Source organism: Nicotiana sylvestris, chromosome 7 (assembly GCF_000393655.2).
Source record: "Nicotiana sylvestris chromosome 7, ASM39365v2, whole genome shotgun sequence".
In the NCBI taxonomy this organism is placed as follows: Eukaryota; Viridiplantae; Streptophyta; class Magnoliopsida; order Solanales; family Solanaceae; genus Nicotiana; species Nicotiana sylvestris.
Window position 1 is genome coordinate 46,117,734 of NC_091063.1, and position 72,089 is coordinate 46,189,822.

The 72,089-nt window shown below is 36.1% G+C and overlaps 3 protein-coding genes, 2 non-coding genes and 1 pseudogene across 5 annotated transcripts; all 6 read right to left on the reverse strand.

The window, feature by feature from the left end:
• Window positions 1-19,245: 19,245 nt before the first annotated feature.
• LOC104237832 (ras-related protein RABA1f) lies at window positions 19,246-22,935 on the reverse strand. Its single transcript, XM_009792060.2, has 2 exons — window positions 22,617-22,935; window positions 19,246-20,095 (listed from the first exon to the last, which is right to left on the reverse strand). Exons 1-2 carry the CDS (start codon window positions 22,835-22,837, stop codon window positions 19,663-19,665), a joined length of 654 nt encoding a protein of 217 aa, XP_009790362.1. The 5' UTR covers window positions 22,838-22,935; the 3' UTR covers window positions 19,246-19,662.
• A 1,802-nt stretch (window positions 22,936-24,737) lies between these two features.
• Window positions 24,738-41,873, reverse strand: LOC104237833 (uncharacterized). Its single transcript, XM_009792061.2, has 19 exons — window positions 41,482-41,873; window positions 36,383-36,457; window positions 35,438-35,588; window positions 35,274-35,342; window positions 34,927-35,096; window positions 33,632-33,769; window positions 32,892-33,017; window positions 31,861-31,959; window positions 30,179-30,299; window positions 29,951-30,014; window positions 29,491-29,545; window positions 29,277-29,401; window positions 27,973-28,046; window positions 27,133-27,182; window positions 26,380-26,466; window positions 25,981-26,031; window positions 25,822-25,905; window positions 25,412-25,462; window positions 24,738-25,089 (listed from the first exon to the last, which is right to left on the reverse strand). The coding sequence occupies exons 1-19, from the start codon at window positions 41,803-41,805 to the stop codon at window positions 25,006-25,008; spliced, it is 1,998 nt and encodes a 665-aa protein (XP_009790363.1). The 5' UTR covers window positions 41,806-41,873; the 3' UTR covers window positions 24,738-25,005.
• Window positions 39,881-39,975, reverse strand: LOC138874273 (small nucleolar RNA snoR113). Its single transcript, XR_011401314.1, has one exon. It is a non-coding gene; the product is annotated as a small nucleolar RNA snoR113 (small nucleolar RNA).
• Window positions 40,260-40,354, reverse strand: LOC138874274 (small nucleolar RNA snoR113). The gene has a single exon (XR_011401315.1). It is a non-coding gene; the product is annotated as a small nucleolar RNA snoR113 (small nucleolar RNA).
• A 9,881-nt stretch (window positions 41,874-51,754) lies between the features above and the next one.
• Window positions 51,755-52,723, reverse strand: LOC104237834 (LOB domain-containing protein 27-like). The gene is made up of 2 exons (XM_009792062.1): window positions 52,083-52,723; window positions 51,755-51,978 (listed from the first exon to the last, which is right to left on the reverse strand). Exons 1-2 carry the CDS (start codon window positions 52,642-52,644, stop codon window positions 51,917-51,919), a joined length of 624 nt encoding a protein of 207 aa, XP_009790364.1. The 5' UTR covers window positions 52,645-52,723; the 3' UTR covers window positions 51,755-51,916.
• A 14,241-nt stretch (window positions 52,724-66,964) lies between these two features.
• LOC104237836 (KDEL-tailed cysteine endopeptidase CEP2-like) lies at window positions 66,965-69,004 on the reverse strand (annotated as a pseudogene).
• Window positions 69,005-72,089: the final 3,085 nt, after the last annotated feature.

Consider the following 72,089-nt stretch of genomic DNA (forward strand, 5'->3'; position numbering starts at 1 on the left):
AACTTCACCTTGATGCAACCAAGCCACTTTTTTTTCTATGCACCGAGCATTCTTTATCAATAACAACTCAAGACATTCTGTGATTCTCACACACCTATGAAGCATGATATAACCTTACCTTAGTCGAAAATTTTCCTTTACTCGAGCCATCCTCGGTTTCAATCTCCGTAAGCCATAACTGATTCACCCATACGCCTCAACTGGAACGACGTAGCACATAATCGTGCAGTTAACTAATCAATAGAAGACTTCCCCACTTGGCTCGAAGCCAAAGATCAAACACACACAATAACTCATAATGTTTATACTCTATTATTGCCATAATACCATAGTGAGATTAAACTCAACCCTTCATAAGCTTGTGAAACACCAACCATCTAGTACTTTAAATCTTCTACAAATCTCGCATTCACTCTTGCAACAGTTAAACCCACTCTCTTAAAAGACCCAAATTTAAGTTGCAACACATACCTTTCACTTGTAAATGAGATCTTCTATCAAACAACATAAGGGTCACACAACTTCAGAACACTCCGCATAAGATAACCCACCTGTTTTGCCTCAAACTAGCATTTCTGTATACCTTCCACCGTCATAAACATTACGCAGTCACTTAATCTTCCTGAGTCTGAACTCATACCGCGACATAAAATTTACTTCACTCCTAGCTAGGAAACATGAAAAGATTCTTCACACCCCCATAACTCGGGGCTATACCTCAAATCATGATGGAAATTGAGCACCTGATAGTTCTTTTATCCTCTAGCAGACCCTTCTCGTCGCTTCCAAATCATATAATTACATCTCGCAGTCATAACATACTTATCACGTAACTATCCAGTCATTACTTCCCTCAATAGGGGCACAACAACACATATAGATCCAAAAAACACGCGCTCCCGCACTCAACAGCTCAAGGCTAAAGCTATAGGCAAAAATCCGGCCTCGAGTCCTCGAGACTGGACCAACATCAACACACAGAGATCACATCTCGCCCCTCGATTAGGGAATCACAAGCCATCGATGCACAGCAGATACTAAGCGCCCATGCGCGCATACGAATGCGTGGAAGTAATTCAAAGAGTTACATTTTAAGCTAAATCAAGGACGCACGATAAGAATTCAAGAATGTAAAGTTTTCCTAAAGGTTCTGCAGCCTCTCGAGGATAAATACAGACGTCTCTGTACCGATCCGTGAGACTCTACTAAACCTGCTCATGACTCGTAAGACCTATGTAACCTAGGCTCTGATTCCAACTTGTCACGACCCTAAACCCAACCCGGCTGTGATGGCACCTCTCGTGAAGAAAAGGTCAGCCGACTCACTTCCAATTCACTTTAAGAAATTAAAATAATAACTGCTAAGTCTTTAATAAGAAATAAAATCCCAAAATAAGTATTTAACAGTATAATTTGCGGAGATAAAAACCAACACAGCCCGACATCGGAGTGTCACCAGTCATGAGCATCTAAAACAATACTACCAGTCTGAAAGTCTACTCCACTACTAAATAACTGAATCAAAAAAGAAATAAGATAGAGGGATGTTGCACTAGGCTGCGAATCGCCAAGCAGCTACTTAGTAAACCTCTGAAGATCTGCTGGAACTATCAACCCTCAGTAGCAGGACCTGTAGCGCCCAAATCTGCACACAGAGGTACAGGGAGTAAAGTGAGTACTTCTAACTCAGTGAGGAATAAGAATAAATGAAGACTAAACGATATAAAATCACGTTAAACACAACATTTAGCTATCAGAGGCATAACAAAATCAGTAACACAACTTATTAATGAAATCTCATAAAAACACCTTTTTAAGCAGTCAACAATAGATAGAAAAAAAAACTAGGAATGGTAAACACATAAGAACTGCCCCTCGGGCACAATAACATCAAATCAGCCCCTCGGGCAATATCACATAACAATACCAGCCCCTCGGCTATATCTCATGTCACAATAGGTACCCGCACTCACTGGGGGTGTGCAGACTCCTGGAGGGGTCCCTTACGGCCCAAGCGCAATATCAACTATCTCGTGGCATCATATACAGGCTCTCGGCCTCATATCAATATCAAGCCACCTCGTGGCGTACAACCTCAGGCCCTCGGCCTCATTATCATAATTAGTGTATCACTGCTGCGGCATGCAGCCCAACCCAAAAGTATACTCACAATACATGCCCTAGGCCTTACTCAGTCAAAATCTCATAAGCCCTTCGGGCAATAGTAAAAATATGCATCTCAGCACAAAATATCTTTAAAACATCATTTAAGGTTTCTAAAACAGATTAACATAGCTGAGTTTTGAAAACATTGAAATATCTGGCATGACTGAGCACAAGTATGAAATTAAACAGTGAGGAAAATATCATTAACAATCCCCTAAGGATTCAAACAGTTGGCACGAAGCCCAAATATGACATTTAGCCCAAAAGTATAATAATATCAAACAATTAGCTACCAAATATAAAGAAAAATAGTCATTCGGGATGGACTAAGTCACAATCCCCAACGGTGCACGATCTCACGCTCATCATCTAGTGTGTGCGTCACCTCAACACAGCCGAATATTGTATAATCCGTGGTTTCATACCCTCAGAACAACATTTAAAATCATTACTCACCTCGAACTAGCCCGAAAAGCTACTCTGCAACACGTTTGCCTCTCGAACCAACTTCCTAGTGCTCCAAATCTACCAAGTTCAGATTTTTATCATCAAATTATGCTAAACGAATGAATTCCAATTGAAAAATATCGATTTTAAGCACAAAACTGGAAATCAGTCAAAACCAGACCCTCGGGCCCGCATTCCGGAACTGGACAAACTTTATACAAAAATGTTCTTCATCATTCACGAGTTCGTACATATAAAGAACTCGAAAATCGGAGTTTGTTTGACCCCTCAAATCATCCCTAGAAGGTCTTATAATCTCATGCCCTAACTCCACCTTTTTCTACTGATTTTCATGAATTAAACACTGATATTTTGTTACTTAATCACAAATAATCGAGTTTTAGGGTCCAAAATCCTTACCTCAATGAAGAACAATGATTTCCTCTCTTCAAAATCGCCTCAAAGCTCTTTTCCCGTTCAAAAATGGTGTAAAAGGGTTTAATGGTCGCAGAGGGTTTATTTAAATACTGCTCACGTGTTTTACTGTTCACTCGAGTACTGTTCACCCGAGTACTGTTTGTCGCAACTCCTTTTTCCGCACTCGCGAGGGTGCAAGGGAGTTTTTCCAATTAAAGGACAATCGAGACGGGATTGGTTTATTTATTTCAGAGTCGCCACTTGGGAGATTTAGGGTGTCCCAAGTCACCAATTTTAATCCCGAATCGAGGAAAAGAATGACTCCATATTACAGTCTGCGTACCAGAAATCCGGATAAGGAATTCTGTTAACCCGGGAGAAGGTGTTAGGCATTCCCGAGTTCCGTGGTTCTAGCACGGTCGCTCAACTGTTATATTCGGCTTGATTGTCTGATTTTATACAAATATGAACTTATGTGCAAATTTTATCTTTTAACCGCTTTATTATTATTGTTTTTAAAAGAAATATGAACATCGCTTAAAACACGTCTTTGGACTGCGTTACATGAAATGCACCCACAATCCGGAACACGTTTTATTTGATGTTTTGGGATTTGGATTCGGGTCGCATGAAATGCACACCCAGGCTTAAGAAAGTAAAATATTAAACACGCGCCTAAAGAGACTATCGCGTTATTATTTTGGGGAAGACCGTGAAATTCGCTAAACGGTCCTTCCGAATTCTAATTAAACCATACATTTTGTGAGGGCCCCGCAATCTATACGTTTTATTTGGCGAGGCTCGTCTCATTTTTATTTTTACAGGATAAACCTACAATGACTATATTTTCTATTAAGTTCGTCTCTAAACTAAAAGAAAATCTCTTAATTATTTACATGCTGAAAAACGTAACTTATTAGTTATTAGTTTACGGCTAATGCGAATGGAAAATTGCGATCGAGTTTGTACAAAGAAAAACTGCTTTCATTTTATATTCTGTTATTCAATAATACTAGAACATGAGATTGACCATAATATCAAAAACAGATTAATTATTCTCCGTAATTTAAAATAACATTATTAGATGAAGAAAGTATACATATGCAACCTCATTATTCATTAATCATTCAACTACATCTTTATACGAAGAAAGAAAAATTATATTCAACCACAAATCTAAACAGGAGGAATTCAACAGGAACAAAGCCTGATTAATATTTCATTTTTTGCTTCAAGCCGAGATTGTACAAATGTGTACCTGGAAACAGCAGTACAAGAACAAAAGAAGGAGAAGTCAGCAGCAGTAATAACACAGCAACAGCAGATTCAGCAACATCGCAAACCAGTACAGTAGGAATAGCAGAAAACCCAGGAGACTATAAACGACTCCAAGTATAGTGAAGAAGTAAAAGGCAGGAAGGTTCTGACTATTTCAGATCTTAAGCGAGGCAATGAAGCAGTAACTATTTTTTTTCAACTTCAAAACTCTCCAAAATGAATTCTGCCCCTGTATATTCAGTGTATACAGAATGTATATCGGGTGTATACTTCTCACTCCGCCCCCTCTTTTTTTCTTCTCTCTATCTAGTTTTTCCTCTCTTTTTTTCCACCCTTCTTCCTAAATTTTCTCTTCTATTTATAGCAAAATTTTCGAAATTTTCAGATTTGTTTTTTATTATTTTATTATTTTTTTAATTAAAAGAAATCCCACTTACAAATTGCTTTTATTTTTTTAGAAAAAGAAATCCCACCTTTATTTACTTTTATTTTTAAAATTCCAACTTTAATTACTTTATCTTATTTAAAATCCCACTTTTTATTTTTTTAAAAGAGAATCTCACTTTATTTAACTTTTCTTTAAAAAATAAACCACTATCTTTTCTTTTTCTTTTAAAAATGCTACTTTCAATTACTTTAAATTTTTTAAATTTTCAGATATCTTTATATTTATTTTTTAATTCCAACCTTCTTTTACTTTTAAATTTTTTAAAACTTTTTACTTTTTTTTTTAAATTTTCTACATTCTTTTACATTTTTTTTTTTTTAAAGAAATTACTATATATATATATATATATATATTTTAAAATAAAAATAATAAATAAAATAAAATATTTTCGGATTTTTTTATATATAAAAAAACAAAAAATAAAACTATTAATAGTGATAATTCACTTTTTATTTTTTTATTTTTTTTTGGTTTTGTTTTGTGTTGGACAAAAATGAAGAAGGGGTGTTGGGTTAATGGACTGGGTCGACCCAGTTCGAAATGGACTGGGTCGTAGGGAAGATTGGGCCATTTTTTGGGCCTATAGCTTGAAATTGAAGAAGAGGCCCAATTCCGACTTTCTTTATATTTTCGCTCTCTTTTCTTCTTTTATTTTTCTAAAACTAAATTATAAAAATACTTAAACTATTATTAAGAACTAAATTAAGTTATAAAGGCGCAAATTAACTCCCAATAACAATTAACGCACAATTAAGTATTAATTAAGCATAAAATTGTATATTTGGACATTAAATGCTAAAAATGCAAACGATGCCTATTTTTGTAATTTTTAATTTTTGTAAAACAATTTTAATTACTAACAATTGTAGAATTAAATCCTACATGCAAAATGCGACATATTTTTGTATTTTTTATTAATTTAGCGAATAAACACGCACAGACAAATACAAATAATTCTTCAAAATATCACAAAATTGTACACCAAAGAAAAATCATTTTATTTTTGAATTTTTTGGGAGTAATTCTCATATAGGGCAAAAATCACGTGCTTACAGCTGCCCCTCTTTGCCCGGAGACACGAAGGGTTTTCGTGCAAAGATAAAGCGAGCGATTTTTGCCCATCCGAGTACTCCGTTGAAGCATTTTTTTGAAAAAGATTTGACCGAACCTTTGCTTCAAAGGTTTCCTACATATCCTGGGCTAAACAGGAATCAGGTCAATGTAGTTCGAGAAATTTTGGTAGCTGGGACTACCGTTGGACTGCAATGTTACTGTTGTTGCATGCTATTACTACTGCTTACCGATCTCCTTGTTACACCGTGCTTAAAAAAACAAGAAGCTAGGCTAGAGTACAATTTGTTTTTGTTGCCTTGCTTCCTTGTCTGCTTGCATTTCTTTCGGTGCTTTACTTCTTTTGACACATGTACTTGAGTTTGTACTGTGACCTCTTGTTGCAACCTTCTGTTTCCCGGTGCCGGGGAATTTTATTGTTTCCTGCTGGGGATTCCTATTGTAACCCTCTGTTTTATTGTCCTCTGACTTGATTTTGAAATGTATGCCTCTGTTATCTGGGCGGGCTCCCAATTTTAATACTTGAAAATTAAAGACTTGAAATGTATGCCTCTGTTATCTGGGCGGGCTCCCAAGTTCAATGCTTGAAAATTAAAGACTGAAATGTATGCCTCTGTTCTATGGGCGGGCTCCCAACTTCAACAACAACTTTAAAAATGAATGTCATTCCTCTCTTCAACCAATACATCGCCATTCTGTTCTTCAGGGGGGCTCCTGATTTCAACAACTTTAAAAAATAAAATCCTATTCGAGGGCGGATGAACCCGAAATATCCTATTCGAGGGCGGATGAACCCAAAATATCCTATTCGAGGGCGGATGAACCCAAATATCCTATTCGAGGGCGGATGAACCCAAAATATCCTATTCGAGGGCGGATGAACCCAAAATATCCTATTCGAGGGCGGATGAACCCAAAATATCCTATTCGAGGGCGGATGAACCCATATATCCTATTCGAGGGCGGATGAACCCAAAATATCCTATTCGAGGGCGGATGAACCCAAATATCCTATTCGAGGGCGGATGAACCCAAATATCCTATTCGAGGGCGGATGAACCCAAATATCCTATTCGAGGGCGGATGAACCCAAATATCCTATTCGAGGGAGGATGAACCCAAATATCCTATTCGAGGGCGGATGAACCCAAAATATCCTATTCGAGGGCGGATGAACCCAAAATATCCTATTCGAGGGCGGATGAACCCAAATATCCTATTCGAGGGCGGATGAACCCAAATATCCTATTCGAGGGCGGATGAACCCAAATATCCTATTCGAGGGTGGATGAACCCAAAATATCCTATTCGAGGGCGGATGAACCCAAAATATCCTATTCGAGGGCGGATGAACCCAAAATATCCTATTCGAGGGCGGATGAACCCAAAATATCCTATTCGAGGGCGGATGAACCCAGAATATCCTATTCGAGGGCGGATGAACCCAAAATATCCTATTCGAGGGCGGATGAACCCAAAATATCCTATTCGAGGGCGGATGAACCCAAATATCCTATTCGAGGGCGGATGAACCCAATATATCCTATTCGAGGGCGGATGAACCCAAAATATCCTATTCGAGGGCGGATGAACCCAGAATATCCTATTCGAGGGCGGATGAACCCAGAATATCCTATTCGAGGGCGGATGAACCCAGAATATCCTATTCGAGGGCGGATGATCCCAAAATATCCTATTCGAGGGTGGATGAACCCAAATATCCTATTCGAGGGCGGATGATCCCATTTTCAACATCTTGGAATTGTCTTACCTCCGACTGTTTTTCTCCAAATCTTGTTGTCTTGCTATCTCTTAAAACTTGAATTGATTTCCTTGTTCTTCTGAGAAAATTTTCGACCATGGCAGAAAATCTTCTGCCCCAGTTTTGATGCTTTTCCTTGTTCTCCAGGTGGACGCCTGACTTCTGATATTTCAACTGTTCTTCCTTGTTCTCCACGTGGACGCCTGACTGTTAATTCAATTCTTCATCCTTGTTCTCCAGATGATTGCTATTTCTTTTCTTCATCCTTGTTCTCCAGGTGGACGCCTGATTGTTGTTTCTTTCATTGTTCTTCCTTGTTCTCCAGGTGGACGCCTGATTTCTGATATTTCATTGCTCTTCCTTGTTCTCCAGGTGGATGCCTGATTACTAATACTTCAACTACTCATCCTTGTTCTCCAGGTGGATGCCTGATTGTTGTTTCTTTCATTGCTCTTCCTTGTTCTCCAGGTGGACGCCTGATTTCTGATATTTCATTGCTCTTCCTTGTTCTCCAGGTGGATGCCTGATTACTAATACTTCAACTACTCATCCTTGTTCTCCAGGTGGATGCCTGATTGCTGGGGATAATACCACTGGGGAGTCTCCTTTCTTTCCTTCCTTCAAATTCAATTTTTTTTCTTTTTTTTTCTTTCTTAACACTGCTGGGGATAAAAGTGTTATCTTCTTGGGATAACGTTGTTGAGGATAACGCTGCTGGGGAATTTTATCCCTTCAAATCGATGCTTCATTCTTCTGGAAGCTGCTGAGGATGATAATGGTTTTTGCTTTTCTGAGCACAAATGTCATCCCTTTGTTCTGTCTGCTGGGGAACAAATTCTTTTATTAAAACTTGTTATGCTGGGGGTAAAACTGGTTCAAAGACCACTTCCCTTGAGACTGGTGCTATATTCATTTTACCCTGAATGGGTATCTGACTTCCAGAAAATTTTCCAAATGAAAGGAAAATTTTCTGCCCCAGTTTGACAGTCTCCCTTATGGCCCGCATTTCTGTCATCAATGCCACTTCCTTTACCTGTTTCAATTTAAACAAAAATTGTTAGTTTAAAACGCGGTGGTTGGTTGTGATACTCCCACTGGGATGGTTTTCCCTTTTCCCTTCCTTGCTCTGCATTCCACAACTTGTTGGGGATGATATTATTTGCTGGGGATAATCCTTTTCTGCTGGGGATATCCCTCTTCTTTCGTGGCATGGCTCGGAAACTTGCATTTTCCCGACCTTTTAGTCTCGCATGAATTTCCCAAATCATGCTTATTGTTTTTCTTGTTTTGTCCACGGGCTCTGGTCTTGAGGTTTAATAACCTTTGATTTCGGCAAGGATATCCCTCTTGACACTCGTCAATCCTTTTGCTGGGGATATCTTTCTTGACACTGGCCTCGCGCTTGTTCCTTCCTGACTATATCACTTGGATGTACTAGTCAGATCTTATCTTGGAAAGCTGATGGTCTACTTTGAAGTCATTTCCCACTGGTCTTGACCAAACAGACTCTACTGGGGAAATTGCTATGAAAGGAAAAGATAAAAGGGAACAGAATAAAAGACAAAGGAAAAAATGACTCTTTAACAAAAGAAACTATAAATAAAAACCTATCAAATGAAAACACTGACTCTAATGGTCATGACATGCATATGTGGCCTATCCTTCGTCATCAATCGTCTTTCAAGGTCTTCCCTTGACTATTCCCCATCTGATTCCCAATCTTATTCGACTTGTAGTGCCCGAAGGGTTTTCACTATCAAGCCTCTCTCATTTTGGGTTTTTCTCTCAGCTTTCATCGCCTTATGGTGTCCGTGAAGATTTTCACCGATAAGACTCTCTCATTTATATCACTTTCTAGCTGGGGATTTGGAGTGTTGCCGGTATGACTCTCTCTGCTGGAGATTAGAGTCCTTTCTGCTGTGGAACAGAATGTTATGTTCGCTGGTAAGATTCTCATTTGTCTGACTTGGCATCTTTTGCAGACTGATCAGAAGGTCTTTCTTTGGACCGTAATGTGGGTTTTTTGGATAGGCTTAGAAAGAAAGGGTATTAAAGGCTCAAAAACAAATCAATTTGGGGTTCAAAATTACAACCTTCGGAACCAATTTTGCTTACAACGAGCATAACTCTTGCCCCAGTTTCTTGCTTGGGGATTATTTATTTATAATTAATTATTTTTTTTCTCTTTTTATTACACCATGCACACCATGCACACTATGCACACTGTGCTCCCTATGACCGAGCCGTGAGGCGCCTACGTATCGTCTTTGAGGAATCAGGTCAAACGTAGTTCCCAATTCCTTTCATTTCATTTGACTTTCTTTTTTTTTGATTTTTTTTTGATTTTTTTTCTTTTTTTTCGTATTTCCTAGTCGTTGCTATTGATTCCGAACGAGGGGTATGAAAGAAAATAAAATAAGGCTCAAAAGGGGTAACGAAAGATAAAGTGTTTAGGTAGCAGAATAAAATGCCTTCGTCATTCCAGTCTTTAAAACATGCCAAGTGCAAACAACACAATTGAACATAGATTTATAGTCTCTTCCGATGGTGCTGGACTTGACAATTATGTTAAACACTTGCTTTTTCATTTGTCATTTCTAAAGCACTGCTGGGCGACACTCTCACTCTCATGCACGACCCTCATGCCAATTTGGCGAATCTTGCATTTAACGGTTTTCTTTATGTTTTACTTGCCCCAGTTCCACATGACTCGGGCTTCAAATAATCTCAAACCGTTCTTATTTCCTTTAAATGCTTTGATCACCTTCCCAGGGTTTTATGATTAACTTTATAGACTAGGCCCAAACTGTGTGCGCATGTCATGTCCCTAGAATCGGCATTGAACGAAAATGACAAAAGGACTAAATAAAAAGATGACTGGAAATAATAAAAGACCGGCTTTTGTATTAAACTTCCGGCGAAATGGTTAGAAAAACAAACAAAACAACCAGAATAAAATCTTAACACAACATCAACGAGACTTAAACAAACTGATACGACAAAAAATGGAAAGATAAGAAGGTTTGACACAAGACAATATTCGGATTACAACCCTAAGAATAATCCGGATAACAGAAATGACAACAAAATAAACCACCAACAGCTTCTCTCTTGCTAACCAAGGAACGGAGCGTCCTCCCATTTTATCAAAATTGGCATCTTAGCCACTAAGCTTTGCATTAGTATTGCCAAGACCATTATCAGCTTCCATATCATCAACCTCCGTCAACAAGTTCTCGATAGGGTTTGAGTGCTCCATGTTACTGTTATCGATCACAATCCGCCCTTCTTGGATCATTTTCTCTACTTCCCTTTTCAAATTACGACAACTCTCAATGTTGTGCCCTATGACATTGGAGTGGTACGCGCATTGCGCTGCCGGATCAAAGTTTCTTGCATGTGGATCTGGAGTATATGCGGGGAGCGGCTCAATCAAGCCAGCATGCTTTAGCCTTTCAAACAGACTTGCATAAGATACTCCGATAGGGGTGAGAGCCTTTCCTCGTTTGAGCAACCTTTCGTTCCTAAATGCTTGATTGGGCCGGAAACCTGATCCAGGGGGCTTCCGGTAGGCTTGTGAGGGTGGATAGGCCTTCTGTGGAGCTGGGTATTTGGAAAATGAAGCCCATCTTTGGGAACCTCGTGGAGAGAAGTAGCATTGGGAAGGGGAGTAGCGTGGACGAGTGATGGAGCTACTCGGGTAGCTAGGAAAGCTGTCATAAGTGGGTTGGGATGGAGAGTATGGGGGATGGGTAATGCCAGAGTTTGAAAAGCTTGGCGGTGGTGGGGGTGGTGCTTTCCCAGTTATCCATGCTTGATACATGTCTGCCACATGTTGTCTCAGCATTTTCACTTCTTCTACCAACCCGTTGTTCTGTTCGACCAATTGTTGTCGGTCATCAGTACCGACCCATCCTGTTCTGAGGTTCTGTGTCATTTGCTTTGCGGGGAGGAGTTACCACAACCAACCACTTTTCTATATATGAACACAGCAAAGGGAAGCCATGATGTTAGTGTCAGGGCATTTGACAGATAATCATATATTAGAGATGCAATGCACCTAAGCAGTTAAACTGTTCTATCAGAAATGCGATGCACTTGCGCTTTCTTTTATTTTTCTTTCTTCCTTTTTTTTTCTTTTTCAGTGATGGTCGAATCTTATGGAGATTGCCTACGTATCATGACCCCGCATGAATCAGACCTTGCGTAGTTCGGACCAATAAAAGATAAGCAATACTAATCATTTTTTTTTCAATTTTCATATTGGGTTTCAAAGGTTTAAAAATGACCTACAAACTAGAAAATCAAACGACCCACATATTATAATCAAAAGTTTTACAAACTCCAAAACAAACGGCCAGCTTCCTTTCTCCGTTTGACAAATGCAACCAAACGGTTATTTTTGCAAATGTGGCCCCGTCCAAATTTTGAGGCCGGAGAGGATTATTTTATGACACTTTACACACTTGTCCGTTCTTTTACGAAAATAGCCTTTCGACAACTGAAAGATACTCTGAGGCTATTTCGGCAAGAACGGTTTAAGACGCGGCCGAAGCTGGCTCGGCTTATTATGACAAAATTCAAACGGTATTCACCTGACCGCCGACTATTTTTTTTTTTTTTAAATTACAATAAAAACCTGGTGTTGCAAACACGGCCCTTCAGCGCCTCGGGGACGAAGATTTTTAAGGCTGTGTGGGTCAACTAGACCAAAATCCTAAACATGACCCAAAAGGTGGTTGTTTATGCAAAGTCGGCCTTCTGGCGTCCCATTCGGGAACATTCGGCTATGTCTTGATAAAACAACGTCCCCCGACTTCTTTATGACTCTTAAAATTCGACATATTTTTTTGTTTTTTTTGGCTATTTTGTTTTAGCAAAAAGTGGAGGCTGGACACTGCCCGACTTATTTATGAAAAAAAATTAAAATTTTGACATGTTTTTTATTTATTTATTGGTTTTTGGCTATTTTAGCAAAAATGGGGGTTGGACCCGATGAGGGTTGCCTACGTATCTCACATCCGGTGAGAATCAAACCCGCGTAGTTCGGGCCGGTCATGAATAAAGTAAATAAACTGATTTTAAATTATGATGATTTTTTTTTGTAAAAGAACTGCTTTAAAAGAAGAAAGGAAGTATTTTTATATTTTTTTTTTTGGATTTTTGATTGATTTTCTTTTTGAAAGAAAGATTTCTAAGAATTCCTTTTCTTTTGATTTGAACTTTGAGAATTTCAAAAGTAAAAGGAAGATATTTTTTTTCTTATTCTAAGAAGAAAGAAAATATATTTTTTTTTTTTTGGAATTTTACCTTTAATAAAAGAAACGCTTTCTAAAAAAATATTTTTTGAATTTTGAATTTTCTTTTCAATTTTTAAAGAAGAAGGAAAATATTTTCGAATTTATTTTATTTTATTATATATATATATATATATATATATATATATATATATATATATATTATTTTTTTAAATAATTAAAAAGACTTTCTAAAGAAGTCAATAACGGAAAATGTTTTTTTGGATTTTTTTTTTGTTTTGAAAATTGAGAGTCTAAAAAAAACTTTTCTAGACTTTTGGCACGACAAATATTTTTGCAACAAATAAAGATATATATACATTTTTTGGAAATAAAGAACAACTTTTTTGGATTTTTATATATATACATATTTGCAACAAATAATAAAACCACTTTCGACGCGACTCTTTTTATTTTATTAGTTATTTTTATTTTGGTATCTAAACAAATAAATAAATAAAAACTCATTTTAAAACAAGACTTTTTTTCATTTTCATTTTTTTTTATGGCAAGACAAACTATTTTTTTTTCTAATTTGTTTTTTAAAAACAAGACAGAACAACGACTCTTTTTTTTCTATTTTTCCTTTGCTTTTAATAAAATAAACTAATAAAATATTATTTTTTTTTCATTTTCTCAAAATTTCGGCAGAGTTTTGACAGTTATTTGGGCATTGTTTTTTTTTTCCAAAAATAAACAATCAATTCCCTAACCACTATTTTTTTTCAATTTCAAAATATTATTCCTGATATTCAAAAGTCAGTCAACACAAAAGTCCGAATCAAATAAATGCGCAAATAGCAGCAAGTAAGATGCATCAGGATGGTCATTTTCATTTTTTGGTACACCTGTCCTAGACAGACCCAACCCCTGTGTTGAGCCTCCAAAGTCAAATGCACGTGATGCAAACAAACGTTCCTACTAGGGATCCGGCATGAAGCTGAGTTATTCTAAGTGAAAAAAAACCTGAGGCATATTGTTCTAGCCCTGGCTTACCCAAGTGGACAGCTTGAGCCGAAATGGGGGCAACGTACCGGGAGCACGAAAGTCTGCCCGGCCTAGTTACTTGTCCCAACTTCGTCTTATTTGGTATGACTTCTAACAGAAAGGTGGGTCACGCGCACGTGTACACCATAAATTTAGAAGACTCAGAAAGAAGAAGAGTTTCGTAGCAGTTTTATACACAATTCAGATAATATTAAAGCGGTAAAAGCATCATTTAGCATATTAAGCATAAACATGTAAAAATCAGATAATAAATAAAGCCAACTATAACAGTTATTTTAAGCTCGAATTTCTAACCCTGAACCAGTGGTTCTGGGCCATTTCCCCAGCGGAGTCGCCAGAGCTGTCACACCTCCTTTTTCCGCACCCGCGAGGGTGCAAGGGAGTTTTTCCAATTAAAGGACAATCGAGACGGGATTGGTTTATTTATTTCAGAGTCGCCACTTGGGAGATTTAGGGTGTCCCAAGTCACCAATTTTAATCCCGAATCGAGGAAAAGAATGACTCCATATTACAGTCTGCGTACCAGAAATCCGGATAAGGAATTCTGTTAACCCGGGAGAAGGTGTTAGGCATTCCCGAGTTCCGTGGTTCTAGCACGGTCGCTCAACTGTTATATTCGGCTTGATTGTCTGATTTTATACAAATATGAACTTATGTGCAAATTTTATCTTTTAACCGCTTTATTATTATTGTTTTTAAAAGAAATATGAACATCGCTTAAAACACGTCTTTGGACTGCGTTACATGAAATGCACCCACAATCCGGAACACGTTTTATTTGATGTTTTGGGATTTGGATTCGGGTCGCATGAAATGCACACCCAGGCTTAAGAAAGTAAAATATTAAACACGCGCCTAAAGAGACTATCGCGTTATTATTTTGGGGAAGACCGTGAAATTCGCTAAACGGTCCTTCCGAATTCTAATTAAACCATACATTTTGTGAGGGCCCCGCAATCTATACGTTTTATTTGGCGAGGCTCGTCTCATTTTTATTTTTACAGGATAAACCTACAATGACTATATTTTCTATTAAGTTCGTCTCTAAACTAAAAGAAAATCTCTTAATTATTTACATGCTGAAAAACGTAACTTATTAGTTATTAGTTTACGGCTAATGCGAATGGAAAATTGCGATCGAGTTTGTACAAAGAAAAACTGCTTTCATTTTATATTCTGTTATTCAATAATACTAGAACATGAGATTGACCATAATATCAAAAACAGATTAATTATTCTCCGTAATTTAAAATAACATTATTAGATGAAGAAAGTATACATATGCAACCTCATTATTCATTAATCATTCAACTACATCTTTATACGAAGAAAGAAAAATTATATTCAACCACAAATCTAAACAGGAGGAATTCAACAGGAACAAAGCCTGATTAATATTTCATTTTTTGCTTCAAGCCGAGATTGTACAAATGTGTACCTGGAAACAGCAGTACAAGAACAAAAGAAGGAGAAGTCAGCAGCAGTAATAACACAGCAACAGCAGATTCAGCAACATCGCAAACCAGTACAGTAGGAATAGCAGAAAACCCAGGAGACTATAAACGACTCCAAGTATAGTGAAGAAGTAAAAGGCAGGAAGGTTCTGACTATTTCAGATCTTAAGCGAGGCAATGAAGCAGTAACTATTTTTTTTCAACTTCAAAACTCTCCAAAATGAATTCTGCCCCTGTATATTCAGTGTATACAGAATGTATATCGGGTGTATACTTCTCACTCCGCCCCCTCTTTTTTTCTTCTCTCTATCTAGTTTTTCCTCTCTTTTTTTCCACCCTTCTTCCTAAATTTTCTCTTCTATTTATAGCAAAATTTTCGAAATTTTCAGATTTGTTTTTTATTATTTTATTATTTTTTTAATTAAAAGAAATCCCACTTACAAATTGCTTTTATTTTTTTAGAAAAAGAAATCCCACCTTTATTTACTTTTATTTTTAAAATTCCAACTTTAATTACTTTATCTTATTTAAAATCCCACTTTTTATTTTTTTAAAAGAGAATCTCACTTTATTTAACTTTTCTTTAAAAAATAAACCACTATCTTTTCTTTTTCTTTTAAAAATGCTACTTTCAATTACTTTAAATTTTTTAAATTTTCAGATATCTTTATATTTATTTTTTAATTCCAACCTTCTTTTACTTTTAAATTTTTTAAAACTTTTTACTTTTTTTTTTAAATTTTCTACATTCTTTTACATTTTTTTATTTTTTTAAAGAAATTACTATATATATATATATATATATATATATATTTTAAAATAAAAATAATAAATAAAATAAAATATTTTCGGATTTTTTTATATATAAAAAAACAAAAAATAAAACTATTAATAGTGATAATTCACTTTTTATTTTTTTATTTTTTTTTGGTTTTGTTTTGTGTTGGACAAAAATGAAGAAGGGGTGTTGGGTTAATGGACTGGGTCGACCCAGTTCGAAATGGACTGGGTCGTAGGGAAGATTGGGCCATTTTTTGGGCCTATAGCTTGAAATTGAAGAAGAGGCCCAATTCCGACTTTCTTTATATTTTCGCTCTCTTTTCTTCTTTTATTTTTCTAAAACTAAATTATAAAAATACTTAAACTATTATTAAGAACTAAATTAAGTTATAAAGGCGCAAATTAACTCCCAATAACAATTAACGCACAATTAAGTATTAATTAAGCATAAAATTGTATATTTGGACATTAAATGCTAAAAATGCAAACGATGCCTATTTTTGTAATTTTTAATTTTTGTAAAACAATTTTAATTACTAACAATTGTAGAATTAAATCCTACATGCAAAATGCGACATATTTTTGTATTTTTTATTAATTTAGCGAATAAACACGCACAGACAAATACAAATAATTCTTCAAAATATCACAAAATTGTACACCAAAGAAAAATCATTTTATTTTTGAATTTTTTGGGAGTAATTCTCATATAGGGCAAAAATCACGTGCTTACAGCTGCCCCTCTTTGCCCGGAGACACGAAGGGTTTTCGTGCAAGTCTAAATTGATCCGTTAACCTTTCGAGATCCACCCGAAGCCCTCGAAAATCTCAACAAATATACCAACACGTCTCATACCATCATTCGAACTTAGTCGAGCCTTCGAAACACCAAAAACAACATCAAAACACCAAAACCACATCAAATTCAATCCTATGAACTTTGAAATTCCTAAATTCCACCAACGATGCCGATACTATCCAAAACAACCCCGATTGATCTGAAATTTTGCATACATATCCAAAATGACATTACGAACCTGTTTCAATTGTCGGAATTCCATTCTGACTCCTATAGCCTATTTTCCACTGCCGGCCGGAAATTGCCAAAAACTAACTTTCGTCAATTCAAGCCTAATTCTACACCGGACATCACAAAAATATTCCGGACACGCTCCTAAGTCCCAAATCACCTAACGAAGCTATCTGAGCAATAAAATCTATATTCCGAGGTCGTTTACCAATAAGTCAACTCTCAGTTGACTTTTCTAACTCTAAAGCTACTTTTAGAGACTAAGTGTCTCAAACCTTACCAAAATCATTCCGGATTCGATCAGACCAACCCGATACTACATAACACGGATAAACAAAGCATAAAGAAGCAGAAATGGGGAAAAACGGAGCGTTAACAAAGTAAAAATCAGATTTTTTTTTTTTTTTGGGAAAAAGTTTTGGTAAGAAACTTTGTCAATTTGACGTAGTTCTATTTCATGTCTTCGTTTCCCTTTTTTTTTTTTGATAGATAAATTAAATTATGAAAACAATACATTGACCAACTACCTTTTTTTTACACCAAGAAAAATATTAGAAAACTAAATACATATAATTCAAATAATAATAATAATAATAATAATAACATAACTTACTTATTAAAATTCTAATTAAAAGAAATCGTATATATTTTTTTTTAATTTTCATTTTCTCTTTACGAATAAAGTATGTTCTATAGGTATTTATATATATATATTTGGTTTTTCTCAAATGAAACTTATTAAAAGTAAGATAAGTTAAAATATTAAGATTAAATGTAAAAGAAATATTTACATTGAAATAGTATAGAATTTGGGTGTGGTCAAAAATTAGTTGTTCGCACAACTCCTTGTTTGTACTATTTTAGCATTCCTGGAATAGAATGGAGTAGCTTCTGGAAGTAGAGAAAACTTTAAGCAACTCTGACAAAGATGATTCTCAGGACATTCTAAGTTTGACAGGTCAAAGCCATCAGAATACTACTAACGAAAATGGATATCCATGTGGGCAGCCTTTGGTCTATGAATAAAATGCAAAACATATCATATTGCAAAGGAGTTACATATTTTGGACAATTTCTGCACCTAGCCATTGAGGCAGTATTGATGTCAATTTTACTTGTTCTAGCTTAGTAATAAGGATTGTTAATATGTCAAGAGTTCAGGTGTCTCCAATTTGTTACTCCCTCTGTTTCAATATATATTTCTTACTTTCCTTTTTAGTCTGTTTCGAAAAGAATGCATCTTTTTATATTTAGTAAATCTTCAACTCCAACGTTCTACATGGTATATTTAAAACCACAAGATTCAAGGATGGTACATTACACACATCTTTAGTTTAAGACCACAAAATTTAAAAGTCTTACTTGCTTTTCTTAAATTACGTATCCCGTCAAACTAAAACACATAAATTGAAATGGACAGACTAAATGTGTTCCATTGTGCTTTTTCTCGGGGGCACCTCCAGAGACGTTCATGTAGTTTTTACTTATTGTGAATTTGTCATATAATTTTTACCTATTGTGAATTTGTGATGTAGGTGTAGGAACTTTGCTCTTTTCAGGTAGTGTTCATGTGTCCTTTAGCCATGTTTGTGTTCTCTTTCCTCGATTTGTGAACGTAGATAGATATTCGTTCTCAGTCATAATGCAGTTTTATTTAGACCCAAAAAAAATTGTTATTTAAAATGTAATTACCTTCAAAGGTGATCCAAAAACGAAATTTCGACAGATTTCTGAAATTCAATTATTCAGTTCCAACAGGAAGGTGAAATACTATCACGAAAATGATTACCAAGTAACTGTGAAATTATTATAAGATTCACAACATAGTGTATGTATATCAATTATAGCGGTTTTGCAATATATTTTATATTTAGGAAGAATAATTTTGTAAAGTAAAATATAAATGATATCGAATAATTTAATTACTTTTTCCACCAAAAAGTCATCAGAAAAGAAGGGCAGCTTTTAAGAGAAGCAGCAGATTCGCACATCAGAAAATTAACCACCAGTTTATCAGGGCACTAAAGTGTCACTGTTCCTGATTTGTGGTGTCTACTCGACTCATTAATGCCACAGAGAAGAGAAGAGAATCAAGGAATTTGCATGTTGGATAACATGAGAAATTGATTAAATATTCCTTTAGTCTACAATGACTAGTGAAACAATCGATTACACAGGCGAAATAATCTGCTCAAACATGCCTCAGTTCAATCTTTGCAATCAAATACACCCTATCCTAGAGATTCATAAGAAGCTATACTACAATCATACACTAACCTAAGACAAATATAGAAACAAGGATAAAGAATGCTGAGGAATCACTCAAGGAGGGGGGGGGGGGCTGCAGCTCAAATCCTGACGTGAGCACCAGTAAACTAGAGCTCTCACGGCTAAGCAATTCATGTGGTTAATTCCTTGTACAGAAAAGGAGAAATTACCACGGCCACATGATAATTTGAACTCAAAAAGAACGAACATCATCCAACATAAGGTTGGTTCTTGTTTTAAGTAGAACAACACCCAACTTTCTTTACTGCTGAAACATCATCCTTATTTCCGACACTAATAGTCTGTCCCTTGGGCAATGCTGCCTGGTCATCCCCTGCTTCAAGAGCTTTCCTGCTCACGACACGGTATATTTGAGTGAGCACTTCTGTGAAGGCATTTTCCACATTCATGGACTCCAAAGCAGATGTTTCCATGAAAAAAGTACTCTCCATCTCAGCAAATGCTTTGGCATCCTCAGTGGAAACAGCCCGTAGGTGACGCAGATCTGCCTTATTCCCCACAAGCATTATGACAATGTTTGAGTCAGTATGATCTCTGAGCTCCTTCAACCACCTTTCCACATTCTCAAAAGTCACATGACGAGTGACGTCATAAACCAGCAATGCACCAACAGCTCCTCGATAGTAGGCACTCGTGATTGCACGATATCTTCAAGAAAGAGCATCAGTTGAGATTATGTTAATGATAAAATATATGAAGTCGCAAAATTTCCACACAGGAAAGTAAGATACTAAAACTGCACAACATAAAGAAGATCACATCACAACATATGGGTCTATTGGAGACAGTAGAAGTCCGGATCTAAGCCAATTAAAGCACAAAACCTATTTTTCAAGAAAATAGACCTTCATCTCGTATCAACTTAAGTTAAAAAGTAGACATCTATAGACATCAGATACTCAAAACAAACAAATGGATGAGAAATAAGGAGAGCAGTATCTCACCAGCATACCATGTCACATACAACTTCTTTTTTTTTGATAAGGTAATAACTTTTATTAAAAAAGGGCAGAAGAGCCCGTATACAAGAGGTATACCCAAAAAGTAGAAAGCCTTACAATAAGAGATGGTTTTCTACGAATGACACCCAATCTTCCGTAAAAATAGGAACATCATGGGTGCACCAAAAATACCGAGTACCATGTCACATACAACTTATAAATACCGAGTACCAAAAATTAAAGCATTCAGAATATTACTTGGATTACTCATAGATTAGCTATGGCACAAATTATTAATATTGTTTAGTGCACATTCTCAATACAAACCAGACAGAAAAACAAACACAAGGGAGTAGGTCTTCATAACATACACATCACAGCTCATATAGCAGAGCCACAGAAAAAAAAAGACACTCTAGGCTTGAGAAGGTAAAACAATAACTAGGAGAAATAGACATAAGGAGACAATCTCCTAATATATCAAAATCATTCATTGTCAGCCTAGTGAATCAAATTTAAGAAAGCCTAATGCATCAAAATTTAGAAAGCAAATTTTTATATTTAGATTCAAAAGAATACCTCTCTGCCTTCACAAGGTAGGGCTAAGGTTTGCGTACACACTACCTCTCCAGACCCCACACTTTGGGAATACACTGGGTATGTTGTTGTTGTTGTAGATTCAAAAGAATCAGACTGGCCCCTCCTTGGAGTAGGATAGATATTACACTTCAACCCTTGCCGCCTCAATCAGTCTTTAGTTTGAAGAAAGCAACATGAAAACCTCAAAACTCTACATTTCCTAGAGTATGTAAGGACCTAGAAGCTAAAATCAAGTGCAGAGATGAGCAAGGAACCTCAGATGATTCCAATTTGCATCCGCACCACCAGAGCACACGCAACCGTATCAGAAAGGTGATAATACCTTTCCAAAGTCAAGTCATTTTTTATCCCCCACCTTAAGAGCATCAACAGTATTATCACTTACTCTCCACATGGCTCAAACCTCCAATCTACCAGCTGCTGGTGGAGGTGCTCTCATACCAAGCAAGTCTCACTCATCAGAATCCTTCATTATCAGTTTAAGCCTCTATAAATTCTGTTTCAGCTAACAAGAAGCTACTTATCCTAGGGGTGTGCATTCGATTTATCGATTTAATTTTGACCCTTATCGATAATTACTTATCGATTATCGATTTGTACATATGCTTATCGTTATAGTTTCAATAAGGTTTCGATTTCGATTTATCGATTTTGGGGCTTATCGATTCGGCTATCGATTACACCAATAAGAAAATTTGCGGGATTCCACGGAAAGTATATCGCTATAAACACGCCTAACTAATATGGACAAAAAGAAGCTAAAATAAGACGAACACCGTTTATAACATAAAAATTGTGTCAACAAGCACATGCAACGAAACTAAAGTAAAGGATCAAATGTATGCCACCAACACTCCAACGGTATAAAAAAAAATACATCATCACAGCTAATTCTGTTTTCCATTAATTTGAACTTCATTCCCTTGAGTTTTAAATATGATCATTCCTTAAATGTGGTTGAGGATATGATTAGGGACTTAGGGTAAAGGAAGGGTATTATAGAATAAGGGTAAAAAAAAAATTGTTTTTTTAGTATATCTTATCGGTTTATCGATAAACCGATAACCGAAGAGGACAAAATCGAAATCGATAACTCGATAAGGAAAATTTCGAAATCGAAATCGATAAACCGATATCGATAAATCGATAACAAATAATCAATTCGATTTATCGATAAACCGATTCGAATGCACACCCCTAACTTATCCTCAGTACAGAATGTAGTTACCAAAGGCTGAGTAAAGAGTCTACCCAAAATCAACCACACTGATAACCTCTGTATCTATAATTAAGGATTTGAAAAAGCAATCACACTAAATTCGCACCTCCAAAGGCCTAGCAGGCGCAGTAGTAATCTGCATCAACTAACTAAAAACTGGATCTGCCTTCGTCATAACTTTAAACATATTAAATTATTTGCTCATTTACGATCTTACACTTGCACTTCAAGCAAATCTCGGATCTAACTTCGCACAAAAAAAATGACAATAATAAGGTCGTAACTTTGAAATGCATAGTAGTATATCATCAACATACCAGATCTCAAAAGTTCCTCCACACACACTACTGAAAATGTCAATCAAACGAGAAACTTTTTGAAATGAGTAGGAAAAAGAAAAAGCAGATACCTTTCCTGGCCGGCGGTGTCCCAAATCTGAGCCTTAACGACCTTATCTTCGACGCGAATGCTGCGAGTTGCGAACTCAACGCCGATGGTGGACTTTGACTCCAGGCTGAACTCATTACGACTGAATCTGGACAAAAGGTTCGATTTACCAACACCGGAATCACCGATTAGAACCACCTTGAACAAGTAATCGTAGTCGTCGTCCGCTCTGTATGCCCCCATTTTAAGGATTGTGGGGACAGAGTAGGATAAATTTGAAGGAAAGATACAGAGAGAGAGAGAGAGAGCTGAAGGGGACACCGGTTTAAGAAAAGAGGAGCGGGAGATCTATTCAAAGTATTAGTAGCACTATCCAAACATTTTAAAGTTTACTTTTCTCAACTAATAAACCCTCCTTAAGTCTCTCACTTTGATACTCCATTTGTTTCTCAACACTTCGCAACTTCAATCCTCTTAGAAAAAATATACTCCAAATTTCCTTTTTTATATTTTATCATAGACAATAGTCACGACATTATCCGACCAAAATTTGTTTTGGCTTTGTCATTTGACATGTGAGTTAAGATAATTTGTTAAAGTTAATATCTCTGTGATAATTGAATTCTCGGGTAGTAAAAAAGCAAACTTGTTTTACGTGTTGGATAGAGCTAAAGTAGGTTCCCACTAAACGAAACTCGGTTAATAAATATAGTCTATTGAAACTGGGATATTTACTGACATCGATTGCCACTGCCGAGTAATTAAAACTAACACCCCCTCCGCCCCCCCCCCCCCCCCCAAAAAAAAAAACATAGAAATGGTTCGGTAGCATTGAAGAAACTTATGTTGATCATTTTAGTTCAAGAAAAATAGCTCATTGCTGCATTTTATACTAGTTTTTCTTGAATAGTTTGTTTCACGAGGGTGGCTTTGGAAAAGGAGAAAGAAAGAAGAACGAAAAGAGTTGGTAAAAATGAATGGGAAATTACCAGCTATGTCCATTTATAGGTAGCTCGTTACAAAAATTGGTCAATTTATAAAATATTACTACTATTAACCAATTAGCTATTTGTAGAAAAAAAAAATCAAATTTTTGCTTTGTTTTAAGTGGGTGTTATTAGAATAGATTGGGCACAACTTAAGGAGCTTGAATCTCAATTTTGGGATGATTTGGTGAAGTTTTGAGGTTGTTTGAATTGAAAATTCGGTAAAAACTGAACATGAAAAAAATGATGTGTGTATCATTTGTGTTCACATATGTATCATATATTTATCTATTATGTATCACATGTATATCCATGTATACCCGTGTGTGAGATACATGCGTGATGCATGTGTCGTAGAAGACTTTTTTTAGCTCAATTTAATTACGAATTTTGATATAAAACCAGTCCAAATCACCTCCAATCTTCCTTAAATTTTGTATATTGACTTATTATATATTTTCAATGAATTTCAACTATACCCATTGAAAAAGTTCCTTTTTTGTTTAGATTTTTGGAATATTGTATATTTTTTTTGTATTTCATCACCTTATTGCTACCTCATCCATAAAATTTCATTTCCGTCTTGTATCTAGTGTTGCTAATCACGCTTAAAATATGGAAGGTGATTTTTGCATGTGATTCTTTGAGAGAAGGAACCCTATTATTTGGTTTTTCAATTTTTGTTGGCTAAGTCTATGATTAATGGCTAGAGGTTGGTAAGGAAATTTATTTGGTACATTTGTGTAAGTTTCCCAAAATGAAAAGTAGCCCCTCTGGGATATAAGGGTGGAAACAGAAACAGTCAAATGGGATAGGAACATAATAACGACAAAACAGAAAGCGAACCCCGTGTAGGAAACAAGGCAAAGAAAGAGGACTGGAAATTTGATCTCCCTCGCTGTATAACTAGTCTATAACCAGGAGTTGCATTAAGTAATGTTCACAATTGCAAATGAAATGGTTTGCAGCTTGCATTTGTATTAGAGAAGGCATAAACAAAAGTAAAAATTGTATGAACAGTTAATGCAAAAGATGATACCGCATAATATTCACTAAATCAACAGATGGCACCACTAAATATGAAACGAAACTTTAGAGGGTATCACAAAAAAGTAAAACGTTAATTCAAGTGAATTGGTTGAACGATGAGAAGGGGAAGAGTCAAAGTTCGACAAAATTTTATTGCGTTCGAGCATTTATTTTCAGTAACTCTGCCTTTAATCAGCTGTTACAGCGAAATACATTTCCTGGTATCCAGTGTTTGAAAAAGAATATTGTATGATACATTTTTTCTTTTCTATCTATATAAGCGTAAAAATCTATAAATGAGAAACACCTAAGTAGAGGTGAAAATAATTAAGCTTCACGTATACAAACGGTGGCACAAGCTTTGACAGGTATCGAGGAAAAGTAAAGAAAAAGGCTTCAATCCTTGGGTCTCTTGCTCATTTGCTTTCTTTTGTTCACTTCCAGGTATCTCTTTCTTAGCCTAATGGCTTTTGGCGTAACCTGCATCAATAAATTTTACAAGAAATGCGTCATTAGCATAGGTTTATTTCCTTAGCTACAGCACTGCACGGGTCGATACGTAGTATCCATCGTTTACGGCTAGGACTACTGGGTATCTAATCCCATTCGCTCCCCTAGTTTTCGTCTCAGTGACACTGCTTAATATTATGTAATGCCAAATCAGTTTTATTTTCATTGTGCAAGTCAGTAAAGCTTTATTGACCAAGCAACCCATGATTCAGGATAAGTACTACTATAGAAAGAGTTACCTGTAACGGCAAGTCATTTTATCATGTTTGAGAAGTTAAAATAGCAAACATACCTCAATAAGCTCATCCGAAGCAACGTATCCTATGGCTTCTTCAAGACTCATCTGCAACAAAATCAACGATATAATCAATACAATCCATAGGAGCAAAACATAACACCATCAAATCCTTTAGCTAAGACATTCTCGAAGATGGACAATCCAGTGAAGACTGAAACTTATCACAGTTGGAGAGAACTTATACAGGGGATCATTCCACATAGCTACTAAACTATATTTCCTGACATCCTTTAGAAGGGACCCTCATTGTGGACATTCTTTAACCACTTCTCATAAGGAAATATGATTAAGAGTGCCATACCCAAGATGTCAACAGCAAAAAGTTTTGTAACTGGATAAAGTAAAACGCAAAATGAGATATTTCTCGCCCCCAAAAAAAAGTGAACGCAAAATGAGATACTTACAAGGCGGGGAGGAGTTAACCTCACATTCTCATCCTTGCAAGCAGCCCTTACATTTGTGAGTTCTTTTGTCCTAACTGGGTTGACCTGTTTCATGCAATCACCCAAGAGTCACAAATGCACATGACAAATGCACTAAGATAAGAAACAACAGCTCCTTACATCAAGATCGGTATCTCGAGAATGCTCTCCAATAATCATGCCATCGTATGTCTGCATATTATCCAAGACAAAGATCAGAATATTTTTATATTGTTCATAAGAGCATGTCCGTTTTGCTTTCTTCGTTTACTTCGACATTTCAGTTTTTACAAGTCTTCACGTTACAAGGACTCTGGTACTATAGTCTATTATACATTCCACACTCAAAACATCTCCCCCTCTTTTTGTGAATAAGTAATCAAAACTTGAATGACAACATCTCAGAGCCATCAGCCCCAGGTAATATATGTGTGTGTGTGTGTGTGAGAGAGAGAGAGAGAGTGTGTGTGTTCCCAAAAGGAACCAAGTGTAAGGAAAGAAACTAAGAGAAAAAGTTAGCAAACAGTTCAGTTGAACCACCTCCATCCCAGGAGCCACAAAGAGAATTCCACGAGCTTCTAAATTCATAAGAGCATGAGCAGTGATTAACCCGCGGCCCATTGATACCTGTTAAACCAATAGAATGAGGCACAATAATCCACAAATGGAAAGAGGATATTATATCGAAATACAATTGGTGTATACAGATTTGCAGACATTCAAATCTGAAGCTAAACTGCCTCAAAGTGTAAGAGGGAAGCTGAATTAGATGTACTCATAACAAATATGCTAAAGACAATTGGCAATAGAATAAGGGCCAACAAATTCTGGGTTCAACGAGGATGCTTTGCAAAGATTTTCAATGTTACATGTGATTGAACTGTCATCCATGAAAATACAATGAGAAAAACTAGAGAAAAAATGTTTTATTTATTCAGACCTAGCATCCTTAAGCAGGTAAGTATGTAAATGCATCTTAAGTTGGTACTATGAAGCATGAACCATGAAAGTCACAAGTTGTAAAAGGACAATATACAGAAAAACTCTGAAATGTCTGGCCAAGTGACATGCATTCACGCATCACTACATAGTAACAATGTTATAAAGTGAAAATTGGCTGAACAAACTTAAGATGTATAGAATGGGAAATGAAAAAGACATCCCTGGCAGAACAGAGGGACATACCCCACCATTTATACTTCACAAAGATGAAACACAAAGCAACATTAAACAGGACAAGGGGACCGAAGAAAAGATCTCAAACAGTCTTTGCAGGGTAACAAGGATGCTTACTAGTACTCCTTTCCTGACATTTCCAAGAGGACCACGATATTTTTCATAAGCTGCACCAAGATGAAAAATGCTAAGTTCAATGAAAAGTTCGTTTAACCATATGTGAGGAATTCAACAAGCATGTGTTATTAGTCAAGTAAGCAAAGAAGGAACAAAGCTAACGAATAACTCCAACAGAACCAGAACCTTGGCAATTGCTAAATGAAAGTTTGCTCTATACACATGTATTTGAGAGTTGATCGTGATTATTCAAAGATACATCCTCACTTGCATCTATTCATAGCAGAAAAAGAGGGCAAAAGCTCATTTTGAAGTGCCATTCAGAAATCAGCAAGTCAAGGACAAGCTTTTCCTTATTCTTGACTGTCAATTAAAATTGAGAATCCAAAAGTTCTGAAGAACTTCTCAAATCTGAAAATATAATTAACACTATATTCCTTGTCAAAGAAAAAACTCGCCCATGAAGAACTTCAGCCCCCAAAAGCTCAGAAGATCAAAAATAAGAAAGAAAAGAACGGAATGGTTTGCCCGATGTGGATCCGAGGAAAGAACAAGGATATAAAGAGGACCACATTTGCAACACACGTGTACATTCTGAGACCTTGCAACACCAGATTAGAATGTGTTACTACAAACAATTTGAGCTGATATACTCAGATCCACATATTGCTAGCACATTTACATTTTTGCATACTCTACTATTAAATTGTATTAAAATAGAAGAGGGCACATAATTGCAGAAATACGCAGAGAGATCCTATTGTAATGTGCAGCAGGAAATTGGAGAAATGGACAGATTAAATTTTAAGGATAAAAAGTAAGGATTAGTGAAAAGTATACTTAGAAATGCCCGGTGCATAAATCCAGCGCCACGGGTGTCACTGCTGAACACACTTCTATAGCCAACTAGCCCTCTGCAATAGGTCAGGGAATGTTAAAAATTAGACAAACTAAACAATGGAATCAATCAGACAAGCTTGATGAATATGCAGTATATGGAGAGTGTCTGAATACAGAAAAGCAAACATGAAACTGAAATCCACAAATTTGTTGGTTACCTTAGATAAAATCTTTGAAAAAAATGCATTGATTAATCATTTCAGTAAACTGACATTTACCTTTATTATTCCAGTAACCAAATTATCCAATAACTTTTAATTTCACATTCTTTCAGGGTTATGGGCTACACTAGAAAGACAAAGACCATATAAAAGGAACATTCTTTTGGCAAGCCAAAATCCATTTTGAGCTATTGCAATGTTGGAACAAAGAGGGTGGACATCATTTCCCAAGCCATTTGGGTGGACTGCTTGGCTTGACAGAAATAGCAGAATTATTGAAGGCAACAGGAGAAACATACATAGCCTTAAACAAAGATGTATTTGTTTGCTAGCTTTTTGGTGCAACCTGCTTATTGTGCATGATGAAGTTGGATTTCTGGATACAATAGAGGAACTGCACTTTTAGTAATTATGTCTTTTAGCACTGGCTTAGTGCAACAACAAGAAGAATAACAAAAAAGAAAGAAAAAAAAATAGTGTATTCCCACAAGTGGGGTCTGGGGTGGGGAGGGTAGTGTATACGCAGCCTTACCCCTACCTTGAGAAGGTAGAGAGAGTGTTTCTGATAGACCCTCGGCTAAAGGAAAGATAGAAAGAAGCAATAACACCAGCAAGATAGTAAAAAAGCGAAGGAAACATCAGCCAGGTATTAAGAAAACCGATGCAAAAGAACACAATAATAATAGGAACCGAAGAATAAGAAAATACAATGCTAACACTATTACTACTGTTAAGGACAAGGAAAAGCTCGACTAACTACTAACTACTAACCTTCTATCCTAATTCTCGACCTCCACCCTCTCCTATCAAGGGTCCACCGGCTTAGTGCAAGTATTTATAAAATCTTTGATTACTTATCAAAAAAAGGAGGATGGAGAACAAAAATATGCTCAGATAACTAACCTTCTAGTATATACTAAAAGAGAAATCTTTATTGACATTTTAAATTATATCAGTAACAAGATGTATCCAGGAAATGCAAGGGAAAGATATATATATATATATATATATATATATATATAATATATATATCATCAGTCGATACAGTAATAAAACCTGCAAAGAAGAAGTGAAAAGAAATACCTTGAAGGACATGTAAGACACATTCTAGTCCTTCCCGTGTTGCCAGGAACAGGGCCCATGTCAGTAACTTCACCCCGCCTGTGAGAAAGTGCTTCCATGACCAAACCTACATGCTCGTCATCAACCTGGAAATAGAAAACGTGGCCTAGAGATTTGGCATAAGTTCTAATTAAGTTAAAAATTTATCTTAGGCTTATGCATTTGACTTGTGCACCTCAATAGTCACTTCTTCAATTGGCTCAAGCTTCACGCCTTTCTCTACTTTGTACCTATGCATACAGACATTGCAAATGCAATATTAACAGCTTATCGCCTAGATTACTGGTGAATAATTGATATTAATAGCAGAGTGATCATTAGACAATTCAAGACATAAAAAGATACCGTCTTAAATGAAGCTATACATGTCTACCATATATATGCATGTGTATGTACTGGGATGTGCATGTCAACATGCTTGTATAGTTATGGAAAGCTTCAATCTACAGACCATGACAGGAAATAATTCCCCTGCTCTTTTTTTGCTAAATGCTCTATATGTTCCTGAAATATTTGAGTAATCATAACAATATTTACCAAGTCACCAAGTTTACAGTATAGAATTAAGAGTACACATGCATATCAAAGTGTAATTCCCTAGCAAACAAGCCTAGAACGATAACAAAGAAACTCACATGACTTTAGGTGGGGAGACAGAGAGCTCAAATCCTTCACGTCTCATGTTCTCAATTAAGATGCCTATTATGGACAAGAAAACAGAAAGAAGAGTTAGATTGTATGTAAAACTCTAGAGGAAAATATTTCAGGTGGCATGCTTGATCCGGTTTAATTATTGTCCCTTAAGCATATCGGAGGAGATAAACATTAATATTGTCAGAAATTGTTACACCTAAACAGCTCACCTAATTGGAGTTCACCTCTACCCTGCACTTCATATGATTCTGATGTACTGGGGAGAACATTTATGGCGAGATTTGTTTCTGCTTCAGCTAGCAGCCGGTCACCAATTTTCCCTCCAGTCAACTATAAAAAGTGCAAAAAGCATTTTAGATGACATCAAAACAGACAGAAGCAGCAGCAGTTTTAGCAAATCCTACTTCCCAGGCAGTTTTCACAAACAAAAATCAAAGATACCTAATGGAATTCTAGAAAGCCAAAACTGAAAATTTTGTCCGCATTCAATAAATTTATGGACACTGATTCCAAAATGCTCTATCTCAAAATGGTAAGTCATTTATGGGAATAAAATTCTTATTGGTTACAAGGAGCAATATATAGGTTCAGTATTTCTCACCCAAATATCAAATAAAAAAAGTCAATTGAGACATTAAGCCCCACCAATTGCTCTGCATATAAAAGCATTACAAACTGCCAAATTTTTGCAACTTAACAGCAAAGAGAAGCAAAGAAAACCATCCACCCTTAACATCTTCACTTCTGCCCCAACTGAATGTTCTTATTTCCAGAAAGGTTTATAAGGCTGTATAGTACAATAACCCTTCAGAACAATAATTACAGACATTCTCTGTTTTTACTATCACATAGAGTTTTTATTAGAGAATGTAAGGAAGAAACAATATCAACTTCATTTTTAACTGGTAAATAGGAAAGGGAACAGAACTAGCATAGAAATGAAGAATGCATTTTTATTCTGTAACTAATGAGTTAATTTATTTCAGACCATCATGCTCCTTTCCTTCTCGTTTTGAAGAAACTTTTAAGGTTAATTAGAGATAGTGGTCCAAGAAAAACTTGACAATATTATAAAATTTAACATAAAGGAAAAAGATAATTGCAGAGGAGATTTTGTTATAATCAAGCACAAAATTACCGTCCAAGACCATCTAAGGAGACTATAACCCATTCCCTCAACAAATGTGGGAGTTAACACTCCCCCATACCTAGGACTGAACAGCTAGAACTTGGATAACATAACACGGGAGCCCAAAATTGTGGAACACAATAATAGGGACCGATGTGCCTGGCTCTGATTACCATGGGAAGAAATGGACCTTGGACAAACTCTAACACTAAACGAAGCTCATGAGGGGAGGATTCCCCAATAACATACAAGGAGACTACAACTCATGCCCTCAAGAAATGTGGAACCTAAACACTAGAATTTGATCATCTTCGTTAGGTTAAAGGAGACCGCACCTCCTGAACCTAGCTCACAACTACAACTCATCAACCTCAGTCACAATCAAAAGTAAAGATAAAACATAAAACAGAAGTACAACAACAACAAGAACAGACCCAGTCTAATCCCACAAGTGGGGTCTGGGGAGGGTAGTGCATAGGTAGACCTTACACCTACCTGGTAAGGTAGAGAGGCTTTTTCCCATAGGCCCTCGGCAAAACATAAAACATAAGTGAAATAAAAAAATGGATTCTATTAGGATCAAATAGACAAAGGCCATAAATGATTAAACACAAAAGTAGTGGATGAGATGGGTATCTCTTGTAAAGACATTCTCCAAGTATTTTTGATAATCACATTCTCGGAGTATTAAAAGCAGATGCAACTAGACGTACACATAGATCACACAAATAGGAAATGAGCGGAACAAAATTACATACTTACATGAATACCATCAGAACCAGCCAAGGGAGAATCATTGACACCAAAAGTCATGGAGATGGTAGGGGGATCAAGCACAACAGTAGGTAATGCTGTCATAACCTATCAAATTTGAGAGGTTAAACTCAAAAAGAGTTCAGGATCAGTAACATGTTACACCGATCAAGAACCACATACCGCGCGGACAATAACAAGGAAACACATCAGAAAAATATAGTTAAACAAGTCACAAGTACTAAAATGTATCAACTAACAAAGCATAAAAAAGACTAGTCGAAATATAAAGGAAAAGGACGCAAAACAGCAGTAACATAATGAATTAGATATCAACTATTGCTTGGTTTGAATCAACTGACTAGAATGTACATTGAATTACACACCTTATCACTAGTAGCTTGTTATAGCCGATCCCACTTGTTTGGGACTGAGGCATAGTAGTTGTTTGTGATCACTAGTAGCTTGTTAGACTTCGACAATCATCTATGTTGGATATCTCAATACTTTGATTTTAGTTTTAAAGATGTACAACTTAAGATTATAAAAGGAGATACCTCCAATTATTGAATTACACACCTTACCACTAGTAGCTTGTTATAGCCGTTCGCACTTGTTTGGGACTGAGGCAGAGTAGTTGTTTGTGATCACTAGTAGCTTGTTAGACTTCGACCATCATCTATGTTGGATATCTCAATACTTTGATTTTAGTTTTAAAGATGTACAACCTAAGATTATAAAAGGAGATACCTCCCATTTAATAATTCTTACTCCCTCCATCCCAATTTATGTGGCAATGTTTGATTGTGCATGTAATTTAAGTAAGAAAGAAAAACTTTTGAAACTTGTGATCTAAAACAAGCCATAAACATTCGTGTGGCTATTGATTATCACATTCAGGGTAAATTGGGAAATTTTAAGCTAATCATGTTTAAATATAGAAAAGTGACATTCTTTTTGGGACAAATTAAATAGGAAGGTGTGCCACATAAAACAATTAAAATTTCATTGGATCGCAAAGTGATAACAAATCCACATACCTCCACATTTGCAACTGTGTGCCCAATTGTCGGACTTGACAACCCTGCCATCGATACTATGTCACCTGCACCAGCACTATCAACTGGATCTGCTCTCATACCCTTCTTTTTCATCAGCTTTACAATCTGTAAAGCCGCACGTTTGACCATCAAACATGGAAAGAACACAAAGTGAACATTAGCTGACAATATCAAGGCATGGCACTAGTTCAGGCTGCCTATTCCAACAATATAGGTAAATAAATAAATAAATAAATAAATAGTAGGATAATATAATCCTAATCGTTCAAGCTTGAAATAAGTTGTCCGGATACTTAGCTTAGTAAACCATAAAATGAAATACCTTAATCCAGCTTTCCTCTAAAAATTTGACTCATAATAAAGTTGCCATCGACATTACAATCAACACTCTAACAATAGATTCTTCAAGTTATTTATCTCCTACGTTAATTAAAGTATCAAAAAACAATACCATAATATCCCATGATAAAACAACACCTAATTCTCTATTACATGGTTTTGACTATTTGACACCAAAAAGTTACCAAATTTGGATTTCAGTTTAGGTTGACTAACTCAAACTTTGACCAAACTTGGAACTTTGAAAATTAATTTAATGGTTCCACATACAGTAATTTATTAGATTTTTCAAATATTACTCTAGCATCTTAAAACATATTAAAATAATAATAAAATTTGAACAGATAAAAGATTTTCCGTTAATTTTTAAGACAACAAACCTTTCCTTCTTCAAGTTTTACAGTTCCATCTTCTGTCTTCTTAAGCCCATGTACTCTATCACCCACACGAACAACTCCATAAGATACACGGCCCGTCAAAACACGACCAAGGTAAGGATCTTTCTCCATCATAGAAACCTGAAAGCAACTGTTAAGCATCTTCTCAATGCTCATAAAACATAGAACTGCAAAGATTCTGAAATGATTCAGAATTAAAAATCATCAAAAGAATGTGACCTGGAAAAGAGATATCAACCAGGTGCTTCAATGGTTCGGTACATCTAATTAGGAACCCCAACCTAAATGTTTGCACCCAATGAGTCACATAAAAGATGGAGAACTTATTTCTTAAGTTGAGATCACCTTTCAAAGAAGATAGTACTATAAATCTACACTATAACAAGCTTTAAAACTACCTCATCTGTTGTACTTAATTAACGGAATGGTCGGAGGAATCTTGGCTCTTCTTGTATAAATCCTAAATCTTGAGCCCCTTAAAACCTGAACCCCCCCCCCAACACACACACACACACACAACAACAACAACCTTTTTCTTTCTATTTGGATTGCTTTCTCACCTATTGTTAAATCCTTGCTTTCCAGGCTATATACCAGCCTGACTGAATTGTTCCTAAGCTCGGCTTCTTTGATTGATTGTTTAAACAACTCATTTCCCACATACAAAGCTCTCTTTCCCAATTCATCTTGCAGCATTATATCCATCATAGATACATCTAGCTTAGCTCTGTATAACAAAACAGCCCAAACTATTTAATCTGTTCGCATACACTGGTCTCCAAGATTTCTTTGACTCTAACAGTGAGTATCCAATTCTTTTTGAATTTATAAGCTCATAGTCATATGATCATGTGTTCGCTTCTCTCTTCCATCTCTGTTGCTAACTCATCAAATGAATATTCTATTTGGCATTACTTCAATCGTCCTACAAAATAATGCTCTCAGAACAAACACTCTTCTGCACTTTCTCATCGATAATACATCCAAATATGAAGGAATTCAGTGTACAATCTCGTTGGGAAAAAAGAAGATGGATGAATTTCTTACTCCTGGGCCATGGCTAAAAGCAATTTGAAAAAATGAAGATATCATAACCAAGTGCAGGAAGTTGTACAAGAGCTAAATGTATGTAAGCTTTAATATATGAGACCCATTACCAGCTTTTGCACTTGCTACGCTTTAAATTTTGCAAAGTGGCATATGCAGCTATTCATCTAAATCATTTATTTCATGCAAATGTAGATTCATAAACTAAGTTATCCAAATGTGATACTAACCAACATCTGGAAAGGGGCATCTACGCTAGCACTTGGAGGAGGAACATGCCCAATAATTGCATCAAGCAAGTGTGACATATCCTTCACATCATTAGGACATTTTGTATATGTGGAAGATGCCCATCCTTCTTTCGCCGAGGCATAAAGAACAGGAAAATCTAATTGTTCCTCTGAAACAAAAGAATACAAGCTTGATCAGAAAATAGTTGGAGGTTAAATTCAAAATCCATCACATAGAAGATATAGAGTTTGCATGTGTGTGTGTGTGGAGAGAGAGAGAGAGAGAGTCCAAGCAAAAGACTGGAAAAAGGAACTTCGAATTTTTATAAAGACGATGTGTCTAGAACCTGAAGCACCAAGGTTTGCGAAAAGATCAAATACAAGGCTCTCGACTTCATTACATCTCTCTTCAGTCACTGCATATGTACAGTTGAACAGTTAAATATGAAACTACTAAACAAGCTTGTAATGACTGATAAGAAATTGAGAATCACCTTAGAAACCATTATACCTGCAGGTTTGTCTACTTTATTGAGAAGAAGAATAGGGCGTAAACCATATTTTAGGGCCTTGGCAAGAACGAATTTTGTTTGAGCAAGTGGACCTTCACCAGCATCAACAACTAGTACTGCTCCCTCAACCATCCCAACAACCCTCTCAACCTGTAAGTAAAAGAAAAGTACAGCTTATAATTGTCATGTAAACCTAGAAATATAAGGTGACACTCAGTATAAATTCAAAAAAAAACTTCCGTCAAAACAATAAAACACTGCATGACAAAGTCAAAGTTGATGGCATTTGACAGCAACCAACTTCACCAATTATCCACTTTCCATATTTTTTTAGATGAAGATGACATAAAAACAATAGAAAAGGTATTGCCAAGTCACTAGGGTAAAATGGACTATTGTTCTTATATTTCACTCCCATTCAATATCCAGTCTTATCAGCTTTTCTACGACATACCAAAATTCAAATAAAAGTTTACCACAAAGAAATTGCTTTTACAGCAATCTTACTTTAAAGGATGTAAGGAGAAGAAGACTAGAATAATAGCTTCAACTAGAGCCTGACGGACTTCCCAAAATCTTGAAATTATTGTGATTCTTTAACACTATACCAGCTGATCCATTTATTGATTCTAGACAATCCGACACTGGAGAACTTCTTACTTGAGAAAGAAATTACAGTGGTAATTCTATTTCAAAGCAGATCAATGTTTTCTACTCTATTTATCACTTTTCCCTCAAAATCCAAATAATTTTCAAAAATTTCAACACTTTCACGCTTTTTTATATGTAATGTTCAATTTATCTTAAACACTTTTTACACACTTTGATCCCAAGGTAATAGTCTAATTACCAATTCTTGTGGAGACTTCAACGTGATTTATATATCAGTGATTTTACATTATAAGGAAAATCACAAAATTTATAATAAAAAAAAAAATACTTACTTCACCACCAAAATCCGCATGTCCAGGAGTGTCCACCATGTTAAGCTCTTTGTCCTTCCACGAGATGGATGTAACCTTAAAGGTGTTAAAAAGCATATCAGAGCTCACCCAAATTTTGGTCCAAGTAATTCTATTAATGGAGATTCACTTGAAAGGACACCAGGAATGCTACCTAATCAAAACAATGTTTAAACTAACATGTTGACCCAATTTGTAGTCATAAAAATAAAAAATTAAATAAAAAGAATATGGCCCCCAAATAAGACAATCATAACCTCTTCTTCAGAAAGTAAAATCACATTTTTAAGTTAGACCCCTTGGTCTAAACTTCATTCCTCTCAAATTGATGACCTCAAATCATTCAGAACAAAACAAAATTCTCCTTCACCATGATTTGTCAACAACTGTTGAATCTTTTATAAATTTTAAACCCATATACTTTCTTTTGAAGAGAATAATCAATTGAACATCTCGCTTAAACTGAAAATAAATAAACTAACCTTGTAACTGAACCAAGTCATTTATTTTGAGCGTAGAAAATGTAGATAAAATACAATATTACCCAAGCACATCACACATTATCCTAAAATCTGTATTTGATTTGTTAATTAATGCCTATAAACTTTTCAGTATTAGATCAACAACAACATACCCAGTCTAATCCTACATAGTGGGGTCAGTATTAGATCGTCATCCAAAAATTCATCTCATCCAAAGAATGAACTTGGACAATGACTCCGCAAAGAAGAACACAAAATGAAATCTCCACGGAAATTTCCCATTCGGAGGGGAAAGGACCCAAAAAAAAAAAGAATCATGCACTGATGCTGATGTGATCAGAAAGATTGCCTCCAAAATCCTAGCAGAAAGACTGAAAAGAGTGATTGGAAACCTTGTCTCAGGGCATCAAAATGCATTCATCAAAACAAGACAAATCACTGATGCTGCACTAATTGCTAATGAGGTTGGATAAGGTGGATCAAGTTTTGTGTAACAACTGTGAAGTATTCAGTTCTTGTCAATGGAGGTCCCCTCTCACCCTTTTTGTTCATTTTGGCAATGAAGGCCTCAGCAAAATGCTTGACAAAGCAAACCAAATACACTAGTTGGAGGGTTTCAAGGTGGAAAGTTTTGTTGGGAGCTCAATTAGTGTCTCTCATCTCTTGTATGCAGATGACACACTTATTTTCTGTGGAGCTGATAGGTCGCAAGTGCTCTATCTTAACTTCACACTCATAATTTTTGAAGCTATATCCGGCCTCCAATGAACAGATTGAAGAGCACTATTTACCCTGCAAACACAGTCCCAAATATGGAGGAGCTAGCAGAGCTAATGGGTTGCAATGTGGGATCTTTTCCCACAACATATTTGGGTCTACCACATGGAGCCAAAGTCAAGTCACCAGATATCTGGAATGGGATAGTAGAGAAATTTGAAAAAAGGCTTGAAACTTGGCAAATGCAATATCTTTCACTAGGGGGCAGAATAACACTCATTAACAGTGTCCTAGACTGCATACCAACATACTTCATGTCCCTATTTCCTATACCAACCAGGGTGCAGAAAAGGCTAGACAAAATTAGAAGAAACTTTCTGTGGGAAGGGAATAGTCAAAACAACAAATTTCATCTGGTGAAATGGCCAAGAGTGATTCTGCCAAAGGAGCATGGAGGATTGGGCATAAAAGACCTAGCATTGCACAACAAGAGCATGCTAATAAAGTGGCATTGGAGGTATAACATTGAGAACACTGGAATGTGGAAAGATGTGATCATGGCAAAGTATGGGGTGCAAAGTCAATGGTGCACCAAACAGAGCAGGTTACCACATGGAACTGGTCCCTGGAAGCATATCTCAAGCCTATGGAGTGAATTCCCGCTCAACTGTTCAATAAAGCTAGGGAATGGAGCACATGTGTCATTCTATCTCAAGCCTATGGAGTGAATTCCCGCTCAACTGTTCAATAAAGCTAGGGAATGGAGCACATGTGTCATTCTGGAAGGATGAGTGGTTAGGAAACCAGACTCTGAAAGAAGACTACCCAAATTTATATCTCATAGCTAACAATCAAAACTCCACATTGGGTCAAATATGGCACAACAACTCATGGGACCTACAAACAAGGAGAAACTTACAGGACTGGGAGCTAAATGACTATCTGGAGCTTCAATCTAAGCTAGCAGGGGTCACTATCAAACCTCAGGACAGAGACAAACTATTATGAGATGGCCAACATGATGGGATATTCACTGTCAAGAAAGGTTATGCACATTTGTGCTTGAACAAGGAGTTGATTGACAACTGGCCATGGAAACTCATCTGGAGAACTAAACTTCCACCTAAAGTAATTGGTTTCACTTGGATAACCTTATATGAAGCATGTCTCACTCAAGATAATCTAAGTTGAAGGAACATCTACATAGTGAATAGGTGCTACATGTGTCAGATGAAGCCAGAGAGTGTGAGGCATCTTTTTCTCCATTGTGCAGTTGTGGCAGATTTGTGGAGTATGTTTTTCTCAATTTTTGGACTAGCCTGGGTCATGCTTAATAGTATTAAAGAGGCCTACGAAAGCTGGTGCTCTTGGAGAGTTGGCAAATCCATCAAAAAAAACTTGGCTCTTGATCCCCGCTTCTATTTTCTGGTGTATATGGACTGAAATGAATAGCAGATGTTTTGATGGGATATCAACTCCAAACCATGCTCTTAAAGCTAAATGTTTATTGAACCTTTTTACTTGGCTTAATCAGGCACCTGTATCTAGTTGTGATCATTTTTTGGACTGTATCTGCTCCTTAGTTTTAACATAGGTTTATTTTTGTTTTTGTTTATGAGCAGACACACTCTATTTACTTGTACTCTCTTTTGCTATGCATCTTCTTGATGCTTTTAATGAAATTCTCTTACTTCATTAAAAAAAAAAAAGAATCATGCACTTTATTCCAGCTTCTAATTCTATATGCGCACCACATTTCTATTACTCCTTTTTTTTTCTTTTCATATGATGTTATTACCTTTGTAGTTTACCACAAAAACACTGACACCCTTCCTATTTAGCGAAACTACATTTTCTTTCTTCCAATTTTACCCTCTTCGAACTACTCAATCATACATTTAAAAGTGGTCTAACAACTTGTAAGTCCAAAATGCTTAACGATAAGACAAAAGAGGAGCAAGAATTTGCTATAAATTTGCCATGAAAAAGACAACCTAAAAATCATAAGAGGATACAATATTACTTCAAATTTTGATACCCATAAAAATGACAGTACTTTTAGCTGATGTGTCCAGGTCTTCCAAGACTTAAAGCGAGTGCACAGTCAACCGTCACATAAAGTGTACAAAAGGGGTATCATATCGGGGCATTCATAATACCTCTCAGTTTGAGGAAAAAGCAAAGCAGCAAAGCAATATACAGATTAAGTATGGGGACAAAGATAAGGGTGAAGAAAACCAACTATTAATTAGAACTTTCTAAAGACCAATATCATCCATATCTGGCTCAGAAGATATACCTTGGTGTAAGTTTCATCACTCTACTACCAACCACATGGTAGCAGCCGTAAGTCCGGCCTTTCTTTCATCATTGCCAAAGGAAGCAGTAGCTTGCATTTCACATAGTAACAAGTTCTAGATTTTTTATATCCTCCATCACCATATGTATTTTAAAAACAATATACATCTTAAATCAAAATCACAGGGAAGTTCCTAATCCACGGCTGTCAAGCTAAGGAATTATATTGGTGGTCATCACGAAACCTCTTAGTCTTAGAAGGAAAAAATCAAATCAATATAGAAATTAAGTACTAGTCAAAAGATTCGGAGGAAAAAAACAACTCATCAGCTAAAACTTTCTAAGATTAATATCATCCATATCTGGCTCAGCAAATATACCTAGCTGTAACTTTCATCTCTCTACTACCAACCACATGGTAGCAGCCGTAAGTCCGGCCTTTTTTTCATCATTGCCAGTGGAAGCAGTAATTCGGACTTCAGATAGTAACAACCTTACAATTCTGATATCCTACATCACCACATGTATTTGAAAACTAATATGCATCTAATGAAACTGGAAAAAAAACATGCATCTTCAAATCACAGAGCAACTCTGAACACCACGAACATTTAAGCCGAAAATCTGGTTGAATCAGGGTACAAGCTACTATAGTGAGAAGAGAGTCAAACTCATAAAGCATCTTCAAATGACAGAGGAATTCATGGTCTAATTACTGTGATAATTCCATCTGAAGGTTAGCAACAAGGGTTTTTATCTTAATTTAGCAAGTGTAAGGGACAATTGGGTGACTTGAACAAAACATAAAATATTGCTATCAATGAAGGGAAGACAGTGAATACTTAAGGAAAAGAACATAGGGAGCTCCATGGTAATACAAATTGAAAAAGGCACAGATAACTCTGAGAGCAAGCCTTTGTCGTTATTTGGGCGACAGTAAGTGGGCCTTTTCCTAAACCATATTTACATGCTTATGTGTCTTTATTCCACAAAATTTATTCCCTCCTAATCAATTCAACTGATATAAAAACATGGACCAAGTCAGCCCCAATTTAAAATTTATAGTTGAATCCAATTCCAGCAAAAAAGACCCTCCTTTTGAACTATCAAAACTGACGAAACGATCACATCCCCCCCCCCACCCACACACAAAAAAAAATTTCTCTAGCAACATTTCAAGTCCACTAGCAGATACATCTAATACGTATGGACATAATGTACATATAATACAACACACATATAGCTTAGTATAGGTAAGCAATACAAAATAAACCACTAAATTAACATTTTCTAATTTAATTTTTGACACGCACAAATGGAGAAATGGTCCAAATAAGGAAAAGAAATGACACGATTTGGATTTAGCCCATTAAAAGATTTGATTGATCTAACGCATTTCTTCTAGCATGAGAATCCTAGTGAGGCTTGCAGTAACTGTGATTAGCCCCAACAAACGCAAAGAGTTAATTATTCAAAAAGCATTTTTTTTGTCCATCCCAGATTTAAATGTAGTGATTACACCTTTTAACACATACACAAAGTAGCAAGGTTAGCGCGCGTGTGTATATATACAGAGTCCTATACCTTAGAAGCAATAGTGATGCCGCGCTCTCTTTCGAGGTCAATAGAGTCTAAGGCACGCTCGTGAGGTATATCGGCGCCACACTGGCGGAGGAGCCTATCCATGAGAGTAGTCTTGCCGTGATCGACGTGAGCTATAACCGCGACATTCCTGAGGCGGCCAGGATCCAGGGCACCGCCGGGGGCGGACTCGACAGCGGTGGCGGTGGCAGTGGCGGTGGAAAAAGCTCGAGCATAGGATGAGGATTTGATACGGGAATAGTGGGAAGAAGAGGAGAAGGAGGTTCTAGTAGTGGACCAGAGAGACCGAAGCAATGGACCGACCATTTCGAACTCGGATGAGAGAAATGGCTGCTTCTGCTCCTTGCTAGATCTGAGTCCTCTGTTTATAGGGGTTTAGGGTTTTAGGGAAAATTAGAAATAGTAAAAAAGTAATATCTTATTTTCTTTTTATAAATATGGTGTGTGCCTCAACTAAGGCTTGGACACATAAAAAAAATCACTAGTATTTTTTTGACTGCACTGAAACTTGAACTTGATTCTTATGTCGCTTCTTACATAATACTAGGGTGTCAATGGACATTTAAAAACCGACTAAATCGACCGAATCGTAATATATCGAATCGATTTTTAGGTTTTTTTTTAACAAAATCGTAAGTTTTTATATAAATTTATAATTGTACCGATAATTAGGGTATGTTTTTTATTTTATGAAAATAAATCGAAAAAATACCGAACCGTACGAATAAATTTACATGTGAAAAATATATCTATATATTAAGTTTAAAAATGATAAAACATTAAAAAATTTGTGGGTTTTGAAATTATGAAAATAATTACAAGCCAACAAATAATAAACGCAAAATCATAATTCTCAAACTTATTATGCTACTCCCATCGAAAATAAATTATTCCAACATATTCACTAGCAAGACACAATGCATTGTAGCGATTATGAATAGCAAACTATAATATATTGATTATATTTTCTTTCGTATGATTTAAATTTATCTTTTTGAATATTTAATCTTATATAGACTTTATTATTGAGTCTCAATCCCGGTTTGGTTAATATCTTTCCACTCGTGTGATTTATATTTTCTTTATATTAAAATGTTTAGTTTCTTTTATACTATTGTAGAGTAGTTGATGGATCTATACTCTAGCCATCTTTCATATTTTATTAATTCATCACCCTTTAAAATGTAAAAATGTCTAGAGAGTTTTGCTAAGTCATATAAAAGTATGTATGTTATTGCATTATACTTCTACTAGTGACTTTTATATGACATTTAAAAAAAATACCGAAAATTAGTCGAACCGTACCAATACCGAAGAGAAATCGATATAATTGGGACGGTTTCAAAAAGTCTAATTTTGGTTATACATAATGAATAACCGAAAATTGATATGGTACAAAATTTACAAAACAACCGGCCGAACCGAACCCTTGACATCCCTAGCTAATACCTTAGGGTGCTATAAAATAATTTTTGGAGAAAAATTTGAAAAGTATTTTTTGATTTAAATTTTTATTTTGTTTGACTGGTTCTTATTTGGTTTTAGAAATGAAAGTTATATATAAGGCTGGCAAACGGACCGGCCCCGGGCCTAAACGGGCTAAGTGGGCCGGTCCTATGTGGGCTCGGGTTTTGTGGGCCAGACTTAAACGGTCGCGGCCTTCGTGGGCTTTTGGAGGTAACCAAACCAGGACCGGACCATGAACTAATGGTTTCGGCCCAAGTGGGCCGGTCCCGGGCCTAAGTGGGCCTGGCCTATTTTTTTAAAAAGAATTTAATCTAAGGCAATTTCTTGTAAATTATATTATATAGTTGTGACTTAAAAAATTTTAATTCAAATTTAAAAGACAAAATATTGTAAAAAGATATTCAAAGGAATGCGTTATATTTTTTTATTATTATGACATTAACAAAACATGGCACAATCTTTCTTAGTCTCCCCCTCCCCCCAATGGAATGAGCACAACCAATGGTGGTACACCCAGCCCTATACCGCTATACTGTCGTGAAGATGTGCATTTTGTGTGCTAGACATGATTAAGCTTGAAATCAAAGAATCTTTGACAAGAAAAGGTGTGAAGAGTAACATGTGTTATTAGAAAACTAGCACCAAAACAATCACTATTATTTTTAGCCCCACCGTGGGCGCCAAACTGTTTACCTTAAAAATGGTAACTACAATTATATTTGATTTTGTGGTTCTAAAAATATGTGATCTACTTTAATACTAGTTGTAGGGCAATAGATGCTAAGTGTAAGTAAAGAATATTTGAAATGCAAACCAATTGGGTCACAATGTTGAGCCTCGAGCTGGCTGGAGCAGGGCCTCGAGGTTTAGATAGGGCTAATAACGATGAACAATTGATGAGGAATCAATGATAATGAGGGCATCAAAGATGGCTTTTTGTGTTAATAATGAGCAATAAATGAAGAACAATAAATGAACAATGAAAGAATGAGCAATAAATATATAGAGCAGTTGTTTAAGCAAAGAATGTTGTATTGTATTCAATATGTTGTGTAATAATCTGAATCCCCTTACAAGATGATAAGAGTCCCCTTTATATAGGAGGGGTGAATCCCAACACAATGTCTAATAAATGACAAAGAAATAATATCAATACAAGTGTATAACGGCTCAGTACGGATTTGTACTATTCTTACAGACTCTGTCAGTCCTCATCGCGTGCCTTCGGGGGTTCCCCCCCCCCCTTCCATGATGGTCGTCGATTTGCATACTGCCTCGAGGTACACCATCGTGAATCTTCGACGTACCCTGCCGAGGCGAATGCTTCGGGGATGGACCATGGACTGTGCTTTGATCTCATCGAGGCCGGGCTTGAACTGCCACGGGAGCCTTAAAACAGTCTTCCCTAATTTTGACTATATATAGATAGTCCCTGCGTTTCTTAGAGTGAAACGATAAGAAATGATCTTGACCCCGATTTTCTCGAACCCCTCGTCATGACGTCATGCTCGTAAGCATTCGAAGTGACTGAAACATCCCATCGGTTCGTCTCCCTAGAAGCATTGAATATACCGCCAGTCCATTTTCCCAAAAGCATTGATTGCCCCGCCGATCCGTTTCCCCAAAAGCATTGATTGCACCGTCAGTTACATTTCTGTCTCTCTATAAATGGGGGATTGCTTGAACCAAGACTTCACTTAGTCCTTTTTCAACAGTCTTTAGCCCTTTCCCTTCTATACATCCTCCTCCAAACTCCTATTTATATGGTTCAAACCCGTGATCGTAAGTCCATACGGCATCAACTTTGTTAGTTATGCCATGGCTCTTTTTCAGAGATTTTCCCCACTGAATGATATTATACTGGATGTTGTTGTTGTTGTTGTTGTTAGCCCGAAATAATGAGAGAGGGGTCTCAAATTCTTCCCGTATCAAAAGATATGTGGATCATAAACCGCTGCTCATCTCTCTTAACTTCAATCTGGTGTGGTGCTTCACTCTTTTTTCTTTCCATGGAGCGAGGTGGCGCTATCTACTAACTTTAGCATCCCACACCGGTACAATGTCTCAAGAAGTGGCTTCACAATAGTAGTGCTGACGAGGCACATACTCGCCAAGTTTTTCACCAGGCCACAATTTTCCTCGCCTGTTAAAAGCTTTTGCTCTTTGACAGGCTATAGCCTTTTCTTCATCTATTGTTGCTTCGAAAGAGGTTCTCGAAGGCAGCGCTCTGAAGATCGAAATGGGGTCCCCGAGGAAACGGTTCTCGAAAATGTCGCTCCCAAGGATATACCCTCGAAAGTAGATTAGGCTTTTCAGCTGTTATTTTTTGCTTCGTTGTTTCTGTGTAAGGACCCCTCGTGGGCTTTTGTAATCGTCCTTCATTAATATAAGAGTTTCTTCATTTTGCCTTCGTTTGTGAAAAATCCAAGTGTATGACTTTATCGATCGGTCCGAATACTGGACCCGGTCATAATAAACCCTTAGGTTTATAATTGGTTAATATAACATTCCTTGGAGCTCCCTACTATTCCTTAGACTATGCCTGGATTGCTTCAGAAACCTAGTGGATTGCTTCAGAATATAGAGATTCCGACCTGGAAATGAGAGGTGCTTAATATGGACTTCATTATTGGATTGCCTCGCTCTTATCATAAGTTTGACTCCATCTGGGTGATAGTTGATCGACTTACAAAATGTGCCCATTTTCTGCCAGTTAAGACAACTTACACGGCTGAAGATTATGCGAAGTTGTATATCAAGGAGATTGCTAGGCTTCATGGTGTGCCAGTATCTATTATATCAGACCGAGGAGCTCAATTTACGGCTAACTTTTGGAGGTCTTTTCAGAAGGGTTTAGGCACACAAGTGAATCTCGGCATTGCATTCCATACGCAAACTGACAGATAGGCTGAACGTTCCATTCAGATACTTGAAGATATACTACGAGCATGTGTTCTGGATTTCAAAGGAAGTTGGGATGATCATCTACCACTCATAGAATTTGCCTACAATAATAGCTACCATTCTAGTATTAAAATGGCTCCGTACGAGGCACTGTACGAGAGAAGATGTAGATCACCGTGGGATGGTTTGAAGTCGGTGAAACAGAATTATATGGCCCATATTTGATTCACCAAGCCATTGAGAAGGTGAAAGTGATACAAGAACAACTAAGGATGGCGCAAAGCAGACAAAAGTCTTATTCTGATGTACAACGTCGTGATATGGAGTTTGAGGTTGATGATTGGGTTTTACTAAGGATCTCGCCGATGAAGGGTGTTATGCATTTTGGGAAGAAGGGTAAGCTGAGTCCGCGGTATATCGGTCCATATAAAATTCTTCGACGAATTGGACAGGTTGCTTATGAGTTAGAATTTTCCACCCGGTATTCCATATATCTATGTTGAGGAAATGTATTGGAGACCCTTCTCGAGTCGTCTCTATCAAAGATGTACAAGTTACAGAGGATCTATCATATGAAGAAGTGCCAGTGGTATATTAGATTGACAAGTCCGCAAGTTGAGAACAAAAGATGTAGCTTCTGTCAAAGTATTGTGAAGGAACAAGAATATGAAAGAAATGACATAGGAAGTAGAAGACAAGATAAGGTCTAAATACCCTTACCTGTTCCAGAATGAAGATAACGAGGATGTCAGGGGAACGAAGGACCCATTAGAAGGTGAAACAACTCTATGAGGTACGCAATAGCTTGAGAATACTCTTCCTTAATGCAAAATAGTGATATGCAGATAATTTACATATCCATAATGCTTTGTAGCCTTTTGAGGGAATACGTTGGGCTTAACTGCTTGCGGGTTTGGCTAGTGTCCATTTCATAGGAGAAACTTGGCCAGAAATTTTCGTTGAAATCCACGATGAGTTAGACTCCCCATAAACCCTTACATTCGAGGACGAATGCTCCTAGGAGGGAAGGGTGTTACAACTCATATTCACGTACGTTAGTTTATACCATAAGTTAGTCAACGTAAATCCGAGGAGGTATTATCTTTGAGATAATAAGAAGTTAATCCTATTGGTCTTAAATGATACAAGGGTGTATAAGGGGGGTTAACAAGTATTAGAAGTTAAACGAATCAAGGAAGTTGTAATCCGTATTTTTGGGTAAACCTAGAGGTGCTTAATATACTCAAGAGGTCATGTTTTAAGGTATTTTAATCATATAATATCCGTATCATAAGTATTGAAGTCAAATGAGTTATGAAACAAAAGTCGACAAAAGTTGGCGCAACTTACGTTCATAATTTTACTTAAACTTTAGGTCGAATGCTACTAAGCTTTTCTCCCAATTTACTAGGAATTACGGGATGATCTACCCATCAAATTGAAGATCTATGAGTCTAGTTTCCAATGAATTAAACCTTTCATCCATACAATCTCAAGTAGAGAAATATTCACATTTTCGTGAGACTGCGCCAAGCACCTTTCTATGGGGCCTACATAGGCGGTTTAAGATATACGGATATAAATAAGATGCCTCAACCCCATGTTTAGTCATTATTTTACAGTATATTCAGACCTTAGAACCCTAAAAATACTCTCTCAAGTTTTTCTCATGATCCAAGACCAAACAAAGTGCAAACAACACAAATCAAGTATCGGAAATCCCGTGGCGCTAGTAAGTTTCTTGTTCTTCTTGTTGTTGCTCATTTTTTGTGTTGTTTCAGCTCGTGTGGGAGGTTGTTTTAAATTTTTTATGTTTTGTAAATACTCCCTCAAGTTTTTAATATCAACCCTAGGTGATTTCAAGTCTTCTAAAGTGATTCTAGTGCCGAAAAACCCTAATTGATTGCTAGTTTCGCTTCCTCGTTCTTGTGGCAGCATTGGAGGGATATTTTGTGGGAAATTAAGGTCAAATTGGAGTTTTTCTTTCTCTTTAAAGGTAAGGAACTCTTACTCTACATGTATTTAAGATTATCCAAGTTGCAGCTAAGTCATTGAAGCTAGAACTTGTGAAATATATATCGAAAGGCTTGGTAATAGTGTTGTTGGTTGGTGAAATGTTTTGGGAGGATCAATATGATTATTATTGATCTTGTTTGGGATGTTTGGTGATTGTTTTGACTTGTGAGAAGTCATATAAATAGTAGAGGTGATGTGTGTTTCCTCGTAAATAGGTTGTGGTAGATACATAATAGTTACGACACCTAAAGGATAACGATAGTATCATTTCTCTTATTGTAGACTAAGGAGTCGTGAAATTTGCATAGCTTGAGGTTGGGAAGTATATACAATGTATGTGAGGCTATCCCTTTCCTTCTTTTGCACGACTCCAATTGTATATAATATAATGAACGAGCTTCCAAAGATACTCTACTCTAAGAAGCTAGCAGTACTTACATTGTTTCCCTTCTTATGGAGCGATTGATTTGATGTTGCTTCTCCTATTCTTATGTTATTAATGTTGTTGGTACTTCCTGATTCTTAAAAGATTCATGATGAAGAGTTAGTCCTAATAACGTGTATAGAGGATGCCGACCTAACATCACTTCGAAAGGTTCAGAATATTATTCCAATGAGTCTAGCATGCATGATACATATGTATCTATTTTACTCTACCGAGCCATACTATAGATGACTGGGAACGGTACCTATTGTGCAACCACTAACCAGTTGGGTTTTACCGAGCTCCACATGGTTGGGTATGATTCTACCGAGCCTTATGATGGTCGGGTACGTTTTTACCAAGCTTATTATGACCGGGTACGACATGATGATGCCCACAAAGGCATATGTTTTAAAATATATATATATATATATATATATATATATATATATATATATATATATATATATATATATGTATGTATGTATGTATCATGCATTTCATGTCAGTTGCCCTCAGAGGTACCAAGATGTTACAAGTTGTATATATTTTCTATACTTGTTTACATTACTGCTGGTACTTATGCTTTTCTGCCTTACATACTCAGTACTTTATTTGTACTGATGTCCTTTTTATTTGTGGACGATGCATGTCATGCTGCAGGTCCTGATAGATGGATAGATGCACCTCCCCCACCACAGTAGGCTGCCCACTTCAATGGTTATTGGCGAGATCCCTTCTCCGGACTTGCCGTGGTCTTGGTATGCATTTTTGTTATAGATATTATGGGTATGTCAGGGCCCTTTTTTGGCAATATTGCAGTACTTATATTCCTTTAGAGGCTCATAGACATATGTTGACTCATGTATAGTTTGGTATGCCTTGTCGGCTGATTTTTGCTGTATAGTCTTTTATGGCAGCATGGTAGCTCGTACCTTATATATAGTTTCTTAGATGTCTGGTCATCCCATGTTATGTATGTTCATGCCATTATATTTCATTGTAGTTGTTCATGATCCATGTCTACCATTTATATTAATCTCGTCGGCCCTTAAAGATAATAAGGAAAGTTAGATAAATGTACGTTGGTGTTCGGCAAATATGGCCCGGGTGCTAGTCATGACCCTCCAGTTTGGGTCGTGACATATATGTACTCATTGTCTATTTGATTTAGCCAATAAATCGCCCGATAATTGCTAAATCGATGCCGATCTACCCAAATATCTTATCGGTTGACTAACGAATTAGTGCATTTACAAGCCGTTAACCGATAAGACAAACTGATAAGCGTAAATATCCGCCCAATCAGCCCGATAAGCTGCCTTAGCGCCGGGGGCGAGTCAAAACTAGAACTAATTTTCTTTGGGCATCGTGGGTAGCGTTGGGCGCGGATTGTGACGCCTAAGGCGTGCAGTTGAAATAAAAGGGACGGTGAGAGAGAAAATAGCTTCATTCTTTAAAGATTAAACCTCTCATCTCATCCTCAAGTCATCCAAGGCTTCTCATACTACTTAAGGTGAGTTTTCAATGCGATTAACATAGATTCTCAAACAATATTCCATCTCAAAATCGCTAGATTCTCAACAAGAACTCAAGAATAAGGTCTCTCCGCTAACTTAGGGTTTCGCGATTCAAGGCAAATTTCGTGAACGCTTTCAACCACGATTATTAGAACGGTTTATGATTGATATTTGTTCTTATAAACTACTACTTAGAGAAAGATACTTAGATTGGTGATGAACCTTAGAAGGAGAGAAGAATAATACCTAGGATTTTCAAATTTTGGAAATCTTGGACCTTCTAGTATTGATTCTTGATGTAATTGTATATAGATTGATTTGAGAAGTTGAATCATGTGGATAGAAGTAACGGGGGTGATCAAACAAAGAACTAAGGTGAGTAGAGATAATGTTTTTACTAAAGTCGTCTTCTCACAAAGATCATGCCATAAATATTTGTTCGATTGTATGGGACGTTAATTTGGGCTCTGAATGAAACGAGTGGACTCACATTATCCATTAGAATTGTAGAAAAGATCTTAGATGATTATCATGGTTAATAACTTAAGAATAGTACATTGTTCCATAAATCATGTTCTATGCATTCATGACTTGCATATATTTATTTATAACCTGTTGAAATTTCTTTTACATGATTTTATGGAACTCTTTTGATGAGAATTGTGAGATATATTATTGTTTTACATTTTGTGATACAAGAATCACTTAGAAGAATATTGTTTTTTATAGATCTCTGAGAAGGGTTTATATCCTCTAGGGATTTATGTTATCCCGAAATTACTCGTGTCGTAGTAGGAGATTAGTGTACCGTTGGTTCAGGTACTATAATAGAAGTACCCATGTAAGGCACAAGAACGCGAGCATGCTAGAACCTTGAACCGTGAGGCACTACAGGAATAGGGTCCAGACGATCAGGCTGGGATCGACCACAATACTGATCATATGGTGACATTTTCAGAATAAGAATCAGAAAGAATGTCAGAATCAATGGAACTCCCAAAGAAAAGAAAGAAAAGAAAGAAAAGAAAAGAAAAGAAAATAATTTAGAAAATTTACAAGGATTGTTTCAAGAAAATTTATATTATCTATTTAAATTTTTATATTTTTTTCGGAGAAGAAGAGAAAAAAAAAAGAGAATTTTCATAAATGACATCAAGAAAAACCTTATCATAGATACATGAGTTGTTTGTTTCAACTTTTCATGAGAAACTTTTGGAATTTTCTTTTCTCATGCATAAATACTTCTTTTAGAGTCCCGTTCTAGCTTTAGTGGGAGGATTGCTTTACTTACTGAGTATAACCTATGTCAATGTAGGAACATATTTTGCAGGTAAGCAGGCTACGAGCTAAGATATCCTCCTCTCATTATCAGTAGACTTGGTGAGCTCCATTTTGTTTCATGGAGTAAATGGAGCTCGTTGATTTCAGAATTTTGTCTTATTATTCAGTATTTCTTAGAGGCTTCACAGACATAGTCATAACAGAGTCATGAGTGTCCACTTTATATTACATTTGTTTTTCAATGTATTTAATATAACATAACGAATTTATTTTCGAATATCATTTCATTTAAAGATTCAGAAAAGAATTTGCTTTAAATAATATTGAATTGTGTTGAGATGCATTGCACAACAGAAATAGAACAGAGTAGAAAAGTTAAGATGGTTCGCTCGGTCAAGTTAAGTCACTGAATGTCGGTTACGACTTAGTTAGAAATGAGGTCGTGACACTAATAACTAGCTTGTTATGGTTCATCATTTCGGTTATCGTTCATCACTCCAATTGGTTCACCTCCTAGTCGGATCAAAATCTGAATTGATATATAATGTTGCGTCGCCAGCTCATTTATGATTGTTCATACTTCATTGTTACTTTTTTACAAATATATATTCTTACTTTCTGCTTAACAGTAGTACAACTATTACTGTTTGTTGATTCTGGAGGAAATAAAGGGAAAAAATAAATAAAGAGAAAAAGGACTCAAAAGCAACAAGATGTATCTATATCTCTATAGCAAAACATATCAAAAAAATTGGTAATAGAAAGGGAAACTAAAAAGAAAACAAGAAAGTTTAGATCAGTAATTTCATGAGCTAGCCTCCCACGATGAGTTTTCCATTCGCTTGACATCAATTGGGTTACAATTGCCTATAAATATTCACCAAAAAAATTGTTAATGTAGAAAAAAAAAATAGAATGTGTTTAATTAAAAACATGTAGAAAAGAACAAATAAGTATTTCAAGATATCTACCTGCAGTAAGATAATAGTGGTTAGTAAAACCATCAATTGCTTGTTGTGGCACAATAATAGTGGAACCATTACAATCACTTGTTAATTTCTCCATATTATTTTGGACATGTTGTAAATGGATGTTATTGCTACACAGCCAAGACTCCATCATAGAATTGGCTTTCTTATTATATCCATTATTCAACCCTTGTGCTGCATTGTACATCATATCATGAGTTGCCCCTTGGGTTGGAATTTGAAGAATTTGCTGGTATTGGCTTTTATACAACTTGAGTTCCTCAACAACTCTTCTATACTCTCCATATGAACCGAGCACAGGATTTTTCTGCCTACAGAACGCTTCCCAAACAAGCGAATCCGCGGCTTTTTTCCGATCTTCTTCTATGAGAGTTTTTATTAGTTTTGCGACGTTACTGACACCAAATATCTTGTGTACTGCTTGAAATTCTCGGCTTTTCTCTGCTGGGAAATAAGGTGCTAATATACATGTGTTTGCACACTTTTTTCGTTGATGTTTACACGATGCACATGCAGCTGTGTCTCGACCATTAATCTTCTGCATCTTAACTCTATCAAATTTGATCAATCAAAGAAAAAGAATAATCAATAGACTTGTTTATTTGTGTGATGATTTGATTATATTGTGACATGATCAGGAAAACATACAAGTAAAAAGATCGCTTTACACTAGTAAATAACTTGCTTACATAGTATAAATCGAGGGCATGAAAAGATGCCTATGGTAAAAGAAAAGACAAGATTATAATAAAGGATAATTGGTTGATTAATTGCTTTTAGGTAAATCACATGAATGTTATGCAGCACAATTAATTTATTTATTGGATGTAAAAATACTAGTCTTAATGTACACATATACACATAGAGTAATTACTTCATAAACAAGATTCACAGTTAGGAGCTTTCGTTTGCATGAGATCTTATTCAACGTAACGTACCAGTACTGGATTTTCGAAGTTTCTAGACGGCTACTATATTGGGTTCTCACGAGGTGTTATATATAGAGGGCCAGTTGAATATTCCTAATAATTAAGGAGGCGTATTTTTTAATCGAATCAATTGGAATTTGTTATTTGGACAACTTATTATTTTATTAGTATTGTTGTATAAGGACAACAATTATTAGAATTTGTTGTTTGGACAACTTATTATTTTATTAGTATTGTTGTAGAAGGACAACAATTATTAGAATTTGTTATTTGGACAACTTAATATTTCACTAGCATTGTTGTAAAAGGACAACAATTCCTCAAACGTAACATTTAAGGAGTATATGTTTTGTATTACAAAACTTCCCCGCTTAAATTTTGGATAAACATAAATACCCTCTTATATATAGTAGTAAAAAAGAGTAAATTTCACTTAACGATCCCTTAACATTTGTATTTAGGAAAATAATATAGCTTTCATCTTTTGAGTGATAAAAGAGGGCCTCATTAACATTAAGGATGTGGTGCAGTGGATGAGACTGCTCCTCCCTTAACAAGAGGTCTCAAGTTCGAGCCCTGGGTATGGAAAAATCCTTGGTAGGGAGCGCTTCCCCCCGAATGGGGCCCTACGCGACGCGAATCCAGATATAGTCGGGCTCCAATGCGGGTACCGAACACCGGATGGGAAACCAAATAAAAAGGAAGTCAAAAGCCAAATGCTATAGTCAGTACCTCCTTTGTTTGTACTTAATGGAGGTTTGAATCTTAATCATTCAAATCTCGAACATTAAATGCGTTCGTTTTTTAAGTCTGAATCTTAATTATTTAGATCTTAATCATTATGTGTGTTTATTTTTTTTAACTTCACAACCACTTAATGAGTTTGAATAGGCATGTATAATTAAGATCTATGACAGAGACTTAACTTCATTAAGATGATATCATCCATATTCATTATTAACTGCTGCCACCGGCTACTATTATCAACTACCGCCATGCCGCCACCGCCACCGCCATAGCCATACTCAACCACCGCCACTGCCATTATCATCCTCAATCATAGTCGCCCCCATTATTGACTACCACCATGCACCATCCCCACCACTCCCAGCACCACCATTTTCAACCACAACCAATACTCATCCACCTCAACTACCACAACTAACCACTCCCATCAATATTAACAACCATAGGCGACACTGTCCATCATTATAAACTACCACCACCTTCCTCAATCACAACTACCACCACCAACCACTATTAATAACTATCACCACCCACCACCACCCACCACCACCAACCTCAATCATAATCACCACCGCTACTAATCACTACTAGCTACTACCATGAACCACCACCATCAGCCAAAACTACTACCAACCAGTGCCTCTAGTCGGCATTCACAAGCACCACCGTTAGCTATCACCACACGTAACTACCATATTTTAAAAAAATTATATATTTTATTGATAGAATATTGGATTAATTAGTATTTCATTTGAATTTTATGTTTATTAATATTTAAATTAAGATAAATTTTATATATCCAGATGTTAAAAATCAAACAATCTTAATCATTTAGTATTCATATCTTTAATATACATCTTAATATTCGGATGTATCTTCAAATTCAAACGTCTTAATCTTAATACAGACGTCTATTCAAATTCAGACGTCTTAATCTTAAAAAGAACGAATGAGGCCAATAACTGGATCTTCAAAAATTCAGGAAATAAGGCTTAGTTAATATGAATAAATTGTAAAATTATTTTTTCAGTAATCAATAATTAAGGAGTAGAATGGTATAAAATTTAAAAGGTTAATACAGTTTATAAGTAATATGCTATATTTCAAGTTTTAAAAACCAATGTTGATCAAAAGGAGTTTTGTTAAATTTTTGTTTCAAGTAAAAGATGAATGATGGGTTATTTCTTTATCTCAAATTTTAGGGCCATTGTCCATACAATATTTTCGGGTGTTTCTAGGTAATTGTGATGACCTAAAAGGTCATCACTTATTTTAAATTAAATTTTGTATTTTATGGCTTTGAAAACCTCATTTAGAGTTATCTCGATTTGCGTGCACAGTCTGGGCGCGTAGCCGGAAAGCTTAAATATGAAATCCTATGAAAAATGATAAAATTTGGTTATAAAATGAGTTCATTTGACTTCGATCAACATTTTGGGTAAACGGACCCGGAACCGGACCCATGATTTGACGGTCCGGAGGGTCCGGAGGAAAATATGGGATTTGGGCGTATGCCCGGAATCGAATTCCGAAGTACCAAGCCCGAGAAATGAATTTTTAAAAGAAATTGTTTTCTCAGACTGTTTAAGGAAAATTGAAATGAAATTCGCTTAGAACATGATGGTATCGGGCCCGTATTTTGGTTCCAGCGTCCGGTACAGGTCTTATATATGAGTTAAGACGTTTCCGTGAAATTTGGTGAAAATGGAGTTTATTTGACATGAATTGGACTTCCGGTTGAGGAGTTATGGACTTTGAGAGTACTTGATGAAAATGTTAAGTTTTGAGGTTTAATTCATGATTTTACATGTTATTTTGATGATGTGATCACACGAGTAGGTCCATATGATATTTTTGGAGTTAGTATGCACACTTGGTTCGGAGTTTCAAGGGCTCGGGTGAGTTTCAGGATGTTTTAGGCTTAAAACCAGAAGTTGCAGGTCTCTGAACCCACCAGTGTGGTCCACGGTCGACCTTGTGCGGTGCGCGGTGGAGGTTGTGCGACCGCAGTCGACTTTGTGCGGTCCGCATAGGGCACTGGACCGCAGTAACCTCAGTAAGGCCTGTGCGGCCTCAATCCATTTTGTGCGGTCCGCACAGGGGGTCTGAGAAGGGTATAAATAGATGGGATTTTCAGTCATTTTTCAAAACTCCAAAAACATAAGAGGCAATTTTTCAAACAACCTTTCTTCTCGAAATCAATTGTAAGTCATTTTTAACTAGTTTTCTTCAATCATTAACATCTTTTAACATGATTTCAACTTCAAATCAATGATTTTCATAGGGAAAATTGGGTGTTTTGGGTAGAACCTAGGTTTTTCAAATTGGGGATTTGGACCTCGATTTGAGGTCTGATTTCAAAATAAATTATATATTTGAGTTCGTGGGGGAATGAGTAATCGAGTTTTGGTTCGAACCTCGGGTTTTGACCACGTAGGCCTGGGGGCAATTTTGACTTTTTTGGGTAAAACTTTGGAAAACTCATTTTCATGCATTCAAATTGATTCATTTAGCGTTTATTGATGTAATTAAGTAACCTGTGGCTAGATACGAGCGAATTGGTGGTGGAATCAAGGGATAAAGCTATAATTGAAACTTGAGTTGTGTTCAAGGCATCGATGTAAGTGTTTGGTCTAACCTTAGCTTGAGGGATTAGTAGTTGTGTCCTATTTGCTATTTACTTCTTGTTGAGTACGACGTATAGGCATGGTGACGAGTATCTATACGTTGGTGTCAAGCATGACCGTGAGTCTTATATTGTGATTTTCATGATTTCGTTGTATTATTCATGCCTTGATGAAGATTTCTAATTGTTGTATGAAGTTTGTGGAAAGAATTGTGACCTATGAACATTGAGGAACGTTGACACAAGTTGTATAGCGAAGTTGTAAAAGTATAAATGATAATTAAAACTCTAGAGCATTGGCTCGAGTTGTGAAGTGAATTGTGAAGTAAGAGTGAGAAAAAGAAGAGATCATTATGTTGCCCCCTTGCCGGGCTATTATTGAATTGTGGTTCCCTTGCATTGTATTCTTAATTGATAGTACGGATGTTTAGGTTGAGGATTCTTTGTGTTGGGTAGGGATTATGGGTATAGCTGAGGTAGTTAGGTATCGGAATGAGGTTGGTTATAGCTGAGGTAGTTAGGGGTGGTGACGAGTTTGGTTATAGCTGAGGTAGTTAGATGTTGTAACAAGTTTGGTTATAGCTGAGGTAGTTAGGGGTGGTAACGAGTTTGGTTATAGCTGAGGTGGTTAGATGTTGTAACGAGTTTGGTTATAACTGAGGTAGTTAGGTGTGGTATCAAGTTTGGTTATAGATGTTTCTCCCTTGCGGGGACGTGATTGCTTATGCTGTCGAATCCCTTGCTGGGACAGTGTAGACCTTATTGATCTCTTGTCAGGACTCTCGTTATAATTGTAAATATTATATGTGAATCGGGTTGAACCCACAACAATATTATATGTTGATCGGGTTGCACACCACAACAATATTATATGTGGATCGGGTTGCACGCCGCAACAATATTATATGTGGATCGGGTTGCACGCCGCAACAATATTATATGTGGATCGGGTTGCATGCCGCAACAATATTATATGTGGATCAGGTTGCACGCCGCAATAATATTATATGTGGATCATGTTGCATGCTGCAACAAAGATATAGTGAAATGGGAGCGGCTGGTACGCCTACCACAAGACAAGTGAAGTGGGAGCGGGTGGCACGCCTACCACGAGATATGAAAAGAATGTGAAATCTGCCTTTGTTCCCTTTTTCGTGTTAATGGGTGGTTTTGATTCCTTAATGATTCTCTTGATATTCTGTTTTACCTGCTATTTCCCAAAGCATGTTTCCCCCTCCCAACTTTACTTGTTTATTTCGGTATTTCTTTCCCGCTGTATATAATTGAACTACACAGGTTTGTTTGGTAGTCTGGTCCTAGCCTCGTCATTACTTTGCTGAGGTTAAGCTAGGAACTTACCATCACATGAGGTCGGTTGTGCTGATACTACACTTTGCACTCTTTTGTGCAGACCCCAGTGTTGTGGATTTCAGACCGCAGTGAGATCGCTGATTCTTGATCATCAGGCGACCCGAGGTAGTCCTGTAGGCGTCCGTAGGCCTTGGCGTCTACTTCTATCTACTTTCCTGTTTCTTACATGTATTTTCAGAGACAATGTTGTAATTAATTCTTTCAGACCTTTATTTGTAGTATTTTTAAACCGTCTGTGAAACTGTGACACCAGTTTTGGGTAGTCGAGACTTCAATAGTTGTAATAGATATTCATGTTCTGATGGCTTATTATTTTCTTCTGCTTATGTTATATTCCGTTGTTTAAATGTTATTTCTTCGTAATTGTTAAAGAGAATAAAATTGGTAAAAAGGTAGATGATTCAATAATTGACTTGCCTAGCTCACATTAGTAGGCGCTATCACGACTCCCGAGGTGAAAAATCCGGGTCGTGACAGTAATTCTTTTTCATTTTCAAGAAAAAAGTATAATCATTATAGTCCATCATATAATTAAAGGTCTTTGTAAATTTCGAATACATGCAAGGGCAGGTTCAGTTTTGTCATTGGTTTAAAATTAAAGGGGTATACTGTTCCATTCAAAAAGTGAAGGAGTAGTTGTTTTCCAACCTAAAATAATTAAAGGATCTAAGTGTAATCTACTCTACTAACGGAAAAGAAGACAAAAACAAAATAAGAAACACAAAGTAAATGTAGCCAATCACTATTTTAAAAGGTAAAACCTTTACTAGGAACGCAAACATCCTTTTCTGATACATCAAAGGATCTTATTACAAGTTTTTCTCTTCTCGGTGGTCAGCTAATTTAATTCTAGCATCACAAGTACTTCTCAAACTTTGACTTTGTCAGTGTTCTTCCTACATTCGTTAAGGCAAACCTCCATCAACTTCTTATCTGTCATATAAAGAATTCTTGTTAATAGTAGCCCAAAGAAAATTTAAATCATAATAAGCTTAATATTAGAGCCAAATTAAAATTATAATTATAATTATATATATATATATATATATATATATATATATATATATATATATATATATAAGAACAGCCCGTACAAGGTATCATACATTTACGCAGCAGGGTCTAGAAAAGGGTCGCACCCCAAGATGTGTAATGTAGATATCATACCCTAATACAAATATTAATGGTTGATTCTACGGCTTGAACCCGTAATCTATAGGTCACACGGAAACAATTATTAACTGTTTGCTCCAAGGTGTGTGTATATATAGAGAGAGACCTCCTTTAAGCTTGAGACAAGCATCGACAGAGCATTAATGAAATTTGGATGCAGAAAAATTGGGATGTTTACAATCTTGTTTACAGTATTCATAGCAGCCAGCAATGTCAGCAAAGCATGTTGAGTAACATTCATCAATACACTTATGATATGGATCATCTGTTGGACTTTAAGCTATTGGGATTTAAAAATTAGAAGTGTAAATTGGGAAATGGTGGGAAATAAGATGGAGGGAAATGAAAAATTTGAAAAATTTGAATCAAGTGAGCCTTTTCATTTATGACAAATGAACTTTGTCCCTCATTGGTGAGGGACAACTACACTTGTGTGTATAAATATAGGGTCACTTCTTAGAGCTCTTAAAGGAGTTGAAGAGAATGAAGCCTTGCACCGTCGTCGTCACTTGGCTCGGTTTTGGCTTCGGCTTCGGATTTGGATTTGTCAAATGATCGATCGATGAGATTAATTTTTTGGACAAAGTTTATTTAATTAATTATTTAAGAATTAATTAAGTGTCAGTCAGTTCATTAACGGAATTAACTGGAATATATAATCCAAAACGCTGAACGCTGCTTTCCCTTCTGTTACAATTGCCTATAAATTTCGAGGCATGGCTTCCTTTTTCAGATACCGAGAAAACATAGAACTTCCTTCTGAAAATCCAGCATTCTACTTCGCAGTTTCTCTTTTAAATTCTTAAGTGATTTTTTGCTCCGTTCTTTGAGTTCGTTGGTATCATGCAGTTTGTATTGCCATTGTTGTAGGAAGGTTTATTCCGTTTCATCCTGGGAGGATTTGATCCATTACCTTGGCAACTTATGAGGGGTTAAAATTCCTTAAAGACGCACAAGGAAATTGTGGACTCGGAATATTTCTTATCATTACAGTTTTTCCAGTTTCTTCTAATAGTTTTCTAATTTCTGTTTTAACACAGTAGTGACGACAAGCTTAAGGAATTTTATATTAACGTTTAAATCTATATTGAACTGTGATATATATATATTTTGTATACTGGTTTGGAGACTAAAGCCTTGGTGCTTTCTACTCCGATATATTTTTTACTCCGGCTTAAAGAACATAAAAACTTTACCGGGGTATTAAATTTAAATACGATTTGAAGAATATAATAAACTTCACCGTTTATGTTTTGAATGTTTGGTTTGGTATTTAGTTTGAAGATATAAAACCTTTACTGATTTTGAAAAGTTCTGTTTGTTTCCAACTTTACGGAAAAATGGCAAATGAGGACCAAACTAATGTTAATGGAACGGGTGCTACTGTTACGAGTGTTGCTGCCTCGTCGAGCTGTTCAACTCCTGCTCATGCTATGGCACCAGCAGAAAAACCCGGAAAGTTTTCCGGTATTGACTTCAAACGTTGGCAAATGAAGATGCTCTTCTATCTTACTACATTGAGTTTGCAGCGATTGATCAAGGAGGATCCTCCGGTCGTAGCTGAAGGCACTCCGGATGACGAACAATTTGTTGTAACTGAAGCATGGAAAAATTCTGACTTCTTGTGCAAAAACTACATTTTGAGTTGTTTGGAAGATAGCTTGTACAATGTCTATAGTGTCATGGAAACTTCGAAAGCATTATGGAATACGCTTGAGAAGAAGTACAAGACTGAGGATGCCGGACTTAAGAAGTTCGTGGCTGCAAGGTTTTTGGATTTCAAGATGGTTGACACTAGGTCGGTCATAACTCAAGTCCAAGAATTACAAGTCATTGTGCATGACCTCCTTGCTGAAGGTATGACCCGAATCAATAATTTTATTAATAAGATTTATCTTGTTATTAATTATGAATTTGTTATTGAATGTATGGTCATAAATGAGGCCTTTCAAGTCGTCGCTTTCATTGAGAAGTTACCTCAGTTGTGGAAGGACTTTAAGAACTATCTAAAATACAAGCGTAAGGAAATGACACTTGAAGATTTGATTGTTCATTTGAGGATAGAAGAAGACAACAAAAATGCTGAAAAGAAGTCACGTGGCAACTCAACAATAATAAGGGCTAACATTGTTGAGGAGGCGCCACAAAATAAGAAGAGAAAGAAGGCTTTTGGACCAAAGAATTACCCAAGCAAGAAAAAGTTCAAGGGTAATTGCCACAACTGTGGAAAGTCTAGGCATAAGGCTGTGGACTGTCGTGCACCAAAGACTGATGTACAAAAGAAGAATAAGAATAAGAAGAATCAAGCTAACATGGTTGAAAATATTGAAGAAATAGAGGACTTGTGTGCCATGTTGTCTGAATGCAACTTGGTAGGAAATCCTAAAGAATGGTGGATTGATTCTGGAGCCACCCGCCATGTTTGTGCTAACAAGGAGTTATTTTCTTCTTATGCCCCCGCAGGACCCGACGAGACAATTTTCATGGGAAATTCGTCTACAACCAAAATTGAAGGAGTTGACAAGATTGCGTAGAAGATGACGTCAGGAAAAATTGTGACTCTAAACCAAATTCTCCATGTTCCAGAAATTCGCAAGAATCTTGTATCTACCTCACTTCTTTTCAAGAATGGATTCAAATATATTTTTGTTTCTAATAGTGTTGTACTAAGTAAGAATGATGTGTATGTAGGAAAAGGTTACCTGAATGAGGGCCTTTTTAAGCTAAATGTAATAGCAGTTCCTATCAATAAAGTTAATGCTTCTTCTTACTTACTTGAGTCAAACACTTTATGGCATGCACGCCTAGGTCACATCAACTTCAAAACATTGCGAAAAATGATAAATTTGGAAGTATTGCCAAAATTTGATTGCATTAATTCCAAATATCAAATATGTGTGGATTCAAAGTATGCTAAGCATCCTTATAAGTTCGTTGAAAGGAATTCAAGTCCTTTAGACTTAATTCACACAGATATTTGCGACATAAAGTCAACACCATCTCGCGGTGGAAAAAAGTATTTCATTACTTTTATTGACGATAGTACGAGATATTGCTATGTTTACTTATTTAATAGTAAAGATGAAGCAACTTTCAAGCAATACAAGAGTGAAGTTGAAACACAACTAAACAAAAAGATCAAGATGATAAGAAGTGATAGGGGTGACGAATATGAATCTCCTTTTGAAGAAATATGTTTGGAAAATGGAATTATTCACCAAACAACTGCCCCTTACTCTCCACAATCTAATAGAATTGCGGAGAGAAAGAATCGAACGTTGAACGAGATGATAAATGCGTTGTTGATAAGTTCTGGTTTACCACATAACTTGTGGGGGGAAGCTATACTTACAGCTAACCGAATAATTAACTGTGTACCTCATAGTAAAACACAGTCCATTCCTTATGAAAAATGGAAAGGAAGGAAGCCCAGCTTGAAATACTTCAAAGTGTGGGAGTGTTTACCTAAGGTACACGTTCCTAAACCTAAAAGGGTTAAGATAGGTCCAAAAATGGTTTGATTGTGTATTTATTGGATATGTAACCAATAGCAAGGCATATCGTTTTCTGGTTCATAAATCAGAAAATCCTGAGATCCACGTTAATACGGTAATAGAATCAGATAATGCTAAATTCTTTGAAACTATTTATCCATATAAAAATGAAAGTGAATTGTCCTACCAAAAGTCAAAACGATCTCGGGAGGAAACAACAGATGGCATGCCTAATGAGGAAAATCTGAGAAGAAGTAAACGTCAAAGAACATCAACTTCATTCGGTCCAGATTTTCTGACTTTCTTGCTAGAAAATGAGTCTCGAACCTTCAAGGAAGCAATGTCTTCCTCAGTTGCACAGTAATGGAAAAATGCTGTCAATAGTAAAATAGAATCCATATTGAGCAACCACACTTGGGAATTGGTTGATCTTCCTCCGGGTAACAAAACTTTGGGTTCTAAATGGATTTTCAAGAAGAAAATAAAAGATGATGGTACTATTGACAAATACAAGGCAAGACTTGTTGTCAAAGGATTTAGACAGCGAGAAGTTCTTGACTATTTTGACACATACTCGCCGGTAACAAGAATTACATCCACTCGGATGCTAATAGCGTTAGCCGCCTTGTATGGTCTTCAAATCCATCAAATGGATGTAAACACAACCTTCTTAAATGGTGATCTAGAGGAAGAAATTTACATGAACCAACCTGAAGGATTTATGGTTACGGGAAACGAAAAAAAGGTGTGCCGACTTGTTAAGTCCCTTTATGGACTAAAACAAACACCCAAGAAATGACATGCAAAATTTGGCCAAACAATGTTGTCAAATGGCTTTAAGATTAATGAATGCGATAAATGTATTTACATTAAGAACGTTCCAAATCATATAGTCATTATTTGCTTATATGTTGATGATATGCTAATAATGAGCAAAGACATTGCTGACATTCAAGCTACTAAGCGTATGCTTGCTAGTAAGTTTGATATGAAAGACTTAGGAGTTGCCGATGTAATTCTAGGAATTAAAATCGAGAGGACTCCTTAGGGTCTGGCTTCGTCTCAATCACATTACGTGAAAATGGTACTGGAAAAATTCAAACACTTGGAATTAGAAGTGCAAAAACTCCTATTGACTTAAACCATTATCTTGTAAAGAATAAAGGTAAAAACACGTCTCAATTGGATTATGCTTGTGTGTTGGGAAGCTTAATGTATATCATGAACTGTACGCGTCCTAATATAGCTTGTGCAATAAGTAAACTTAGTCGATTCACAAGTAATCCCAACAAACATCATTGGTTGGCTATGAAACGAGTTCTGGGATATTTGGAATATACCCAGTATTACGATTTGCACTACAATAGATATCCTACGGTTATCGAAGGACATAGTGATGCAATTTGGATAACCGACTCAACAGAAACAAAGTCCACAAGTGGATATGTTTTTACTGTTGGCGGAGCAGCAGTATCTTGGAAGTCTTCCAAACAGACGTGCATCGCTCGCTCTACAATGGAATCAGAGTTTATAGCTTTGGATAAGGCCGGTGAAGAAGCTGAATGGATTCGAAATTTCTTAGAAGACATTCCGTTCTGGCTAAAACATTTGGCTCCTATATGCATACATTGCGATAGTGAGGTTGCAATAGGACGGGCAGGGAGCGTTATGTATAATGGAAAGTCTCGTCATATACGACGGAGACATAAAACCGTTAGACAACTACTCCCTAGTTGAACTAACACTATTGATTATGTAAGATCAAAGGATAATGTGGCGGATCCGCTTACAAAAGGCCTAACTAGAGAGAGAGTTGAGAAATCATCTAAGGGAATGGGACTATGGCCGAGGACAAGTCATCATGGCGGTAACTCTACTGATTTTTGGATATTCCGAGATCTAGGTTCAAGGAGCTCAAATAAAGTTGTGATTGACCGGTTCAACATTGTCAAAGTAAAATCTTTAGTCCCTTCTCGTGATGAAGATAATGTTCAGTAACAAGGATAGAACTTTACACGTACTTTAATGATTACCTAAGTTTGATGTGGTATTTATCAAATAGTGTCAATCTAAAGGATTACACGTTTAAGAATCACCTATGTATGTGTGAAGTGGAAGCCACTTCAATGAGAATTTTGTAAGGCCAATTCTCTACGAACTTATGAAACCAGACGGTGTTCATGGCTGAAACGAACACAGCAATGAGAACCAAAAGACGGTTAAGGGTTGGTTCCGTGACATATGGTTGTCTATGTATACACTAAAGTTCGACGGTTCAAAGATATCAAATCTACTGATTGACCGAGTATATCCGACATATGCTCACTATGGAAAGTTCAAAGGGAAACCTACTTATCTAGATACAATTAATCCTTACTTGCAAATCACACAGCTTTTATCTATGTTCATTCTTGTTACAGTCATTCCCATTCATGTGGGGGATTGTTGGACTTTAAGCCATTGGGCTTTAAAGACTAGAAGTGTGAATTGGAAAATGGTGGGAAATAAAATGGAAGGAAATGAAAAATTTGGAAAATTTGAATTAAGTGAGCCTTTTCATTTATGACAAATGAACTTTGTCCCTCATTGTTGAGGGACAACTATAGTTGTATGTATAAATATAGGATCACTTCTTAGAGCTCTTAAAGAAGTTGAAGAGAATGAAGCATTGGGCCGTCGTCGTCGCTCGGCTCGGCTTCAGCTTCGGCTTCGAATTTGGATTTGGATTTGTCAAATGATCGATGAGATTAATTTTTTGGACAAAGTTTATTTAATTGATTATTTAAGAATTAATTAAGTGTCAGTCAGTTCATTAACGGAATTAAATGGAATGTATAATCCAAAACGCTGAACGCTGCTTTCCCTTCTGTTCACATTATGAACAGACATCACACCTCTTCCGACAATTGCCTATAAATTTCGAGGCGTGGCTTCCTTTTTCAGATACTGAGAAAACATAGAACTTCCTTTTGAAAATCCAGCATTCTACTTCGCAGTTTCTCTTTTAAATTCGTAAGTGTGATTTTGCTCCGTTCTTTGAGTTCGTTGGTATCCTGCAGTTTGTATTGCCACTATTGCAGGAAAGTTTATTCCGTTTCATCCTGGGAGGATTTAATCCATTACCTTGACAACTTGTGAGAGGGTTAAAATTCCTTAAGGACGTACAAAGAAATTGTGGACTCGGAATATTTCTTATCGTTACAGTTTTTCCAATTTTTTCTAATAGTTTTCTAATTTCTATTTTAGCACAGTAGCAACGACATCATCTTGTGTTGAAACCAAAGAAACCACAATTGATGTGACTACCATGAGAATTACTGCTTCTTTCAACATCTTGGACATCATTTTTTCTTAATTTCTCTTCACTTAAGTGTTTTTTGCTTTGTGTAAAAAGAAGAAACATCACTTCACTTTATATAGTAAGTCACACAGTCCGGTATTTAATGATTGTAATTTAGAGAGGAAAACAATATTAATGATAGCGAGTGTAAAAATGTATAGGTAGTTGTTGGGAGTAAGACCTTAGTAAACGCATGTGATTATGTGAGTGGACGTGTTATTTTACTTTTGTAACCGTTACGAGAAAAGTAAATAAAGAGTACATGCTAACATGAGTATGACATTATTTTTTGTTGGATGTGCAAACAAAGTCCCACATTGATAGTTAAAAAAATTGGGAGCCTAGATATAAGATATAAGAATTTCTTAATAGCGTGAGACTTTTTGGGGAAAACCGTGCGGGTTTGACCCGAAACAGACAATATCACATCATGTTAAGATTATCTTTGGCCATTTGAACATAGTAACTTCATTATTTCTCCTAAACGACCATAACATATAGATTTTGGAATTTAAGTAGTCAATAAAAGAATCTCAAGAGAAATTAAAAATGGGCTGACAAAAAATAAGAGTTTGAAAGAGCTATTATAAATAACGAGAGGATTACCTTTTTTTTTTTTTGTTATATATTTTCGTTTAAAATCATCTCATGCTATATTGTTATTTGGTGAAAGATCTCCTTATGGTGGTTTAGGTCTAACAGACTAACACTAACGGAATCCTCAACTTTTAATAGTTAAACCTAAGGGTGTGAATAAGATGATTAATACTGATGGTGCACGTTTAAAGGTGAAACAAAGAAAAAGCAGAGATATTTTTTTTTCTAATAATAATTTGATTTCCCATTCGGTACCCGCATCACGGCTCTGTTCAGGAATTTCAAATGAGAGCAATGAAAAAATAGAAAAAAGAAGAAAATTGAATTTCTTGCTGATCATAGATTTTTCATTAATCAATTCTGATTCTTAATTAGATACACCCTTGTATGATTTTACATTTCTAGTCACAATTACTGACCTATGTTTCATTTAGATCATGTCCTTATACTAGTTTCTATTGTAAACCTCACATTTGATAGCAGTTATTCATATCTTTTATTGAAAGAAATAAATGTAACCACAATAGACCTATTACTGATATGGCCTAATTTATAAGGGCATGTGGCTTCTTTTGCAAATTAATGGTTCAACACTCCTCCTTAAGTGGGTAACTAGCTTGCATAGCAATACTACACGTTCCTTTTTTTGTCATTTGACCACCTCTTAATTTTGATATAACCATCTTCACCCCACATAGTACCCCATGAATTCTTAACTAGCCAATATTTCTCACCATCATCTACACCATAGCCAATTAATGGCACTCCATGATTTAGGCTATTTCCGAAAAAAACAGAGTAAACCCCACCAGCGCAAAGCTGAAAATCATAGCCACTTGCATCAATGGCCACTGATATAGGTTGTTTGGTAAATGCAGCTTGAAGAGATTCCTCATTTTTGGCTACCATTTCATAGCCACTTATTGTAACTGCATGTTGTTTTGCTTTGGTAGTGTTACATTTCTGGTCTTTTCCTACGTAATGATAATTTTTTTCAGTTGTAATGCCACCGTTTTTATTAATGAAAGCAAAAGCTTTTTCCATGAATCCTCCGTTACATCCTTGGTTGTCTGAGAAAACATCACAGTCCACTAGTTGTTGTTCTGATAGTGACACTAATTTCCCTGTTTTGATCTTGTTTATGCCTTCAACTGCTGCTACTGCAGAGAATGCCCAACAGCTTCCTGCAGTTGGAAACATGGACTTAAATTATGTATATTGACAGTATTTTTACAGGATTAACCGATTAGAGCAGATTAATTATTATTATAAACATTTGCCCGTAATTACCTTATGATTGACTACGGACGGCTCAACAAAATTGGTAGGTTAAAGCTAAATTTCAACAAGTGGCCTTAACTTATTCAATTCATATGTATTTTTATTTATAGTTCATTCTTTTAGTTTTCTGAAGTGCAAAATAAAATCGTGGAAACCGTATGTATTTATAGTTCATATGTTTATTTGCAATTCATTCATATATAGCTTCTTTGGGCAAATCGTTTTGGAAAAAAACAAAAAAGAATATGTGAATATGTGCAGGAGAGGAAAATAAAAAATCAATAGGGATCTATTAAGAGTCCGTTAGGATTGGCTCAACAAAAGTGGCTTTTTAGCACAAATAGCTTCTAAGCCAAAAAAGTAATAAGTTGGGGTTGCCCTTATTGCTTTTGGTTTGTTTTAAGCATTTTTTTATACTTATTTTAAGAACTTTTAAACTTTGCCAAACACTTAAAAAAATGTTTAAAAATTAATTTGACCAGTTTAAAAGCCAATCCAAACACCCTCTAAGCAGTGAGAGATAAAACTTAGCATAATTTGTTCTCTCATTTGAATAACCTAATCAAATTTAAAAAATGTACGATTTAAAACTATAGTTGTATGTATTACATAGTTTTATTGTATCTAATAGTAGCAAAAATTGGGGCCTTTGATATCTTGGGTGGCATCTAATGCAATGATCTTGTAAGTGACCTAATTGTACGTAGAGATATTTTTGATATCGTTAATGTGTAGAATTTAACTTAAACATTTCATAGGAAATAATCTAATATTATCTTATGTGAGAATAATCAAAGGCGGAGTTAGGATTTGAACCTTATGAGTTCAGAATTATAATCCTTTTAAGTTACATGGTTTTAAATTAATAATTTGTACATATTCATTAGATTTCTTAATATAAATACTGGGTTTGAACAAAAGCTACTGGGTTCAACCGAACCCACAACCAACACCGTAGCTCCGCTCATATTCTAAACTAGAACAAAGAGTAGGAAAAAAGAAGAAGAACCGAAATCAAAGGTTTGTAACGTACCACAATTTTCTTGATCCTTGACTCGTGTTACAACTCCACTCTTTCTCCAATCGACACTGATAGGCAATTTAGAGCTGTCACACGTGATATTTGGTGCTGCTAATTGCTTTGAATGTTTACGTTTCTTATAACCTAAATATTTAGAATTAAACTCGAGGTTTGTCATATCTGCAAAAGCATTGTCAGTGAGGTTGTAAGAAAGGTTGAGGGAATTGAAGAAGTCGATAAATTGAACATTGGATTGATAAATCCCAAATCGCATATTCCATTCATCTTTACTTCCATATTTTCGACGGTGTCGACTATTAATCATAGGTTTGGTTTAAATATAATATTTATTATGAAATAATTATTTATTCAGTTTTAATAAAGTTTTAAATAGATCATATAATAGTCTGTGTCCTTTGCTTATATAGTAGATGATTTAGTGTATAGAGTTTAGCTTATACACGGAAGATTAAATCATCGGTTCTTATAAGTATAAAGTTTGAGTTCACAATCTAATGATGGAATTGGACAAACCATCAGGAATGATTGTAGCACAAGATTAAATATAATTAATCTTGATTATGGGAATGGTTTAATTCCAACTTCTTGTGCTAGTACATTTTGTATGTATTGAACGGACCAGGTAGAGATAAGTATTTTATACTGACTTAATAAAATAAACTCTCTAGCCATTAAATGTACTTATACTCTTAATCTTGATATAATTATTATTAGTTGTGTATATTATTATTGTTTTGATTTATTAAAAGGCGAGATTCTTTCGTGGGTCAATATGCCTGGTAAATTGGATAATAATAATATACATTGGCGAAGTAATAGTTAGTTGATGGAATCCATGTCTCGGTTTAGAGATTGATGATATACCTTTATGAAAGCTTATAAGTTTTCATGTGTAAACCCGGCCGGTGGATTTTGTATCCGACACATGAAATAAGTTAAGCGAAAGTCTAAAGGAAATAATCAATAAATTAAATCGTCAGTAATTTAATTTAATTGATTCGTATCTGAATCTTAACATGGGGAGTTAAATAAGATTTAATGGATGAATTTCGAAATTGAATAAGGAGTGTAATTACGAATTTTTAGTGGAATAATTCGTAATTAATTATGGTGGATATTAATTTCGAAAATTACAAATTAATTCCATAATTGGAAGCCTTGTTAATTAAATTCTGTGGTCCCTACTGTGCCTAAATAATAGGAAATAAAGGAATCCTTTTTCTGGTGGAAAAGAAAACCTAACAGGTTTTGGAAAAGGGTCTTAACCCTTAAAACTTGTGCTATAAATACATAAGGTTTTCCACCTAGAGGGATGAGTACATGGTGGCTGAAATTTTCAGCCAAGTTTTCCTAGAAATTTCGCCCACACGAAATTGCTATTTTCGGGTATTATTTGGGTAACACAGTAGAAGACCGTGGAACGTTCGAGGATCACGATTGTGCGGGTGATGGAGATTCCATTGAGAAGTTATGGAACTGAAGGCTCACGTGGTAGAAGAGATATGTTCACGCTTCAAGAGGTAACCCGTGAAATCCCGTTTATGCTAGTTGTCTAAATTACATGTGATTTTGATACTGGGATTGCTTCCGCTGCATATAATAATCCATCAATTGGTATCAGAGCTCACTCACATCTAATTAGATAACTAAGTTTTTCATGAAACAAGAATATGGTGTTTATGTGCATTTTTTGAATTACATATAATCATGAGATATCTATTTTTTTATATTTGATTAAGATTATCTAATTTTTCTGGGGTAAACCCTAGAAAAACGCAAAACCAGATTTTGACCGAATAACTGGTATTTTCGGAGGTCAGTGAACTTGACGGACTCCGATTAAGCTGAAATTTGGTGGGTCTATTGGAAATGACGTGGTGAGAAAACCTCACTGTATTCACAGTGAATCATGGTGTTTTTCGGCGTTTTGAGGTCGTTTGGACTATATTTTGGACGTTTTTCTATTTTTTGGAAATAGTTTTTTAATTCGTTTTTAATTTAGTGGTGGTGGGGTGACTACCCATGGTCTCCATGATTAAATACTGATAATATAATAGGTTTACACATTGGCTATTAGTAAATAGATATGTTGTTGAATTAAATTCAATAATAGAGATGTATAATTTTAGTCACTAGGTCTTACAAGGTATAATTGATATTGTGTAATGATATAATTATTTTGTAAGAAAGTGAAATCCTCTGTTTGATATCCTGGATGACTAATGATTGGAGCATTTGGCATATTTGTGACGACCCGGCCCGTCGTCTCATGGGTTACCGCTCCATTCCCCCCCATTCTCAGCTTCTTTATGCTTTATTATCCGTATCTTATGTGATCGAGTTGGTTTGGAGTGGTTTTGATAAGAAATGAGACACTTAGTCTCTTTTAAGAAGGCTTAACTTGGAAAAGTCAACCCGATGTTGACTTATGAGTTAGAGGGCTCGGATGTGAATTCCGATGATTCGGTTAGCTTTGGGGGATGATTTGTGACTTAGAAGTGTGATCGGAAGTAATTTTGGAGGTCCGGTGTAGAATTAGGCTTGAATTGGCGAAGTTAGTATTTTGGCGAATTCCGGTTGATTGGTGAAATTTTGATCCGAGAGTCGGAATGGAATTCCGAGAGTTTTGTAGCTTCGTTAGGTGATTTGGGATAGGTGTGCAAAATTTCAGGTCATTCGGACGTGGTTTGGTCGGGTTTTTGATCGAAAGTGTATTTCGGAAGTTTTTAGAAAATTAGGCTTGAATTCGATGAGTTTTGGGTAATTTGATATTGTTTGAGGTGTTTTGATGATTGGAAGAGGTTTGAATAATGTTATGAATTATGTTGGCATGTTTGGTCGGGGTTCCATGAGGCTCGAATAAGTTTTGGAAGAGTTTTTGGAAGATTTTTGCCGTTTGAGCATAAGCATGTAATGATTCAAAGGTCCATTTTTAGTTCTAGAGATCGAAATTTTATTTCGAGATTTCCAGAATTTAAATAATGAATTATAAGAGTGATCTGGAAAGTTTGGTCTAATTTCATCAAGTCGCGATTGTGTTTTTGACACGAAACATGAGTTAATTGTTAACGAGCGAAATGGATATCGCACTGAGCAAACGAGCTCCGAATTGAGTTTCGATTGAAGGACTATGTTCGCATCATTATTTGTGACTCATAGGAACAAGAATCATCGAATTCCTAGTTCGTATGATGGAGTTAGAGCCATTTTAGTAAAAAGAAAAGTGTTGCAATTTCTTTGGCTGCTGATGTATTTTTTAGCAGCGTGAACAGTACCTGCGCAGGTGAACAGTAACATTGCGGATGAACAGTAACCACGCGGGTGAACAGTACTTCCAAAAAATTCTGGGCAGTGAGTTTAATAAACATTTCACCCGCGATCCAAGTCCC

What these genes read in the sequence shown, in the direction of transcription:
- LOC104237832 (XM_009792060.2), bottom strand. Translation starts at nt 22,837, where the DNA reads ATGGGGGCATACAGAGCGGACGACGACTACGATTACTTGTTCAAGGTG. An exon ending in GACACCGCCGGCCAGGAAAG is followed by an intron (nt 20,096 to 22,616) that starts GTATCTGCTTTT and finishes TCTTTCTTGAAG; the next exon opens with ATATCGTGCAATCACGAGTG.
- LOC104237833 (XM_009792061.2), bottom strand. Translation starts at nt 41,805, where the DNA reads ATGGTCGGTCCATTGCTTCGGTCTCTCTGGTCCACTACTAGAACCTCC. An exon ending in ACACAGTTGCAAATGTGGAG is followed by an intron (nt 31,960 to 32,891) that starts GTATGTGGATTT and finishes CAAATTTGATAG; the next exon opens with GTTATGACAGCATTACCTAC. An exon ending in CTGGTTCTGATGGTATTCAT is followed by an intron (nt 30,300 to 31,860) that starts GTAAGTATGTAA and finishes CACTTTTTATAG; the next exon opens with TTGACTGGAGGGAAAATTGG.
- LOC104237834 (XM_009792062.1), bottom strand. Translation starts at nt 52,644, where the DNA reads ATGCAGAAGATTAATGGTCGAGACACAGCTGCATGTGCATCGTGTAAA. An exon ending in CCACTATTATCTTACTGCAG is followed by an intron (nt 51,979 to 52,082) that starts GTAGATATCTTG and finishes GAATATTTATAG; the next exon opens with GCAATTGTAACCCAATTGAT.